The sequence below is a fragment of the Vombatus ursinus genome, unplaced genomic scaffold (genome assembly GCF_900497805.2).
Source record: "Vombatus ursinus unplaced genomic scaffold, bare-nosed wombat genome assembly UNPS02014945.1, whole genome shotgun sequence".
Classification (NCBI taxonomy): Eukaryota; Metazoa; Chordata; class Mammalia; order Diprotodontia; family Vombatidae; genus Vombatus; species Vombatus ursinus.
In genome coordinates, this window is record NW_020954723.1 from 25,534,245 (window position 1) to 25,606,333 (window position 72,089).

The 72,089-nt window shown below is 39.2% G+C and overlaps 3 protein-coding genes across 5 annotated transcripts in view; all 3 read right to left on the bottom strand.

The window, feature by feature from the left end:
- Positions 1 to 5,373: 5,373 nt before the first annotated feature.
- Positions 5,374 to 45,268, bottom strand: DNAL1 (dynein axonemal light chain 1). 2 transcript variants are annotated; one of them, XM_027844926.1, is made up of 8 exons: positions 45,204 to 45,268; positions 39,358 to 39,396; positions 25,588 to 25,697; positions 20,353 to 20,408; positions 15,968 to 16,023; positions 11,539 to 11,665; positions 10,331 to 10,471; positions 5,374 to 9,192 (listed from the first exon to the last, which is right to left on the bottom strand). In XM_027844926.1, exons 1-8 carry the CDS (start codon positions 45,204 to 45,206, stop codon positions 9,152 to 9,154), a joined length of 573 nt encoding a protein of 190 aa, XP_027700727.1. In that variant the 5' UTR covers positions 45,207 to 45,268; the 3' UTR covers positions 5,374 to 9,151. The 2 variants fall into 2 exon arrangements, with proteins under 2 accessions (XP_027700727.1, XP_027700728.1); XM_027844927.1 differs by lacking the exon at positions 45,204 to 45,268 and adding an exon at positions 44,708 to 44,765.
- Positions 45,269 to 50,552: 5,284 nt separating this feature from the next.
- Positions 50,553 to 62,990, bottom strand: LOC114030066 (acyl-coenzyme A thioesterase 1-like). Its single transcript, XM_027844709.1, has 3 exons — positions 62,417 to 62,990; positions 52,161 to 52,363; positions 50,553 to 51,959 (listed from the first exon to the last, which is right to left on the bottom strand). The coding sequence occupies exons 1-3, from the start codon at positions 62,988 to 62,990 to the stop codon at positions 51,384 to 51,386; spliced, it is 1,353 nt and encodes a 450-aa protein (XP_027700510.1). The 3' UTR covers positions 50,553 to 51,383.
- Positions 62,991 to 63,278: 288 nt separating this feature from the next.
- The window catches only part of LOC114030080 (acyl-coenzyme A thioesterase 6-like), a 21,505-nt gene continuing 12,694 nt past the window's right edge, over positions 63,279 to 72,089 (bottom strand). Inside the window, exon 3 of one of the 2 annotated variants that reach the window (XM_027844734.1) lies at positions 63,279 to 63,424. In XM_027844734.1, coding sequence (XP_027700535.1) covers positions 63,392 to 63,424 — 33 coding nt within the window. In that variant the 3' untranslated portion in view covers positions 63,279 to 63,391. Of the gene's footprint in view, positions 63,425 to 70,183; positions 70,943 to 72,089 lie in introns of those variants that run through there. The other variant, XM_027844733.1, reaches the window with a different exon arrangement.

The window sequence follows — 72,089 nt, forward strand, 5'->3', positions numbered from 1 at the left end:
AGAGTGAAAGGAGGAAGTGGCAGAGATCCAGATTTTTTTCCCCCACTACCCATTTCAGGGTCTTAGCTTTCCTGTTTCCTGGCAACTCTGCCTAGAGCTGAGATGAATTTCTCAAACCTTTGGAGATCCAAGCCAAAATTAGTGGCACCTGTCTCTGCTGATAAACCTTCCTGGGGAAAAGGAGCTAGTGAGAGGGCTGTCTCTGCCGGAGGGAAAGGATTGGTGAGAAGGCTGCCTCCAGAGCAAAAGGTGGCCAAGTTTTTACTAAATTGGACTCATCCTTATTTCTCAACCCCTTGCCAGATGCTTTCTGGTCCCTAGCTACTGTGAAAGAGGGTACTTAAGGAGTGACTAGCTAAAAGTCATTCAGGACCTCCTCCTTATGATTAAACTTAATAATCCTAAGGGGATGCCTGAGCTGACAGCCTTCAGCTCTCCTGGTGATGGTCTCCTATAGTTCTAAGGCCTGAACCAGTCCATCCCCAGCCCCTCAAATTGCCAAAATAAAGCCCTCGGGTTTCATGCTGTGACTGACCGCTGTTGTTTGGAAGGCACAGACTCCCAGATTTCTTCAGATTTCTGGATCCTTTCCTATCAGAGCAGTCACTGAACTAGATGGAAAAGGGTTATGATTTGGGGGCTATTTATTTTTCATATGTAATTTTCCACATCCTCTCAGGGAGCAGGGGCCTGTTGCTTTCCAGAGGCCCAATTTGTTTATCCAAAAGTAAGGTATCTACCTGCCCTCAGAGGGAAATGATACCATGTACCTGGGGTGTAGGACCTTCTCTATCACTGTGGGAACTGGCCCCCGACAGTGGAGGAAACCCACCACAGAACACCTGCTAAAAGCAACAGAGAGCTCAAGTCAGAAAATTCAACATTTGGAAAAGGATTTTTTCTTTTTAAAAAGAAATCAAAAACAGTGCTGCTTGCTCAGCTTTCTTGCCTCCACCTGCAGAGCAGTGGTGGTGGAAGGCCCATTCAATTCTGGGTTGAGTTTGGGTTTCATTCAAGTAGGCCAAGGATTCTATTCCCAAAACTAAACAAAACTACTGTTAGTGAGATACAGGTTTACTAGAATTAATGGAATGAAAACTTAGAACAAGAAAAAGGTTTTGAAAATAGCCTGTGGGATTTGGAAGAGCCTCTCTGATTCCAGGGATGGATTATTTTCTGGTCGCATACCTAAACTTTATAAATGAGATCCAAAGGAAGTAGCATTCCCAGTGAGGGAGTCCAGGTAACTAGGTGCATCAGACTTGACTTGGGGGAGGGAATTGCTTGTAAACTATGCACTGGTATTCTTCATTTATACATTAATATGGGTCTCCAGGGCCCCCACAGAGGGAGTAACCAAATCCTTCTGCCTAGCCTCCTAGAGAATGACCTAGATTTCCTAAATCCTTGCCCCCTGATCTGTTTTCCTCCATAAGATTGTGCAAATTCAGTGTCCTAAGCTTGTCTCAAATTTTGTAGATGATCCAGAAGCAGGAAGCTAAGCTCTATGAGTGCCTTCTCAGCTCAGCCCTGAAGTGCTACTTACATGTCCCAAGATTTTTCTATTTCAAAATTCCTTTAGTTTCAGTCCTTGCTTAGACACACAACAACTGCTCTTGTAACAGAAACCTTCAGCCAGAGGAAGACCCTCCCTTCCATTCACTCAGAAAGTGGTAGAGCCCAGTCTCTTGGAATTCTTCGAATAATAAAGTGATTCTCTTCCACCCCTCCCCCCAGCTAGCAGGGACCTTCCAGGGTAAGGGTAGGCAAGGAAGACAAGGCAGTATCTCTGTTAATTTGGGGAGAGAAAAGTTATCTACAGAAAAATTTGTATCTTTAAAGAATTAAAGGCAATCATGGCTAATAAAATGCATATAAAACATAATCTGTAAACAAAGCTAAACATATCCTTCAATGGTGCTGTTCTCTATCTGTGATAGGTTCAATCACATTTTTTTCTTTTATTTGCTTAACCTAATCAGAAAGTCCATTGCTTTGGGAAGTTGGATAATCAGACTGGAAGTCTCCAGCTTTAAGGATTTCTGCCTCATCCCCACTCCCTATCATTCTATGTCCATCACCACTCACCCCCAGATCTCAGAATCTAGACGGGATGGGGGAACCTGTTGCCTGAAGGCAGGCCTTTTGCCATCTGTCAGTGCTATACAACCTGGGGTGTGATTTTGGTAACAGTGTGGATGCATGCTTTGCTGCCTTTTGATGTTTCCTTGGGCTGACTTTTGTCCTTTGAAAGAAAAGGGATTCCCCACCTCTGATCTGGATCGTGGCTTTGGTCTTGTAGCTTATACATGGGGAGCAGTGTAGTACCATTTTTTTTTTGTTTTACTGCCTTTAATCTCCATCCATGGTTAAAATACATTCCCTCCTCTTCTGCCATCCACATACCTCCCACTGTACCGAATGGAGTTTAACCAGTGGTACAGGGGTTTTATATGCTGCTTGGGTCTAAAGGGATTGTCTGCATTCAACTGCCTCTGTGAAGCTGCTTCTCATTCTCATACCACATGCTAGGATGAAGGGAGAATACAATGCATATTCAAGCCTCAGCTGTTTTAATGTTCTTTCTGGGGCATGCTTCTGGGATGGTGTTACCAGACTGCAAAGCCTGACTCTTGAGGTTTACAGAGAATATGCATGTTTCTAGCAAACATTTCTATATTTAAGACCAGATATTCTCTCTTACCATCGTGTTGTGTTAATATTGCTAACAACAATTTGCAGCTGTTTCAGCCATTACTTATTTAAATCTGTAAGTTGGAGGTCTTTTGGGAGGGGATAGAGCACAGGAACAGTCAGTCTGTAATTATTGTATAAATGCTTTAATAGCATATAAATAAGTATATTACTTTTATTTTGAAAAAATGATCAGACACTGCCTTTTGTGTGTTTGCTGCCTGTGGCAACCTTTTTAAAGACTGTTACATATTAAAATAGTGTACATATATATTATATTATATATATTATTTACCTCTTTTGCTGTACAGTTGTGATAGACCAGACGGAAGATTTTATTTTTTGTGTGCTTTTTATAAAAAAAAAATTAATACACTAAAGAAAATCTTGCTGATGTGATTGTAATGTACCCATGTAACTTATTTACTTTTGAATGTCTTTCCATATCTCTAAACCTTTTATTAAATAAGGTTTTAAAAATTCATAGTGGAAAGTTATGTTTTGGTGGGAACTGGGCTTGGTCACAGGTTGTATCATGGAGCTGGAATGGATTTGAGAGAACAGCTAGGCCACCTCCTCATTTTACAGAGGAGGAAATTCCAGATTAGGGAGGCTAAGTGCCAATGGTGACAAAGTAGTAAGGGTCCTTCCTGGTGTCTCATGACTTTGTCAAGTACAGTACTCTATACCACCATGCTGCCTCTAAGGGCAGAAAGGTCAAATCCTATAGTTTTCCCCGAACTATTCATTCCATGGAAGCTCATAGTCAGCCAGTGCACCATGGGATGAACTATGTGCAGAACATCCTTTCATGATCCCTTAACAAATAAAGAGAGGTGCACACATGCACACACAAAGTTAGGAGTGTTAGATGTACTTGAAGTAGGCCAACAGGTGAAAAGGCTAGTACTAGGTAAGTCAAGTAGCAAGGATAAGGAATGATAGGTGGACCCATTTGATTTGCAGGTTGGATTCCACAGGCCCACAAATAGCAGAATATGCAGAAGGGCAAATGAAGAAAATAGATGATTAATTCTGGTTTTCAGTGAATCTCTACTCTCATGGCAAGTGAAGATGCAAAGGAAGGAGTGAAAAATTATGTTTGTCTCAAAGTAAAGTTTCCCAAAGGTCAAACGCTGGTAAATTAATCAGACTGGAATTGCTACGGTTTCTTAATCCTGTGGTCATATGAAAAAAGATACTTTTAACTCTTTTTTTATAAAATAACACCATTTATTACTATTTCAAAACAAGTTCCACAAAATAACATTTAGAAACCAAATAGGTCTAAATAATTTAGGAGACAATATGTTTAGCCATAAAGTCATGCTACAAAACTTCTATGTATAAAAGAGATTATTAACCAAAGCAGATGTTAAAATATCCCCCTAATTGGAGCCAGTTCTAGAAGCCAGGTTTCTAGAGTGACCCTTCCTCATCAACAGGCATAGGAGGAGCTGCTGGGATCATTCCCTTCAGTTTCCATCCATCAGTCTTCTGATGGAATTAATCCCCTTGGGCAATAGCACCCCAGAGGCAAGCACCCTGCCTGCCAAACAAGCAAAGAATTCCCACCCACCTCCGCACTATTTGCCACAACTCTGTTTAGCCAACATCGAAATTAATAAAGTAGACATATAGAGTATGTGTGAAGGAACAGTAACTCACAAAGCTTCTGTTCAGGATTCTACATGGTTTCAGCATCGTACAAGGGACTCTAATGTGTCACATCACACAGATTCGTCGCCATGGACGCAGCGGAGATGGAAGATTGCACCAGACAACTAAGGAAATACTTACTACGATAGGGATTCTCGGGAAGCTGCTATAAATACATGCTTCGGCCAGGTTCACTAGACATAGCTTATGTGAAGTCTAATTCAAAGATACTATCATGCAGGTTAGATCAATATCCGTCTATCCTTTGGAAGTACTTCCTATCAACATCCAGTGCATCATTTTAAAGTGCAAATTTTCCCCAAAATAGTAACTTCTCTCCCTGCTTAAATCTGCTATAACAAAATTTGGTTGGCTGGCTTCCTCTGACCTCCTCCACCTATGAAATGAACTAGAATCCAGTTACCACTTTCTCAAAACCGTCAAGTAAATGGTGTCGGGCAGTAACTTATGTCACATAAAGGTAGGACTCAGTTTGCTGTAGTTTATTTTGTAGTCACTAGTTCATGAAAAGGCACCAGTGAATTTGTAGATTAGAACCTCATATAAAGTTAGAAAAGGTTTCAGTTACTACCCCTTAATTTTTGATTGTAACTATCATTACAACTTTACAAGAAGAAAATCCTGTGAAACAGTATAGTTGGGGTTAGAAAATGGGTTCAAGTGAGATATGTCAGTAGCACCAACTGTGCAAGTGAAGTTTTGTTTTAAACTTCAATACTCCGAAGATTAATGAAAAAAAAAAACAATCCAAATAATATAAGTTTGTGTTAAATGAATAGGAACTCTAGCAAAGAATAACTGTAATAGCAATTGAACCAGTGTGCCTTTACAAATTTTGTTTTTCAGTTGTGTCTGACTCTTCCTGACCCCATTTGGGGTTTTCTTCGCAAAAATACTGCAGTGATTTGCCACTGCCTTCTGCAGCTGAAGAGGAAACTGAGGCAAACAAGGTTAAATGACTTGCCCAGGGTCACGAAGCTAGTAAGTGACTGAAGTCAGATCTGAACTTGGGAAGATGAGTCTTCCTAACTCTAAGCCCAGCACTTTATCCACTGTGCTGATAAAAAAATGACCTACTGAACCATACAGTAGGCTGTTTGCCTTCTCCACTAGTGACAGTGCCTTTGATATTATTTCACTCTTTCAGTGAATGATCAAATCCTACCTCTCTCTACACAAACCCTTTCTATTTAGTCCTTTCAGGTGGATGATTATGGTAAACCCCAGAGGTAAATTAGCCTTAAGATTTATTTACACATAATGGGAATTAATACTGAGAACAAATCCTTGAGAGAGACTTGAATACCCTCAAAACCTCACTTCTCATCCCTCCTTATCATTCTATTTCACACTGCTAATGAGATCCCTGTCAAAGCAAAAGCTCTCTTTCCATATAAGAATAGCGTCTAAGCTCTTTTATATCATCTCTGCTCAAATTTCAATCCTCCTTCAGAGGCTGAAAGAGGAAGATTAATTCCCCTGATCTCAGTTCCTGGCATATAATCTCAAAGGAAGTGAATTAACATCAACTTAAATAGTAATTTAAAAAAATTTTTTTTAAACCATACCTAGGAACATTGCCAAGACCAAGTTATTTTCACATAATGAACCATATCTTCAGATCACTCCCAAACTAGATTTGAACTATCTCAGAGGTTTGTTGTAAGGAATACCATTTGTAAACTGTAAAGCACTTTTCAAAAAGTGAGTCACTAAGGAAAGATGTATATGAATGTCTACATTATCCAACTCTCATGTACAATCCCAAGTTTCATATAATAATTTGTAAAATTTTTATTATTGACACATAAAACTCTGAATCTTGTGCAAAATTTGACTATAAATCACCCTTAAACATGGACTCAGTTTTTTTTTTTATACTCAAAATGTTAGACTTGAGAAACTGAGTAAGAGAAATGTAGACATTTCCTATACAAGAAAGGGTACCACTGCTAATCAAAAGAGAGAAGGTGAAAAACAGTGATATCTTGGGAGAGTTGGGTTAAAGTAAAAATGGTAAGAAATGCTAGGTGAGACACTTCTAGGAAAAGATGAGAAAATAAAAATAAAACTACCAAAAGTTAAGAGAGTAAAATAGGATAACATTTGTATGTCTTTTCTGGCCATCTATCATACATATATCACCTTTTTAAACATCACATGAAAACTGGCAGCAGATAACTAGAGAGTTGTGTAAAAATATATAGAATCACAACTATATCGATATTAGATACCATAGAAGGGTTGAATTCTTTGGATGACTAAAATAGAAGCTTTTCTGAACAATTAAAAGATCTGACGAATTCTACAAATTTACCATTAGAGGGAAAAATAGATTCAGTAAAACTAATTTAACCCCTTGAAACATATATGTATAAAACATATATTATATGTAATATATACGAATAATCTAGGAACACAGAGACAACACATTCAAACTAGGCCAAACATCTTTCCTACAAGCAATATGCTTAAGGCATAAAGCGTCAGTTAAATTTAGGGTCCTTTGAAATAGATGAAGTAAGAACCTGAACTACTTCTGGGTCCCTATATTTCCTTCTCTAATGGCTAAGACTCTAGATTCAGTCCCATAAAAAGAACCTTGCTAGGCACCACAGTAGGCACTCAATAAACATGTTGACATGAATGTGAATATTGGGTGAAGTCACCAGTAATCACTACCTTCTATTTCTCTGAACACTACATGTGATTCCAAGATTACCAGATGAAAGAAAAAAAAGTCCCTTCTGTTTTAAAAAGGTCAAGACTAAGGATAGGAAAAACTGGCATCAAACCATGTGACAAGCAGACTCAACTGGCCAACACTGCTGTAAAATCACTCATTCACTCTGACAGTAACTTTTAGGGGAAGAGAACAAAGGAAACACACTCACCCAATCTAAAGATTTTCAATTCAACCAGGATAACAGAATGAATTACCAACCACAACAAAAGTACGATGAAGGTTCTTTGAATTATGACCCCCCTGAATATTCACAGACTTTGGATTCTTAAGATTGGGCTTTCCTAAAGCCAATCTTAAGATTGGGTTTCCTAAATTAACTATGTAGAATTTCTTCTAAGAGAATGGCTAAAAAGTTTAAAATGCTGCACCAATTTTTCTTCTTTTATCACTAGAAACTGATTGTCAAAGCAGTAACACCTTTCTAATAAGGAAATCAAATGTTTCCTGTCTTGGTAAGAACTCAATACTTCTGAAGCTAGGGGCTACTTCTTTAAATTGTCAACTTACTTTTTTCTCCTTTAACTATAAATTTATCAGTGGTACCTCACTTTAGGAATATCTAGAACAATGTGGCAGAGAGTTCCTGACTTCCTTCTGTCTCTGTATGAGTGAATCGGCCATTTCTCTCTGCAAAACTCTACTTAGGCACCCACTGTACCACCTTATGCTTCCCAGAATGGGGAAAGAATGTAAGCTTTTTTGTTACACAATATTCCAAAATTCTGCGCCTTCTTGTTATTTCGTGATTTCAGAGTTTTAAGTATATTGCAATGTTGCATGAAATTACTCTAAAAGGTGTGGCCATTTGCCTGTACACCCATATAAAAATAGTCACTTTCTTTTCTTTCCCTCCTATATGCACTTACATAATCCATCATATCAGCTATCTGAACTGGCACTGGTCAAACAAAAGTGAACCAAGAAATAGAACATTTCATTTATCAGGAAGTTGCTAGATTCAATTCTTGATAAGCTCTCTCTTCTTTCTATCTACCACAATCATTGTCCCCAATAATTACGTACAACTGACAAAAACCTAGGTGAACGTGAAGTAATGCTGCCTAGCAGTCAGTTTGGATTAGGCAAGCCTAAAATAGCTAGTCACTTCTTTACAGTTTTCACCATGCACCTAAGGCCAGATTTACATGTGCAAAGTAACCAGATGACAGCACAGAGTGATCAGTATAGTCATCTTCACAAATGATACTGAACATAACAGGACTGATTCAGACCCAGTGATTATACAGGAGATCAAGGTAATTACAGTCACTGGACTGACAAGGCCATAATCTGATTCAGTGGCCACAAGTAAAGATGACCTAAATCCCAGTTAACATGCACTCATTTTTTAAAAATCCCAACAAACCATAATGTGGAATATGCCTCCTTGGATTTGAATTTTTCTCTCTTGCTAGTTCTGAATCTTGCTGGTGACAGAAGATCATTTCATACCACATGTTGTCTTTCTGAACCAAATAGATGGCATTTGTGGACTATGATAAACAAGAAGGTGGCTAGACAGGAAGGAAGATGGTAAAGATCCAAATATGTTGATCTAAAACTTTTTTCTTGAAGCAACGCATATTTTTTTAAAAAATAGACTAAGTAGTATTTAAACAAATTGAACAGAGAACTAAAAATTATTCCTTTGTTATTATAATTAATTAAATACTTAGGTTGAAGGGACATGAAAAATGTGCTTCTATTCTAACTAGAAAAAAACAACTATTTATAAATATTTTATTAGCTTGGGATATGCAGTTGTGACTAAAGAGTGGATACTGCTATCCATAATTTCTTTAGTTACAAAATAGGAGGCCTGTGTCCTTATAGGTAAAGTTGCTGTCACCACTGTTTTGTTAACTCACTCTTGAGATGGGGTAAGAAAGGGAGAACGATGACAAGGGATTTGTAAAATATTTTAAAAATATTTTTGCCCTCAATATACTTTTTAAAACAGACAATTATACAAAGCATTATCTATTGTTCTTACTTAAATATCATAAGTTAAAACAAAGTGGAAATGTGGCATTAGCCTTCTTCTTCTTCTTCCTCTTTAATTACTGGGATTCCTGAAAATGAAAGAGAGAATTACTTCTGAAGAATATTAACATATTCTTAACATTCTAAGCGACAGAAGCTTCCTGTTGATCTAAAAACTGTGAGATGCTCTGACATGTCTGTGACTTCCCAAGTTAGGCCCAAATGTTTCAAAACGGCTCAAGGGTACTGAAGGAAAAAATGCTTGGCTAAAAGTCCCTATTGCCTACAAGCAACTGTTTAAATTCCTTACCCTTGCATTCAAGGTCTTCTATAATCTAGCAGTATCAATCAAACTTTCTAAGCTAATCACCAACTACACACTTTCTAAAACCTTATAATCCAATCAAATGAGTGTATAGTCTGTCCATGAAATGTAAGGAGTAGTGAGTGGCAGAGTGAAGAGTGCTGGACTGGGAATTAAAAGACCTATGTTCAAATGCCAAGCTCTGCCCTTTCTTTGGACAAGTAACTTAACACCTCTGGGCCCCAGTTTCCTCCTCTGTAAAATGAAGGAGTTGGACTAAATAACCTCTAAATCTATGACTCCAGGGCTTGAACTTTTGCATTCTTGTGCTTTTTGACTTTGCTACTCTGTACAAGTGGAATTTCATCTCACTCTAAAACCCTATGCCTGTCTGATTACCACCACCCATTTTGTAAGACTGAATTCAAATCTTTCTTTTCTCAGTGAAGTCTTCTGCAACCAGCTCGACCTATATCTCTGCTGATTTTCCATGGCAGTACTATATATATAAAACACTGTATACTGCCTTACACTCTGTCCTGTTTGTTGCTCATGTGGCACGGTTTTCTTTAAAAAACTTAAAAAAATTAGGAAAACACTGGCCTGGAAATCCTGAGTAAAACTGAACCCTCGTGAAAAACAGACCCACACTCTTAAAAAGATCTGATTTCCTTGAATCTTTCAAACTATGGATAACTCAGGTATGGTCTACACATGCTGGGGAAACCACGGGCAGACCAAACCTCCTCAGTTCATCCCAGTTCAAACCTGACCAATCCAAACTGGAAAGAAACTAAACGAGCCTTTGAGGTTCCAGGGGAAGTGCTATTTCCTTGTCTGGTTCTTCTCTTTATAATACTGAATCACTAAATCAGCACTTATGTCCAGAAAACATCACCAAGCTGCTACCCCAAACAACCCACCATCTAGCTTCTTCAGCCTGGGTACTCGTTTGGTTGCTTCATCAATCCAGACGCCCTCAATGGAGTATTTTTCTTCCAGGGGATTACCCACAAACACCAGCTCTTCTAGGCATCCTAATTCAGCCAGCTTTACAAATTCCGCTACAATTACAAAGAAATAACTCAAAAGTAAATGCTGTATTAACCGTACAATTGCTGGGGTTTAATTATAGGCTGATCCTCAGTATCACAGAACACACTGGCAACCATAATTTTGTGGCTCTTCTGTTTACTTCAGCAACAGGTTGACATTTAAAAGGCAATTCCAAAAGCTATGCCACATAAGATGACTCTTCTAAGCAATTAAAGGTAAATAAATAGAAAGAAAACTCTTTTCAGTCAAAAAGAAGGAGTAAGATCATTTTCAGCTGAATCCAAAAGAATCAATTTCCTTTTCTCAAAATTAAAATTACACGTGATGATGACAAATCACCATGATATAGCATAACCATGTCAATAAATGATTCTGGGGGCAGCTAGGTGGCGCAGTGGAGAGAGCACCAGCCCTGAAGTCAAGAGGACCTGAGTTCAAATCCGGCCTCAGACCAAACACTTGACACTTACTAGCTGTGTGACCCTGCAATTGTTTTTCAAGTTGTATCACATTCCAGGTTTGAAACTCTCTGGGACGCACGCCACATCTGTCAAGTGAAAGAACAAAGTGCGGACAGAATGTGGTTGAAGACCAGGGTCAGTAAGACCTTGCACTCACAATAAACACTGGCCCTGCATGGCACTGCACTAGGCGCTGTGAAGGATACAGTGCTCAGTTAAACATTTGCCCTTGAAGAAGCTTACATGCTAAAAGGGTATGTACAGAGATAACTTTATAGTAAAAGGTGGCATGAGTTGAGTGGCCCAAAAAAGTTACAAAGTATGACATAAGCTTAGAAAAGGGAGATTCAAAAGAAGAGTTACATTTAAATTAGTTTCCCTATGGCCTTTAGGTAAATTGGACAACTTTTGTTCATGATTAGTAAAGAGATTTTGAGCCCTATGGCTGTAGTAAGGATAACTAAACAGCTAAAAATGGCAAACTGCTGGCAACTCAGCTGCTCTTTCTGTCAAAAAGTCTACTGTTTAGAAAGTAATTTCCCTTTTATATATCCTTTGTCCTCCTACTGGGTTAATTTCTGAAAGCAAGGAGGCAGAATGTAAACTTGACTTACCCCAGTCTTTCACTAGGTTATTAGACATATAGAGGATCTTCAGTCGCTTCATAACATGGATCCCTTTCAGCTTCTCAATGAAATTATAAGATATCCACAGCTCCTCTAACGTGTCCCCAACTGCCTCCTGAAAAAAATGACAATATGGATTTAAATATTCCAGATCCATAAACATTTCCTCCTCCTGTATGTAGCATATCAGGCAGAAGGCAATTACAGGAGGTACTGCCACGTGCCCTCTGCTGGCATGGCTTCTGAGACCAGGTCACTCCCACACTATGATGGGGCATCAGAGCAGGCCTGTGTAGAGGATGGCCTTTATAATGTACTTAGGAGGCTTGAAAATCATCAATTATATTCAGTTATTTTAAATATTCTCTCCCTTGTTTGCACCATTTGTCCATGGATAATACCAAAGGTAAACTTCAGTTCAATGTAACTCACCTGAAGTATCAAGGTCCAAATTAGAATATAAATTAATGAAATTTCACTTTGTTAGTCAATCACCATACTTGCACTGAGAAAGATTCAAAACTTTAAAAAAATCTTTCAACCTACTTAATATATCAAGCTTCTGTAAGTCAAAATTCTTCTCCTGAGCCTATCAGCTCAGAAAATCCAATATTATAATACCGTTAATTGACTTTTAAAAAATTATTTTTCCAATTACATTTAAAAACAATTTTTAATATTTTTTTAAATTGAGTTCCAAATTCTCTCCTTCTTTGTTGAAAATCCAAGCAATTTGATATAGGTTACACATGTGCAGTCATGTAAAACATTTCCATATTAGTCATGTTATGAAAGAAAACATAGACAAAAAAAACCAAGAAAAATAAAATTTAAAAAAAGTATACTTCGATCTGCATCCAGACTCTATCAGTTCTTTCTCTGGAGATGGATAACATTTTTCATTGTAAGTCCTTAGGGATTCTGTGGATCATTGTATTGCTGAGAATAGCTAAATCATTCACAGTTGATCATTGTACAATATTGCTGTTACTGTGTTCACTGTTCTGTTTCTGCTCACTTCACTTTGCATCAATTCATGTAAGTCCAGGTTTTTCTGAAAGCATGCTACTCATCATTTCTTATAGCACAACAGTATTCCATCACAATCATATACCAAAACTTGTTCAGCCATTCCTCAATTGATGGGCATACCCTGGATTCCCACCTCTTTGCCACCACAAAAAGAGCTGCTATAAATATTTTTGTACATGTAGGTCTTTTTCCTTTTATTTTTTTTTTAAATCTCTTTGGGATACAGACGTAGTAGTAGTATTGCTGGGTCAAAGAGTATGCATGCTTTTAAAGCCCTTTGGGCATAGTTCCAAATTGCTCTCCAAAACAGTTGGATCAGTTCACAGCTCCATCAACAATGCTTTAGTGCCCCAATTTTCTTACAGACCCTCCGCATTTTTTTTTCCATCATATTAGCTAACCTGATGGGTATGAGAGTACCTCAGAGTTGTTTTAATTTGCCCTTCTCTAATCAATAGCAATTTAGAGCATTTTTCATATGACTATAGAAGCTTTGATTTCCTCTTCTGAAAATTGCCTGTTCATATCCTTTGACCATTTATCAGTTGGGGAGTGACTTGTATTCTTATAAATTTGACTCTGTTCTCTGTGTATTTGAGAAATTAGGCCTTTATTGGAGAATTGTGCCATAAATTTTTTTCACAGTTATGATTACTGTTATTTCCCTCCATTCTATTTTTCTCCCATTTATCCTTCTCTCTTTCTCCTTTGATCCTGTCCCTCCTCAAAAGCTTCTGACCACTGCCTCCTCAATCCCCCCTCCCTTCTATCAGCAGCTCCATCCCTTTCTCTTCCTACTTCCCTGTAAGATAAGATAGACTTCTATACCTGAGTATGTTATTCCCACTTTGAGCCAATGCTGATTCAAATGTTCAAAGGTTCAAACCTTGTCCACCCCCCCATCTTCCCCTCTATTGTAAAAGCTCTTTTGCACCTCTTTTATAGGAGATAATTTACCCCATTCTACTTCTCCCTTCCTCCTTCTCCTAGTACATCCATCTTTCTCATCCTTTAGTTTTATTTTTTTTCATATCATCCTATATGATCAACTCACACCCGTGCACTCTATGTATACTCCTTCTAACTGCCCTAATAATAATAAAGTTCTTAGGAGTTACAAGTATCATCTTCTCATGTAGGAATGTAAACAGTTAACCTTATTGAATCCCTTAATGATTTCTTTTTCCTGCTTACCTTTCTATGCTTCTATTGAATCTTGTATTTGAAAGTAAAATTTTCTGTTCAGCTCTGGTCTTTTCATGAGGAATGCTTGAAACTACTCTATTTCATTATATATCCATTTTTCCCCCTGAAGGATTACACTCAGTTTTGCTGCACAGGTCATTCTTGGTTGTAATTCTAGCTCTTTTGGCCTCTGGAATATCATATTCCAAGCCCTCCAATTCTTTAATGTAGAAGCTGCTAAATCTTGTATCATCCTGACTATGGCTCCACAATATTTGAATTTTTCTTTCTGGCTTTTTGGAATATTTTCTCTTAATCTGGTAACTCTGGAATTCCTGGGAGTTTTCATTTGGGGATCTCCATTAGGAGGTAATCAGAGGATTCTTTCAATTTCTATTTTACCCTCTGGTTCTAAGATAGTAGGGCAGTTTTCCTTGATAATTTCTTCAAATATGCCTAGGCTCTTCTTTTGTTCATGGTTTTCAGGTAGTCCAATAATTTTAACATTATCTCTTCTGGATCTATTTTTCTTGGTCAGTTGTTTTTTCAATGAGCTATTCCACATTTTCTTCTATTTTTTTTATTCCTTAGATTTTGTTCTATTGTTTCTTGATGTCTCATGGAGTCACTGGCTTCCACTTGCCCATTTCTAATTTTTTAGGAATTATTTTCTTCAGTGCCCTCACAATTCTGCTTTTTAAAGAGTTCTCTTCAACAAATTTTTGTACTTCTTTTACCATTTAGCCCAGTCTATTTTTTAAGGAGTTATTTTGCTCATTTTTTTTTGCACCTCCTTTACCAAGCTGTTGACTCTTATTTCACAATTTTCTTGCATGAATGTCATTTCTTTTCCCAAGTTTTCTTCTACCTGTCTTATTTGATTTTTAAAATCCTTTTTGAGCTCTGCCAGGAATTTGGGGGGGGGGGTCTTAGACCAATTCACATTTTTCTTTGAGGCTTTGCATGTTGCTGTTTTGACTCTCTTGTTTTCTTCTGAGTTTGTGTTTCCTTCCCCGTCACCAGAGTAACTTTCTATGGTCTGATTCTTTTTTTTTCCTTCTTGTTTGCTATTTTTTTCAGCTTATTTTTTTGGGGGGGCGGGATTAGGCAATGGGGTTAAGTGACTTGTCCAGGGTCACACAGCTAGTAAGTGTTATGTGTCTGAGGCCGGATTTGAACTCAGGTCCTCCTGAATCTAGGGCCAGTGCTCTATCCACTGCACCACCTAGCTGCCCCTCAGCCTATTTTTCCAACCTATTTCTTGACTTTTAACTTTATGTTAAAGTTGGGCTTTGCTCCTAAGGTGGAGGGGACACTGTCCCAGGTTTTTCATGCTGCTGTATTCAGAGCTAGTTCAGGGGGAGGGGGGATCTGTAAGTTTTCAGTTCTTCCAAGGTGGTATGATCTAAGGAGAGGTGTTGTCACTGTTCTCCTAGCCTGTGCTCTGGTCTGCAAGTGACCACAAGCACTCTTTCCTACTCTAGAACTGTGACCAGGGTCCCAACTAGAGTGGTGCCTTCTTGACCTAGAACTGTGACCAGGATGGGCAAACAGTGTCCTGCACCTAGGGCCAGCAAAGGGTTACCTGTAATCTCCTTCTGACCAGTTGTCCCACTCCCCCCACCCTGCCCACCCCCACCTTTGTCTGTGAGCTGAATGCTACAGAAGCTGCTGCTGCCAATTTAGTTGCCCCTAAGGCCTGCTGCTGGCTTGCCAGGGTATAACCCTGCTCTGGACTGCACTCCAGTGAGACAGAACTTTCCTATTGACTTACAAGTTGTCTTGGGCCAGAATACTTTCACTCCGTCCTTTTGCTGGTTCTGCTGCTCTCAAATTTGTTTTGAGGTACTAAAGTTGTTTAGAGGAGAATATGGGAGAGCTTAACTCTGTTTGCCTTAGTTTCCTCATCTGTAGAAGGAGCTGGAGAAGGAAATGGCAAACCACTCCAGGATCTTTGCCAAGAAATCTCCAAATGGGGCCACGAAGAGTACGACATGACTAATGACTGAACACCAACAAATGTGAGCTATTACTATTATTATTGTTATTAAGTTCCTGGATAGAAAAGCAGTACAACAAATGAATGCTCTCCAAGTTTCTTCTTTAAAGAGACAGACAAAGAATTAAAAGAAAGCAATTCCAAATACCAAAAAGAACCCTAAAGTCACATGCTTAAAGAGTGTTATGAAAGGTAACCTACCAATCCATTTAAGTTCTTTATGTTATTCCTTCCCAGTGACAAGATCCGCAAGTTTTCTACAACAGAAAGAAAATGATTTTATGTTTATTCAACTCAAAAAATATTTATTTATTATATCCTTACAGTGCCCTGGCACACAAGAGGCACTCAATACATGCTTATTAAAAAAATAAAAAACACCCACTTATTAAGTGCAAAGCAATACAGAACTCCCTACCCTCAAAGAGCTAATCTTGATGGGGTGGGGGGAGGGAAGGGAGGAGATGAAATATCTGTCTAGATAAGTAAATGCACAACCTTTTGATAAGGGAAGAGCACTAACAACTGAGAGTAGGGATGCTGATCAGGAAAGCCTGGGGCAGGAAGGCTGTGGCACTCTTGAGGTTAGCCTTGAAGGAAATGAGGAATCCTAAGAAGCAGAGATAAATGCATACCCTGCATGCAAGACAGCCTGTGCACAGGTATGGTGAAGGCAGAAGAAATGCCCAATTCAGAGACACCAAGTCCGTTAGTTTGGCTATATGTATAACAAATAAGAGGAATAGATTCAACCTTTATAATGGATTATTCTATTTATAGTATACACTGTTGTAAAGGTGATAACTGAAATTTACATAGCACTCTGTACTTTGCAAAATTTATATAGCATTGTTAGATATAATCTCATTTGATAGTACAAATACACTCAGCACATATACAATGTTTAGAAAGATTCTTATATTATGACTAAAGGAATCAGTCAGGGTCCAGGATCCAACTGATTATAGAGAACAAAGACAAATTTCTCAGTCTGGACCTATATGAGAAGCTTAGAACTAAGGGGATAATGGGGAAGGGAAAGAAAGAAGCATATCAGAAGTATAGTTACCAAAAAAAAGAATACCAAATGATAAATCAATAAAAGTATTATGGCTTCTGTGATCAAATACCAGGCAAATAAGTTGGCAACCCCAGGCAGAAAATAACTCAACTTTAATCAATCACTAACTACTTACTGAGTGCCTACTATATGCCAGCACTTTTGGCTCACCTGTGGCCAAATGGGATCCTTACCAAATAATTGCCCACAGCAGGTTTTCTGTCTCATCTCAGGTGTGATCTAGAATTTATGGGGTTCCTAACTCCTTCAAGGAGAAGAATGTGTGCATTTAAATGATTCAGAAGTGGTAGGGGTAGATAGTGTTGCTGAGACCATAGCAAGACTAACAATCCACACACAGAATCATGATTAGTGTGTGGCAACTAGAGCTTGTTCCAGAGTATGGGTAGGTAACTGTAACTTGGGGACCACCTTTCTTCCCACCAACAGTCCCCCTTAAGCCATGCCATGGATCCCAACATAATGCAGCATCACTGTCCCTGCATCTGAGCCTGCTCCAGGTGACTTTGGAGGGTCACATAACTGTGGTAACCCCCCTTTTGGGGCCCACCTACTCCTACCGTTGCCCCACTCAGTCATCTCCTTCTCTGGGGGAGGGGGAGTTGACATGTCAGGAATTGTAGACTGTACAGTGGAGGGACAGGCTAGATTCTCTGGTAGACTACCTGTCTCTCCCCTAGCATGAATGCTGTCTGTCTTCCTAGTCCATCCTGAAAAGCAGACTGATATCAGGGCCTGGTGCCCAAATGCCAAAATGCCTTATGTCCCAGGTGAGCTACCCACTACTTGAGCTCACTGTGCTCCCTCTTCTGGTGTCAGGTTCATCCTGGTGTCTGTGCCCTGCCTTGGGGCCTTATGTTCTAAAGTCTCTCACCTTTTCACTTGACAGTCCCATGTTAATAAGCTCCCCTATAGCTATGGTTTAAAATGTCAGCTTTTTACATACATTTAGAAATTTAAAATGATTACCTAAACCTGAGGTTCCTCACAAACTTACCATTGCATCTGTCCCAGATGCTGGGGATCACTAGGTACAGTTCTCTCCATGAGCTCTCCTTCTCCAGAACTTATTTCCCAACTCCAGAGCTTAGTTCTCCCCATCTGGGAGGCTCAGGACACTTGCTTTCAATTAAATAAGAGTTTGGAAAAAAAGTTTGGGAAAAAAAAAAAAAAGCTCAAGGGAGTTTGCTGTAATAGAAAAAGCCCTGAACAAGGAGAAGGGAACTTGCATTTTAGTCCCAAGCTTTGCCACTGGCTAGCTGTGTGACTCTGGGCAAATCACTTTCCCACTCTAGGCCTTAGCTTTCTCAACTGTAAAATTAAAGGGCTGGGCCAGGTAACCTCCAAAGTCCCTGAAGGGGACCTCTATTAATCTATTAATTTAGGAATTAATGAAGCTGATTGTCCTAGCAGGAAATAACACCGATGGCTCTACCACATAAAATAAATATCAAAATTATAATTTTACACCATGACAGAATCTCATTAAAGCAATGATTACCTATAGGCATGACTGACTTCCAACTGCTTCCTGATAAGGATGTTCAATTATTGGCTGTAGAAAGCAATCAAGTAACAGCTGAAGGGATGCTGTCACTGAAACTTAAGAAGCCATATTTTAAGCCTTTCATAGAGAGAACACATATACAATAAAAATAAAATGATTAACTTTTGTTTTTTAAACAAATCTGAACTTTCAATCTTTGTAATGATGTTGAAAAAAGATTATAAACAAATCACTGAACATCTTCTCTCCTCAGGAATAAGTATCATTACTTTGGATTAAAGTTTATATAATTTTCCATATTCTTATCATCACAATTTAGTTTAAATACACTTATTCTTTGGAACCTCATAATTAATCCTCAATGCTTTTATATTCTAATTATAAGAATTTGTGAATTATTCTATGCAAAAAGCTTTGACTTTTTAAGTCCTATGTAAATATAAGATATCATAAAAATATAAATTAAATCATTATCATTTATAGGAATCAAAGATTCCTGTAATCCTATTGAAGCTTCTTCTCCATAAAGAGAGATGTGCTATTTTTAAAAAATCAAATTAGAGTTTTAATTAATATTAATATACAAGCTTATCAATGAAAGCTTTGATAAATTATATTTGAAAAAATATATGAGAAAAAAAGTGATGGCAGGCTAAAAATATCCTTCAGCATTTACTGTTAAGGAATAAAACATTTCACAGTTATATTAACACCAAAGAACTACTAAGTGTTTTAGTATAAGGCACTGCAAAATTTTCCAATACTTTATAATGCCATGTAAAGTGGCTACTCCTAGAGACAATGAATTAGTTTTTCACAGCAGTTCCCAATGAAACCAAATCATTGCATCTTTGGGTCCCACTATTTTGGTGGGAAAAAACATAAACTGCAGACAAGGATTACTCTTTAGAACTCAGCTCTACAAAGGATTTTTTGTTCGGACTATCAAGTGAATTCCCCTGGTTTAGAACACACTGATAATGGGCCCAGGTTACAAGCTAAATTACCCTAGGGGCTAGTTGGAGGCTATCACTCCCCATAGTATACAGACCTAGCCCCAACATATTGCCTTGCAAATGTACAGAAAGGGGTTGAAAAAGTGCATGTGGATGAACATTCATCAAAAACTATTCCAAGTGAATGCTGCAAAACAATCTTTAAATTAAAAAAAAAAAAAACAAACCAAAACCATGTGCACTGAGAAGACTAGACTAGATGACTCTGAAGACCCCTTTCAGCTCTATTATCCTTAGGATAAAAAGTACACTGTCTTCTCTACCACATTTCAGCAACTTCACAACTAATCATTACGTCCATTTTCACAGGATTGTAAACTGAGAGTTTGGAAGGGACCTCACAGTCTATCTAATCCAAACCTTGACCTCATTTTGCAGGTGAGGAAACTGAGGGTCAGAAGTTCGGTATTTGCTCCAGGCACAGAAATGAAATGTCTCAACGCTTACTAAGTCTGCCAAAAACAAGTGCAGATCCCACCATTTCAATTATATGCTTTAATAATTAGTAATTATTCCTCAAAATCAAGTAAACACTAAATTACATCTGAATTTCTCAGATCTACCTATGTTCCAACATTATCTAGTTCATCTGAATGTAGGAAACATACAAAATCCCTGTATTTCTGACTGTTTCAAATTGAAGATTGTTCAATAAAGTTATCTCTTCAGTTTTCTTATGATATTAAGATTTGAGGTATTTGGGCTTTTCTTTCTTCCTTTCTTTTTTTTTTTTTGCTTTTTGATGAGGCAATCAGGGTTGAGTGACTTGCCCAGGATCACAAAGCTAATAAGTGTCAAGTGTCTGAGGCCATATGTGATCTCAGGTCCTCCAGACTCCAAAGCCGAGCTCGATCCACTGTACCACCCAGCTGCCCCAGAGCTTTTCTTTTATATGACAATTATTTGCAGATAACCATCATCAAATCTTCAACAAACTTATTTCAAGCAACTAGAAAATTCAAATAACTGATAGATTACTCACTTAAGCCATTCAGATTGGCAATTTTTTCAATGCAGTTTGTAGACAGCGAAAGCTTCCTTAAAGAGAATAAAAACTTAAATTAATTGGAAGATCAAAAATTCCTGAAAACTCATTACAACAAGAATGCCATGATTCTTTACATTCTTGGCTTGATCTTAAATCAAAGTCTCATATCCAAATCCCTTAAAACTCTCATAATGAGAATAATAATGATAATGGCTCACATTTATACTGCTGTTCAATCACTCAGTCATGTCCAACTCTAAGTGATCCTACTGACAATGTCTGTGGGGTTTTCTTAGCAAAGATATTAGAGTCGTTTGCCACGTCCCTCTCCAATGTATCTCCATTTTACAGATGGGGAATTAAGGCAAATAGGGGTTAAATAAGTTGCCCAGGATCACAAAGCTAGTCACAAATCTGAGTTCACATTTGAACTCAGATCTTTTTGACTACAGGACTGGTGCTCTACCCTCACATTCATATGGACTACTTTAAGGTTTAGAAAGACTGAGTTTAAGGATAATTCTTGACTTCTTTTGCTGTCTTAAAGTAATTTTAAAATGTTTTTTTAAAAAAAATATAAATTCTTGGCAATTTCACATATTTTCTAGTTGCCCAAAGAACTCTCAGTAAACTAGAGAAGTAGACAGCTCAATCTGCTGTGAATATGACTGGTAACTCTCTTAAGGTCTGAGAAGGGATAGCTTACTCAAAGTATCTGTCAGCACATTAATGAAGCCCTACAGATAACTGACTCTCTTCCAAGCCCATTTCCAAGGACTCTGATCCTGGGCTAAAAGGCCCTTGAGATTTTTGTCTTGGAGATGGCTCCTCTGATGATAAAGAGAACGTCTGAGTGCCATAATTAACAACACTGAAAAGGACTGCTTCACAGTATAGTGTTCTCCAAATACATCATAATAACAACAATAATTCATATTAAATAATGCTTTATGGTTACAAAGTGAAAACACTATAGTTATCTCACTAGATCTTCACAATTCTGTGAAACGAATGGGCTCCAGTTGCCCCATCTGTAAGCTGAGGGGTTCTACTAGATGATTTATAGTTGAAAGGCAATATAGTGTAGTGGAAAGGGTCCTGAAATGGAAGTCAGGAGATCTGGGTTCTATTCTAATTTTCATTCCTCCACTTACTTCCCTATGCACCTGGGGCCACCTTACCCTGGAACATCCCTCCATCCCTATAGCATTCTCACCCTAGAGCATCCCTCCATCATGCCAACCGCCTTTTCCCACTGGTGAGTTCCTTCCAAGGGCCTACATTTTGGGGTAAGGACCAGGCCGCCAACCTTTTTTCCTCACCTGCTCTGCTTCTGACTTTCCTGACTTTGACACTATGCTTCCTCTGAGGGCACCTCCTCCTCAACCCCCTTTTGTGTGTTATCTTCCCCATTAGAGGGTAAGCTCCCCAAGAGGAGAGACTGCCTTTCTTTCTGCTTGTGTCTGTAGCCATGGTTCTTAGCAAAGGGTGTACCCACAGTAAATCCTTCATAAATGCCAGTTCCCCATTGGCCTTACCAGTGTGACCATGTTCAGAGCACTCCATCTCTCTGCCAAGTATCCTCAAATGACAACTCCTGCACCACCTGCCTCATCAGACTGTGGTAAGGAAAGCTACTGTAAAACTCAAAGCCCTTGGAACTGGAATGCAGACCTCATGGATCTTAGGCCAATATTCTTGCCATACTACCACAGCTGCCTCAATGAAGAATATTCATGTTTCATAGGAGCAGAGATCTGGCATGGAAGGGATGACTCAGAAATCATCAAGTCAAACCTCCACATCTTACAAATGAGGAAACTGAGGTCCAGAAATGTCAAGTGGCTTGCTCTGGGTCACACAGCTAGCAAATGTCTGTGGAGGAATTCGAACTTACGTGTTTTTTTAAATTAATTTATTTTTAGTTTTCAACATTAACTTCTATAAGATTCTGAGTTCTAAATTTTCTTCCTCTCCCTTTCCTCCCCCCTCCCCAAGATAGCATGTAATCTGATATAGGCTATACATGTACAATCATATTGAATACATTTCCACCTTAGTCATGTTGTAAAGAAGAATTCAGAACCAAAGGAAAAAAACCACAAGAAAGAAAAAAGAAGAGAGAAAATAGTATGTCTCAATCTGCATTCAGACTCCATTCTTTCTCTGGTTGTGGATAGCATTTTCCGTCATGAGTCTTTTGGAATTGTCTTACATCATTGCATTGCTGAGAAGAGTCGAAAAGTTGGTCATTGCACAATGTTGCTGTTACTGTGTACAATGTTCTCGTGGTTCTGCTCACTTCGCTCAGCATCAGTTCATGCAAGTCTTTTCAGGTTTTTTGAAGTCTGTCTGCTCATCATTTCTTATAGTACAAGAGTATTCCATTATATTTGTATACCACTTGTTTAGCCATGCCCCAATTGATGAGCATCCCCTCAATTTCCAATTCTTTGCCACAACAAAAAGAGCTGCTATAAATATTTTTGTATATGTAGGTCCTTTCCCCTTTTTTATGATCCCTTTGGGATACAGACCTATTGCTGGATCAAAGGGCATGTACATTTTTATAACCCTTTGGGCATAGTTACAAATTGCTCTCCAAAATGATTGGATCATTTCATAACTCCACCAACAATGCATTAGTGTTCCAATTTTCCCACATCTTCTCCACTATTTATCATTTTCTTGTTTTGTCATGTTAGCCAATCTGATAAGTGTGATGTGGTACCTTAGAGTTGTTTTAATTTGCTGTTCTCTAATCAATAGTGATTTAGAGCATTTTTCATATGACTATAGATGGCCTTAATTTCTTCATCTGAAAACTGCCTGTTCATATCCTTTGACCATTTATCAATTGGGAAATGACTTATATTCTTATAAATTTTACATAGTTCTCTATATATTATAGAAATGAGGCCTTTATCAAAAACACTGGCTGCAAAAATTGTTTCCCAGCTTTCTGCTTCCCTTCTAATCTTGGTTGCATTGCCTTTGTTCGTGCAAAAACTTTTAAATTTAATTTAATCAAAATTATCCATTTTGCATTTCATAATGTTCTCTATCTCTTGTTTGGTCATAAATTCTTCCGTTCTCCATAGATCTGACAGGTAAACTACTCCTTGCTCTCCTAATGTGCTTATAGTATCACCCTTTATATCTAAATCATGTACCCATTTTGATCTTATCTTGGTACACAGTGTAGAATGTTGATTTGTGCCTAGTTTCTGCCACACGGTTTTCCAATTTCCCTAGTTGTTTCTGTCAAACAGTGAGCTCTTATCCCAGAAGCCGGAGTCCTTAAAGTCCACATCTTCTTGACTCTAAGACTAGTACTAGATAGTGCGACCTCCACATTGTCATCTGTCTGCTCTCTGTTAATGTGGCTAGATGCAGGATGTCCCAAAAATCTCAGTGCAGTTTTAAGACAGTAAAACTTAACACTGTAGTATGACTTTCAAGACACCTTGAATCTACAATGGCATCAATGCATAAAATGGTTCCAAACGGGTCATCCTCATTTGGCCACTTTAACCCCTCATAAATCAGCTCTTTTTTTCACTACTTAGGATCTACAATAGAAACTTGCTATCTTTCCTGGTGCATAATCTAATAAAAACCTCCTCTTTGTGCAGACTCATGCTTAAAGAACCTCACAAGTAAAAGACATAGTTGTTGTCGTAGAAGTCATTAGCCACATTTTACAAATGAGCAATATGAGCCCTAGAAGTTAAGTCATTTGCCCAAAGTTCCAGAGGTCTACCTTATGCTAATGTGCTGATTCACGGTATTTAGGAAAGAGAACAGAATTTAGAGCTGGATGGAACCTTAGAGTTGATCTAGTCCAATGACCTCATTACAGTTGAAAAAAGGCTCTTGAGAATAATTAAACAATGAAAGTGGATCAGAAGTGGGCAGGACAACATGGTGTAGTGGTTAGAAAGCCATCTCTGGAGTCCAGGAGACACAGAAAGACTTACATGAACTGATGCTGAGTGAAGTGAGCAGAACCAGGAGAATGTTGTACACAGTAACAGCAACACTGTGCGATGACCAACTTTGACAGACTTGGCTCTTCTCAGCAATGCAAGGATCTAAGACAATTTCAAACCAGTCAAGATGGAAAATGCTATCCACAGTCAGAGAAAGAATGGAGTCCGAATGCAGATTGAAACATACTATTTTCTCTCTCTTTTTTTTTTCTTCCTTGTGGTTTTTCCCTTTGGCTCTGATTCTTCTTTACAACATCACTAATGGGGAAATATGTTTAATATGATTGTACATGTATAGCCTATATCAGATTATAACAGACTATATAACTATAACAGACATGCTGTCTTGGGGAGGCGGAAGGGGAAAGAGAGGCAAAAATCTAGAACTCAAAATCTTATAAAAGTGAATGTTGAAAACTAAAAATGAATTGATTAAAAAAATTATAAATTCCAAAACAGGGACTGAACTGCATTAGTAGAGGGACTTACCTTAATGGGAACTCCCTCTACCAATGAAATCATAGGTCTAGTACTCCCCTCAAAACTGGTCAGAAATGATTCTTTACATTTAATTTCCTAGAGTTAAGTTAGTCGTCCTTCTACCTCAAAGCAATTCTCATTACGCTAATCATATCTAAATGCTACTGGTCTAATGTGACAGAGACATGAAGAGTATTATATAATAAGATACTATACAATGTTGATCTCGAGTTTCTATGTGAAAGTCATTGTAGGTTAAAATTCTGGGTATGTGTCACGGTTATAATACCAAGGAATCAAAATGCTGATAAAATTGGCATATAGTACTTTAATTCATTCTAATTTGTTTTAATGTAGAACCAAAGAACAGTTCTGAGGTGGAGTTTTCAGCAGGTTAAGTATAGGATTGATTTTAGCTCATAACTTTGCCTGGGAGAGAGGTAATGTACAGATTTGTAACACGGAAACAGTTTTTTGGTCCTTCCATGTTCTCCATGCTGATGATAATCAGATACAATGAAGAAAGTATACCTTTGGATATCACTCTATTAATGACTCTACAAACTCCTAAATCAGTAGTAGTCTCTTTATGTGTTTGAGTCTATCAGTGGTTGAATTACATAGGGAAACAAACATGAGGCACAGAGAAAAACAAACATCTTTCTTAAAGTATTGAAAAAAAAAAGGCAGAAAAGGAAAGTGACAATTCTAGAAGAATTCACAAGATAAAATAGTTGATCTTCTTTACAGAACTTACTCGCAATTAGCAAGCATGGACAAGGATGCATCCATCTTCTCTACAGGGGGAATCTGGGCATAAAGTTTTACCTCTTTGGCTTCTGCTGGCTTCTGACCTGATTTTTCTTCCTGTTATGAAAAAAGGTGGGAAGAAGAATATTGTTCTGATTGGAATATTTAACCAAAATAGGGTAATATAACTTCTAAGAATCCCTCCATTTTTACTCAAAAGAATTAAGAAAGCCTACTACTAATTATTATGCTCTCTTAATGAATGTTTTCAATAAATAACTACTGATCTTCTGCTCTGCTATGAACACGACTGAATCAGGTACACGAAAACCAAATGGAGAGCAAAGAATAAAAGAAGACGTTTCATGTCTGGGATAGTCAAAGCTTCTAAATTCCATCTATTTTTAAACACTTTTCTAGGAGGGTGTTCTGGTCCTCCAACAAGCTTCCCTTACATTCAGGATTCCAGACTTCTAATATCAACTGTTTTCTTTGGCATCTTGTCGTCCTTTTTTCTACCCTCAGTTCAATCTAAAGTAGGAATAAAAAAAAAAGCTGTAGAAGTCTCATTTCTTTTTTAAATTAAACAATTTATTAATTTTGCTTTCAACAATCACTTCCATAAGATTTTGAGTTTCAAATTTTCTTCCCTTCCCTCTCCTCCCCCCTCCCCAAGACAGCATGCAATCTAATATAGGCTCTACCTACACGTTCATATTAAGCATATTTTCACATTAATCATGATGTAAAGAAGAATTAGATACAATGGGAGGAACCATGAGAAAGAAGAATCAAAACAAAACCATAAAGGAGAGCAAATAGTATCCATCCGCATTCAGATTCCATAGTTCTTTCTCTGGATGTGGATAGCTTTTTCCATCATGAGTCTTTTGGAGCTGTCTCAGATTCTTGCATTGCTGAGAAGAGCTAAGTCTATCAAAGTCAATCATCACACAGTGTGGCTATAACCGTGTACAATGTTCTCCAGGTTCTGCTCACTTCACACGGCATCAGTTCATAGAAGTCTTTCCAGGTTTTCCTGAAGTCCACCTCATCATTTCTTAGAGCACAACAGTATTCCATTACATTTATATACCACAACTTGTTCAACCATTCCCCAACTGATAGGCATCCCCACAACTTCCAATTCTTGGCTACCCCAAAAAGAGAGAAGCTTCATTTCTACCACTGAGCTGAAGCAGCAGCTTAAGAAGCAATGTAGTACATGGTGGATTTGCAGTCAGAACTCATAGGTTAAAATAGCACCCATACAAGTCATTTAAACCTCTTTGATGTTCACTTTACTGTAAATGAAGGATTGGACTAGATGCCCTCAAAGGCCTCCTTCAGCTCTCCTCTATGATCCTATCTTCTTATGATGGACTGCCCAGACACAATGAGTGCTTTGTTTTTAATGTTTAATACACACTGCTTTGTTTAACCCTCACCACCTTTGTCAATTAAATTTTGGGTTGAGTCTGACAGTTAGAGATTAAGTGACTTGTCCAAATAGTAGAGTTGGGATTTAAACTTAGATTTTCTTCTTTCTCATTAGGTTTCCTGATCAGTCCAAGGGCAAAATGTGGTCAGTCATGTTTTGGGAAGGAGGAAATTGGGGACAGAAGAGGCCTCCTCACTAGGCATTCTTAATAGACAAGTCCTACTCCCTGGGGCTTCTGTGTTGCACAAACCAATTCCCATAACCTAGCAGATCAGGACTGTTGAGGCCTGTGCCAACACAAATCATTGACCTTGAGTTTACTAATTTAATTGCCTGCCTTTATCAGCAGACTTCACTTTTACTCTGCCTGGAAATACTTCCCCAGTGGCTGACATATTCCCATTCTTCCTACTCTTCACACAGCCATGATACTGATCCCCTCCCCAGCCTTGGCAGTTCATGCCCTCATCTCCATCTCTATCTCCATCCCCTTCAACCTTACCCAATACCCATCCCACTCTGTATGTCGGTCCCTTCTGTTGTGTCCTTGGGTCTGTCTGCTCCATAATTAACCAACTGGCTTTCATACCAAGTCTTCCTTCTCACTCACTGCAACGTGGTTCCCTCCTGATGACACTGCTTCTCTTGCCATCCTTTGCAGTTCTAGTTGTCATTTCCCTCCTACTCCACTCACTGATCATGATGGTGGAGCCTGAATACTTCTTCCTCCAACTGCCCCTTCTAGACTCTCCCTTTACCACTATCACTCAGTAATTTCTTCCCCTTTGGGGTTCATTTATTCTAATTTTATTATCCACTCTAGATTCTGGTAACTGTTATTCACCAATACCCCAGAACAGTCTTTTTTTCCAGAGATTTTCCAAATTCCTCTCATTCTAGGAGACTTCAAAATACATGCTGATGTTCATTCCAACACCCTAACTTCCCAGTTCCCCCTACTCAGTTTCCATAACCTTCTCCTCAACTCTGCCCTGTCTCCACACAGGGATGATCATACCCTCGACCTTGCCATTGTTCACTGATATTCTGCTCCTAGCTTGCCAACCTACACTTGCAGTTTCCCTGGTGGAAATCCTTTCACAGTGTGCACAGGCTTTTGGCTGTCTTTTTGTATAGCCCTCATCTGAATGAAGGAGTTCACTGTTGTTTCTTTGAATGTTTTGACCATTACTAGATTTTTTTTTTTTTTTTTTGGTTAGGCAATTGGGTTAAGTGACTTGCCCAGGGTCACACAACTAGTAAGTGTTATGTGTCAGAGGCCGGATTTGAATTCAGGTCCTCCTGAATCCAGGGGCCGGTGCTCTATCCACTATGCCCCACTAGATCTTTTTAATATCTTTGCTGGAGTATACACATAAGACCTAGGCTCCTCTACAATGTTTAACACTGCCATTTTTGCTAGAAGACTTCCTCTATCTTCTGAAAGATGAAATTATCATCAACGCATATCAAGAATTTGTCTAGCTCTGTTTTTATGTAGAAAGAGATCTCCAGCAGATGTCTAGAGAGTTGAAGCCTTCTATCACAAGTATACCTTACCTCTATGCTAGTTTTTGTGTTCTGTATCAAGAGAGTCAGCATGGTATAGTGAAGAGAGCTGACCTGAGGCAAGAAAGTCTGGTGGTTCAAGTCTGTCCTCCAACACACGTGAACTATTTGATCCTTTGAAAGCCACTTAATTATTAGTCACCCAGGCACCTCTCCAAGAGAGGTAGAGATTTTCTATACTGCAAAAAGAGTTGTAGATTTTCTGTGGTAGAAGTTTCCTCTCCAAGAGTTGAAATGAAAATCATTTGTCTGAAGCAAAAAAAAAGAACTTATGGTAGGTCTGTAATATATTCCCATAACACTATCATTTATATTTTTCTTATCCTCATTCAAATGTCCACTACCATTCTTTCCACCTCAGAGTTCATGGACTTCCACAAAGTACACAGGTCTATATCTTTTTTTTAAACTGGACTAATAATCTCCTTGGCAGAGAAAGCTCTTAGTGACTAATCTTCTCTACAAATGCAGACATTCTCTGCAAATTACAGTCTTAGAGAGTTCGCTGTGGTCACATAACAAGTATGTTTCAATTCTGTATTTTCTTTTAAATACCTTATTAGTTCCTCTTTTATTGAAGCTGTTTTCTTTTGAAAAAAAGAATGTATCTTTTCAGTGCTGGATTACAGTTATGAGTTGTTTTTTTTTTTCCTACCATTGATTTACTTCTTTGTAGTAAAACACCAAGATCACTTTGCTTAACATTCATTCTCTGCATTTTGGTGTGGAGACACCTGAAGTTGTGAGTGCCCTCTCTAAGCCTTGGTTTCAGTTATTATTATTTTTTTAATTACTGAATGTATCTTTCATTGCGTTTTATGTCACCCTGCCACGGTAGCTGGTTTAACAGCTATATCTAAGTACTTTCTGCTTCCTCCCCTTTATTTTAAGATTAAAATCCTCTCATCCCCATCAATAAATTCTCTGGACAAATACATTCTTCCCAGTCTTTGTTGGACAGACATTGTCTCTAGTCAAGATTCCAGAAGCTCCCCAGGGTTCTGTCCTCTCCCACTCCCTCATTCCCTTCTTCAGCAGTTGTAGATTTGATTCTTCTTGACTTTTTATGGATCTTCCTAGGGGAAAGGTGCATGAAGACAGAGAGGGTAGCAAAGACAACCAGTACCACTATATCCTGCCCTCAGGAACATATATATACTAAGTTCCTTGTTGGTGCTGCTGTCATAGGTATTATTTACCTGGTACTAGTCTGTGAGCACGCAGCTGATTCTCTTGCACAACATCAATTCACTCTGCAGTCAAAAATTCTCGTATGTGAAACAATGAACCAGATTCCACCCTCTGATAGCACCTTCTTAGCTAGCTTCTTCAAATAATGTCCTTTATCCTTACATCCCAAGTTCCAATTAGAAGGAATGATGAAGGTACTACCTGTGCCTCTGTGACCTTCTATTTCATCTCTAGGACTGCATTGTTCCTAGAGATTTTTCCCAGATTTCTTCTAGTGGTATCATTCATCTGTACTTGAATTACTAGAAAGGCATAACTTTGGGTTTAAGTCTTAGCAAATTATTATCAAGTAGGACAGAGATTGCTATCCCAGGATGATAGTACACTTCTCAATTAGCTACAGAGGTCAATCACGTCCACTCTCCATACCTCTTGGCATAAAGGTGAAAAATATCTCTTTTTTCTGGGGACTTAGTAGTAGGTTTCCCTGAACTTTCTGGCAGCTTTGAGTCTTCCTTATTTTATAGAGCATGGAGTACAACTCCTCAGAAGATCCAGATCTACCCTCTATGCGTTAGATTATCATAATTATCAAATACCTCAGCTTCAATTGTTCAGAATTACTTCTAACATAACTTATATTTTATCATATTTTGTTTTGTTTTAATTTTTTTTATTTTGAGCACAAAAAAGGCCATTTCTCTAAATAAAGTAGAACACAAAGATTGGATATGAAAAAGCCATGAACCATACAAGTAGATGCTGCTTGTCTGAGCTTCCTTCTGAGTCAGACCTCCTTCTGCTCTCTTCTGTGAATTTTTATAACTATTTCAAAGGCCTTTTTTTTTCTTCTTTATTTTTTCTTGGCATCACTATCACAAACTTCCTCACACTATTAACCCTCCTTCCCATTAAAAATAGAGGGAAAAATCCTTTAACAAATAAGCACAGTCAAGCAAAACAAATCCAAACTGTAGATAAAATATATGTCTCTCTCCTCACCTTGAGTCCATCAGCTCTCTGTCAAGAAGGGTGAAATATGCTTCATAGGCCTTCTGAAAATATGGATAGACACTGCACTGATCAGAGTTTTAAGTTTTTCAAAGTTGTTTTTCTTCGCAATGTTATTATGATTGTATAAATTGTTCTTGTTCCATTCATTTCACTCTGCATTAGTCCATGCTTCCCAGGATGCTCTAAAATTGTCTCATATCATTTCTTCTGATTATTACATTCATAGATCACAATTTGTTCTGCCACTCCCAATTGATTGGGACTCCCTAGTTTCTGGATCTTTTCCTTTTTTTTTTCCTCTTAATTCCTCTTTCAAGAGGTTTATTTTGCTTTGAACTATTTCCTCTCAGGCATTATCTTCTCTTTTACCACTCTCCCCTTCCTTATCCATTTCCCTGCTGAATTTAGTGTATTTCTACACCTAACTATATTTGTCTAAGAGTATGTCAATGTTTAGTCCTCCTCTATCTAGTTCACGTAACAGTAAAGTTCATCTCCTACTTGCTGCTCCTCCCATCTCTCCCTACATGTTTGTATAATCTTCTTCTCACATACTTCAATTACAAGAAAAAAGAAAAATTACAAGTTCCACCTACTTCTTCCACCCTTCTAAACTACAGTATTCCTTTTACCCTCCCTTCTCTTTCACCTCTTAAAACCCATAGAAAAGAACCAACCCACCCCCAGGTCTTCTGTTTTTCTTACTTAATTCTCTCAGTATACTTTGAAGACATTATGGTTCTGAATGGGGTTATTTATTTCTTCTCTATTATCATCATATACCCTCTTCCAGTTATTCAAATATTAATTTACCTTTTTAGGTTTCTCCTGAGTCTTATGTTTGCATTTCGAAGTTCCTACTCTTTACCAGGAATTCTTGAAAGGTCTGTATTCCATTAAAAGTCTATTTTTTTCCCTTTAGTATTTCCCTTTAGGATTACCCTTTCTTTGCAGGGTAATTCTTGGTTGTAAAACATATAATTTTTGCCTTTTGGAATATAGTTTTTCAAGATTGTCTCTCATTTAAGGAAGAAGCGGCTGTATTTTGTATGATTCTGGTTGTGGTTGCTTGCTACTTCTTGTTACTTACTCTTTCTTTCTGGCTACTGGCAAAAATTTCTTCTTTGTCATGGAAGCGATAGATTTGGGCTATGACATTGCCAGGACTTTTCCTTCTGGGATTTTTCTCAGGAAGTAACTGATGGATTCCTTCAAGATTTTCATTTTATCATCAGGTTTTAATATATATGGACAGTTTTTATTTAGGATCTATTAAAATACAGTGTCTAATGATAAAGAAGATCACACAGGATAAAATGGACAATTTTGATTATATAAAAAGTTTTTATACACGTAAATCTAATGTAACAAAAATTGGAAAGGAAATAACTGGAAAAAAATCTTTGCAGCAACTTTCTCTGACAAAGGTCTAATATCCAAGGCATATAAGGAACAGATTCATATTTATAAGACTAAGAGCCATTCCTCAATAGATAAATGGTCAAATGATATGAATAGGCAATTTTCAAAGAAATAAATCCAAGCTACCAACAGTGATGTGAAAATGTTCTAAATCAAAATAATCAGAGAAATGCAAATTAAAGCAACTTTGAACTTCCACCTCACACGTGTGAACTGGAAAAGATGACAAGAGAAGAAAATGACAAAATTCAGATATGTTGTGGGAAAACAGGTACAGTATTAGTGGACTGTTGGTGGAGCTGTCATTCTACACTGACAAGTTACTAAAATGTGAAAACCTTTTCATCCAGCTATACCAGCTATACTTACTAGTTCTATACCTCAAAAACATTTTAAAAGGATTAAAAGGATTAAAGGTACAAAAATATTTATAGCATCACTTTTCATGGTAACCAAAAACTGGAAACTAAAGGAGCATCCTCCTATTGGGGAATGGTTAAACAATTCATGGTGTATTCCCGTAAGAAATGATGAAATGCAAAGTTTAGAGTAGGAGAGCAATTTATATGATGACACCACCATTATAGAGAAAAAAACTTTGAAAGACTTTAGAATTCTATAAACAAAATGACAAACTACCAGTTCAGAAGAATGAAGACAAAGTATACCATTCACCTGACAGAGGTAATAAACTTAAAATGCAGAAAGAAACATACATTTTTAGACATAGTCAATGCAGTAATTTGTTTTACTGGATTATGCAGTATTGAAGGCTTTATTTTTTCTTCTCCATATGCTCAATTTTGGGGAGAAGGGTAGTAGAAGGGTCAGATTAAAAAAATAAGAAACAACAACAAAGGATAATTATGCTATGATATGTCAGTTATTGCAATATAATCTGTTGTTGTTACAGTGGTATAGCTCCGAATGAAAACTCGGGCATTGAACAAAAAAACAGACCCTTCTGGGGAGTGTGACCCAGATTTGTATCTCTGTGGACATCAAAAGGAGGGCTATGGCCTGTCTTGGAACACAAATCTCAGTGGACACTTGCTTAATGCATCAGATGATCATATCGTCTGCTTGTGGGACATGAGTGCAGTTCCAAAGGAAGGTAAAGTAGTTGATGCAAAGACCATATTCACTGGACACACAGCAGTAGCTGAAGATGTTTTTTGGCACCTGCTCCATGAATCACTTTTTGGATTAGATGCTGATGACCAGAAGCTTATAATCTGGGACACACAATCAAACAATACTTCTAAACAAAGCCACTCAGTGGATGCTCACACTGCTGAAGTAAACTGTTCCTCTTTCAATCCATTTTTTTTTTTTTTTTTGCTTAGGCAATCAGGAGTAAGTGACTTGCCCAGGGTCACACAGATAGTAAGAGTCAAGTATCTGAGGCTGGATTTGAACCCAGGTCCTACTGACTTCAAGGCCACATCTCTATCCACTGTGCCACCTAGTTGCCCCTCTTTCAATCCTTATAGTGAGAGTTCATTCTTGCCACAGGAACAGCTAATAAGACAGTTGCATTGTGGGATCTTAGAAATCTGAAACTGAAGTTGCATTCCTTTGAGTCACATAAGGACAAAATATTCCAGGTTCAATGGTCTCTCCACAATGAAACTATCTTGGCTTCCAGCGACACTGACCGCAGGCTAAATGTCTGGGACTTGAGTAAAATTGGAGAAGAGCAGTCTCCTGAAGTTGCAGAAGATGGGCTACCAGAATTTTGTTTATTCACGGTGGCCACACTGCCAAAATATCCGATTTCTCCTGGAACCCCAACGAACCTTGGGTTATTTGTTCTGTATCAGAAGACAATATCACGCGTGTCTGGCAGATGGCTGAGAACATATACAATGATGAAGACCCTGCAGGAAGCGTGGATCCAGAGGGACAGGGGTCCTGGACGTGTCTGCACTGGTGCTGATGTTTAGACTCCCCTTCCTTCCCAACCTGAGACTGATAACACTGGTTTTGAGACAGACTCTTTTTGTCCAGACATTCATCTGTAGGTACCTGTTAACCCAGAGAGTGAATGATTTCTGACTATTAACTATGGGGGGGGGAAGCTTGACTCATATTTAACTTTTTTCCAAGAACTTTTTATGAGCAAATCCAGCTTTAAAATCTGATTGAGCCACAAGAAATGGACCATGAGTGTTTTATTTTTCTTCCTACGTTGTAACTGCAAGCTTTTCAGACTGATTTAAGTAAAATTAGAATGGAGTAGGATTTATATCCAAGTGAGGAGTCTCAGCCACTGACGTATTAGCATTGTAGGACACCTGAACTGTTTCCTTTGTTTATAGACATTCAAAGACTAAAACTGGCATGGCTAACCTTTTAGGGTACAGATCATCCCTGTTGTAGACTAGCCTACCCCTGCTGGTTGCTTCTGTAACCAGTCAAAATTTCTTATTGAAATTTTTTTGTTTTATTGAAATATTTTTTCTTCCCTAGTGACTATTTACTCCCTCCTTCCACTTCTCATCTGATGGGGGACAAACAGATGTGTGAAATGTTGTAGCTGTTTCTGCAAAATATCTTCATTCACCTTATATAGTTTTGCTCTCTAGTATATTTCTTGAACTATGTTTTCATATTACTCTTTACTTTCTGTGAATTTTTTTTTTAACTTGGGACCACCAGGTTATAAAGAAGGTATATGTTTTTACCTGACAGATATACTACTGGCAGACTACCCAGTAATCTGAAAACAGAACAACTGGTAGCTAACATGCGCTTTAAAATTTTGGATGGCTTCTCTTCTTCCTTTTTCCTTTCTTTAAAAAAAAAAATTTTTTTTCAACAAACCCCACACAAACGGAATTAGTACTTGACCACTCGTTTTATACGATGTCCTTTGGGGTAACTTGTCCAACCAGCAGCCTGTTACTGTCCATAACTAACTGTAAGTGCTTATGATGGAATAAATTGTTTTTCTACATAAAAAAAAGCACTGACTTAATGGGGTAGGATTGTTATCGATATTACTCTTATTGGGAATGAAGAGGAAGTATTTATTGGAAAAAAATGTGGTAAATGCACAGGATTTAAAATGAACATGATTTATATGTTTAAATAACTATTGCTAAAACACACATGCTATGCAATAAAATTTAAAAAAACATTTTAATATAGAATTCAGACTTTTTTTTTTAATCACAGTTTTCAGAGAGCCCAGTGATTATTAAATTCTTTCTCTTCGACCTGTATCCCAGTGAGTTGCTTTCAATACCAAACATGTTACCTTTACTATTTTTTCGATTTTTTTGATTTGGTTCAAATATTTCTTGCTGCCTCAAAGAGCAGTGATTTCTGTTTGATCTATTATAGTCTTTAGGGATTTCATTCCTTGGGTAAAATTTATCACTTTTCTTCTAAACTACTTATTCTCCTTTCAATTCTTTCCTCCAGAGCTTTTGTTTCATTTTTATCTCTTGCTTCACTTCTTTTAGGAATTCACATAGTCCTTATGGAAAATCCATTATTTCTTTTGGGTCTCTGCACAAGGTTGATGCCAAGTATCTCTTTCCATCTAGGTTGGATTTTAAGTTATCTTAGAACTTAATATAATACTTTACAGTAGCATATATCTCTTTGAATATAGTCTTTTCTCCAGCTATAGTTCCTGAATCAGGGCTTTGTGACAGGGTGAGGCTCTGCCTTCCATTACACTTTTTCAGAGGAGTGGTTGATCCTACCTGGTCTTGACCTGGATTTCTATGCTGACCTTCACTTTCTGGGCTTAGACACATTGTGAGGGACTGTCTGATGTTGACTGCTGCCAGGTGGGGGTTGTGGCAAGATGGGGGTAGAATCTGGGTATTAGGAAGTAATGCTCCTGAGGCAGGGGCTGTGGTAGGCGGAGTTATGGTGAACTGGGATGGGCTGGATACGGAGAAGCCCTGAGGCAGTGGGCAGTGCTATGTGAGATAGCTGGGGAAGGATCAGGATACAAGGAAGTAGCCGGAGCATGTGCTCCTGAGGCAGGGGGCTATGCCACGTGGGAGTGGGACGGCAGAGGACGAGTTCCCTTTGCTTAGTCCCCTCCCTATATGCAACGTCAACCCCAGACACCTCCTCCCGGTATCTGGGCCTGACTTCCTAGGTCATGTACTCTTTGTCTATCCACTAATCCCAGACGCCTCCTTCCTGTGTCCGGTCCTGGCCTCCTGCGTCACTTCCTCTCCCTTGGTGCGCTAAACTCAGACAGCCCCTTCCAGTATCTGACCCTACAATCATTGACTAGTAGGCGGGCTGAGGAGGAGGGGCTAAGTAGGTACTTAAGGAACAATCGTGGTCGATCACGCGCTCTCTTTGCTCCTGCTCTGTTGCTCTGGCCTTCCTGTTTGGCCTTGCTGTGATGGCCTCTGAATAAAGCTCTGGTGTTGGCACCTCCTGGTAGGCTCGTCTCTGTGTTTATTCGGTTGAGAACCGAAGACTGGTAAGTATGACTCTGGCAGCCTGCTCCTTATAGGAGGAGAGTGCACGGCGCAGCCGGCACAAGGTCGGCGCGGCCGGCACAAGTGGCGCCCAACGTGGGGCGGAGGAAATAGGCCAGAGACCCCGCGGACCAGCTGGTCTGGTCGCGGGAAGAGAGAGGAGACCCGTAGCCGATAGGGTGAAGGAAGGAAGATGGGACAGATGTTTGTTAAGGTCCCGGATCGGGAGGTGCTAGGGAAAGAAGTATATAAAAGAGTGAAAGAAGCGGAAATCAGTAGTGAGGAAGAATCAAGGAGTGAGACAGAATCAGGGAGTGAGGCTGAGGACACTGGAAACAGGGAATGGGAGAATAAGCAAGAGAAAAGAAAGCAAGGCCAAGCAGGAAGGCCAGAGCAACAGAGCAGGAGCAAAGAGAGCGCTGTGATCCGACCACGATCGTTCCTTAAGTACCTACTTAGCCCCTCCTGCCTACTAGTCAATGATTGTAGGGTCAGATACTGGAAGGGGCTGTCTGAGTTTAGCACACCAAGGGGGAGGGAGTGACGTAGGAGGCTAGGACCGGATACAGGGAGGAGGCATCTGGGATTAGTGCATAGACAGAGTACGTGACCTAGGAAGTCAGGCCCAGATACCAGGAGGAGGCGTCTGGGGTCAGTGCTACACAAAGGGAAGGTACGTGACCCAGGAAGTCAGGAAGGACACAGGAAGGAGGCATCTGGGGTTGATGTTGCATATAGGGAGGGGACTAAGAAAAGGGAACTCATCCTCTGCCGTCCCACTCCCACGTGGCATAGCCCCCTGCCTCAGGAGCACATGCTCCGCTACTTCCTTGTATCCTGATCCTTCCCCAGCTTATCTCACATAGCACTGCCCACTGACTCAGGGCTTCTCCGTATCCAGCCCATCCCAGTTCACCATAACTCCGCCTACCACAGCCCCTGCCTCGGGAGCATTACTTCCTAATACCCAGATTCTACCCCCATCTTGCCACAACCCCCACCTGGCAGCAGCCAACATCAGACAGTCCCTCACAACACATCACTCTCAATCTTGCTAGAGACAATTAAGCCCATATCTGGGGTGTCCCAGTCTGACCACTTCTAGAACTATAGGATCCCCCTATTAGTCACTGCTACTCATGGTCACTTCCCAGGTCCACACTGTAGCTTTCTAACCACCATGGGGCTTTCTCAGGAGAGCCCTCCACTCCAGCCTTCTCCAGATCCTGAGCCTTGCAGACTGTACCTGAGACTGGCCTCAGGTATGTGGGAGGCTACCGACTTGTTTGCCAGTATAGGAACTGGCTTTTCTGGTGGGTCCCCTTTCCTATGGGAACCTGTTGAATTGTGGCTGACGTCTGAGCAGTTCTGAGTTAAGAGAAATTGAAAAGAAGCTAGATTTCTTGATTATTATTCAATCTGATACTATTTTTAAGTTTTTCCTGGAACAGGGGTGTGGGAGCTGGATTTCCCACCACTGTTTAGGCAGCCATCTAGTCCAGAAATCCAATTTAAACCACAAAGTATTGAAAGTGCCTTCCTTTACCAAAACCTCAGGAAGTAAATACTGGAAATATTATAACTTATATACTGGTATTATAACAAATCAGAACTTTATAATGCAAAATTTTCCCTGAATAGCAACCAGGCAGAAATGAATAAAAAGTAACTAAATAAATTAGTAAAACTAGTGAAGAGCTGTAGAAAGTAAAGAAGAATTGAAATATTCTGTTATTTTATCCAGTGTAATCTGTCTTCCCCAGGTCCTACAATTCCAGAAAAACAATGAATACAAGGCTATAAAACTTGGTGTGAAGATAGAATTGATAAGAATTGGTAACTGAATGGATAAAAGGGTGAAGGAAAGGGTAGTAAAGAGTGAAGAATGATCCCAAAATTGTGAACCTGGGTGACTGGATAGCGATACCCTTATCAGAAATAAGGAAGTTAGAAAGAGGTGTGGTTTATGGAGTAGAGATAATGAATTCTGTTTTGGACACAATGAGTTTGAGATGCTGATGGACCATCTAGGTTGATACATATGTCTAAGCAGACAGTTGGTAATGCAGGACTGTAGGTTGGTAGACAGATAAGGGCTGGATAAACAGATCTGGAAGTAACCTATGAGAGTTAATGAATTCACTAAGAGGGAGTCTATGGTAAGAAATGATGGCATGATGGCCTAGGAAAGAGCTCTAGGGTATAACCACACACAAGGGTTAGAAAATGGATGATGATCAAGAAAAAAAAAGCTAAGAAGTAATATCACAAAAACACAAAAAGGAGAAAATATATAGGAGGACCTAGTCATCATCAGGGTGAAAAGCTACAGAAAGGTCAGGAGGGATCAATACCAAGAAAAGTTCAATGGATTTGACAAACAGATCACTGGCAGATTTGGTAAGAGTAATTTCATTTGAGAAGAAGGACTGTAAACCAGATTATTAAGAGTTGAGATGTGAATGGGGGGTGTGTGAAAAAATAGAGACAATGAGTATAGATGGCTTTTTCTAGAAATTCATTGATTATTGAATAGATGCTTCTTGAATGACGATTATTGATCAGATAAAATTGAGATGGCCAAATAATTACATTCTTAAAAATTAATTAATTTACAAGTTCCAAATTTCTAGTGGCCAAAAAGTATGTTTTATATAATTTTTAAAAGAGCTCATATACTTACCCATCTGGCTAGGGCTTCTTTAATTGTTGTTGCTTTTGCCTAAAAAAAAAATTTTTTTTAAAGTAAGATGCCTTTATTGGTATCCTCTTTGTCTTAGCTAATTTATGATATAATTTTTTTAATCAACCTTTTATCCCATTAAAAAGATTAACTTTTTTTTAGTACTATACATTGATAGTGAGGTATTTATGTTTTCTATAGAGAAATCAGGGATGCTTAATTTAAGGATGCAGCAAAAAAAGATGATTGTCATTTCAGGGCTATTATCATACCATAAATTCTACTCCCATCTAGTTTCCAAGGAAAAATAAGCTATTGAATACCTTGTATTTAAGAAATATATTTTACATATGGCAGTGCAAGTATACATTTATGTTAGCCTGGTTTTTATTGAAATTTGTTTTGAGAACAAACCCCAAAAATGAAAATTGGGCTATTTATGTTATTTAACCTTAAAAAAAAATGGTAGATATCCACTGATTTTAAAAAATGAAATTTTTTAAATGGTTGTTTAGTTGTTTCAGGCATGTCTGATTCTTTGTGACCTTATTTGGGGTTTTCTAGGCAAAGATACTAGAGTGGTTTGCCATTTCCTTTTCTAGCTCATTTAACTGAGGCAAACAGGGTTAAGTGACTTGCCCAGGTCAGTCTGAAGCCAGATTTGAACTCAAGAAGACGAAACTTCCTGGCTTTGGGCCTGGCACTCTATCTAGTATGCCACCTAGCTGTTCCAGTTTTTAAACAGACCAACTCCAAATTTTATACTCCCTCTATTCTGTTTCCTGAAGATGGACAATGAGAAAATGAAGCCAGACAAAAAATATAATTTTCAAACATTATACATACTACACAATATGGGCACTTAATAAATGCTTTTGACTGAATAAATGTTTTAAATCATTATTTGATTGTGTGGGTAATCTGCCTATCCACAAATGCTAAATGAACTATTTTTCTTATGCAGCACTCATACACACTTCCATAATTTTTAATTCATATTTAAACTCATTCTTTTCAATTAAGTGATTCTATTATATATGACCTGGCCTTTCCCAAAGTCAACAGGAAATAATTACACAGTTTATATTATTCCAAAGGATCCTAAACCAGCACTAGCCTAGAACTTTATCATAAATAATGTCTGTTAATCATATGCAAATAGTATATAATTCAGTGTAATATAGGAGCTAATTTTATGTAATTAACATTATAGCATAGAATCTGAGTTATAAGGGTCCAGAGAAGTCATCTAATTCAACACATATCTGAACAGAAATTCCCTCTATGACATACCCAACAAGTGGTTATCAACTTTACACCTGAAGACCTCAAACCTACTTTTAGATAGCTCTAATTGTTAGAATTTTTTTGTTTACCCCTAGCTAAAATCTGTATCTCTGCAACTTTTACTCATTCCTAGTGCAGCTCTCTTGGATCAAGCAGAATAAATTTAATACATTTTCTACATGACGGTCCTTAAAATATTTGAAGGCAGCTATCATGTCCTCTCTAAATCTACATTTTTCCCCAGGCTAAATATCGCACCATCCTGGTGGCCTCTTCAGGAAATAGCTTATCAAATTTCCTTCCTAAAATGTGGTACCCAGAACTAAACACAATACCCCAGTTGTTTTTAGACCAGGGCAGAGTACAATGGGACTGTCATCTTCCCTGGTCCAAATGCTATTCCTCTCTTAAAGCAGACCAAGAATGAACTAGTTTCCCATTGTTGACTAATACTGAGTGTGTGGTACACTTAGATTTTCAGACCTTTTCCACACAAATTGTTGCTAGGCATACCTCCCTTATTCTCTACTTGTAAAGTTAATTTCTGAACCCAAGTACAGGGTTTTACATTTATCCTCATTACATTCCATCTTACTAGATTCAACCTAGTGTTCCAGTCTCCTAATATCTTATTGGCTCCTTGGCTCCTATCTTATCCTAGTTAGCTAATCCTCCTACAGTTGTGTTACTTGCACAAATGTTAAGTATGCCATCTATGCCTCCATCCAAGTCACTGATAAAAATGTTAAACACCAAAGGGCCAAGGGCAGATCCCACCTGCTGAAAACCTCCCTCTAAACAGTGAGCTTTATATATTATAAGCACTTAACAAATGTCTTTTGAATTGATTAATACTTTTGGGGGCCCAAATTTTTTCTGTTACTTCATTGGTATAGGACATGCCTCCACTGATGCAGATCAGCAACATCCATGGTTTACTATCTTAGAGAGTTACCTTGGTCACAGAAAGGTTAAGTGATTTTTCTGTGGTCATCCAGCTAGGATGTAAAATTAGGCAGCTCTTGAACACAGGTCAGTCTGATTCTAAGGCTGCCTCTCCAGCCAAAATCCTACATCCTGACTCTTAATTAATGAGAATAATAATTAACACTTCTCTATCAAAGTACTTCATATAGCATCTCACTTGTATCTCACGACAACCCTGTGAGTAGACAGCACAGGTATTGTTCTCATTTTACAAACGAATAAACAGGCTAAGGCTCAGAGAGGTTAAATGACTTCTCCATGGTCATACAAGTAATGTGTTAGAAGCAAGATTTACTAAGCCCAGGTCCAGCATACTGTCTACCACACCCTGCTCCCTCTCACATTAGTAATCATCAATGACTATTCTTTGGTCTAGTCAACCATTTTTGAATTTGCCCTGGGCATTCTGTTTAGACTGCCCTGGGTAAAGTCTTTCCTCTGACACATATGGGTTGTTACCACAATGTCTTCAATTCCTAAGATTTCACCATAGAAATATCCACCAAGTAACCTAAATAAAACTAAAGTGTCTGCTTCAGAAGAATGAATAAAAAACTTTCCAGACCAGACTTTAATTCAATTCAATATTTATTAAATGCCTGCTTTGTATTTAGTCTAGTTTATGGTTTAGTAGGGAAATTGGGCACATAGCTAAGAAACCATAATCATCATGAGTTCATCAGAGGGGCACAAAACAAGGCATCATTTATTTTGTATTTATCCTGTATATATCGTATATGTATATACTGTCTCCCCTGATAGAATATAAGGTGCTTGAGGACAGGGACTATCTTTCTATCCCAAGGGCCTAAGCACACAGGATGTGAAGTCATCTATAAAATGAGGAAGAGTGATACTAAGATACTACTAATACTACTACTAGATGGTATCTAAGGTTCCTTTCAACTCTAAAATCACAGGTTGTTTGAAAGGTAGAGTAGAAAGTTGGAGAGGTTAGGGAAATTTGAAATTAACTTGAAGCTCTTATTGGTTCAAATTTAATATAGAAGTCCCATAAGTCATGTCACTAATACTAAGATATATACTTTTAGTTTAATTCAATCTACTGTGTACAAATGTTAAGTAACTTTCATGTCTGTACTTAAGTATATGCAAGTTTTGCCTTCCAAGTAAAAACTCTTTGTAGTAATAATATGATACTTAAAAATCAAGTCAAAATTTTATTTGGGTAAATTTCAATATTGATGTTGTTTAAAAAGTTTTGAACAAAGTTTCTTTAATTTTCTTATCTTTTACATATAAGATTACTTCATCAAACAATTCTTAATTTTGCAGTGTATCCTCCTAGTACCTTACACATTAGTTGCTCAATCAACATTTGTTGAATGAATGTTAAAATCTGCTTTATTTTTAAGTCAGAATATGTATCATTCTAACTGTTATTGAGATTGGCATGGAATTACCACCTTCAAAAAAGATAGAAAAAATTTTAATTATTTTAATATCATGTCACTGCCCCCCCACTGACCAGAGTAACATCTACCAAATAAAAGGCTGAAAATATCCCTCAATTTCCGTGAATAAAGCTTCACCTATACCTTAAGAAAAAAAACTTACAAAAATGGCAACAAACAACAAGAAAAAGCTATACAGCATTATTAGTACTTTCCTTACAAACCGATAATCCATATATTTTATCACCTCCAACCAGGGGGTTGCATCGATGGAATGGGATTGGACTTGGGGTTTCGTCGGTACAGGGTACCTGGGTGTGCTGGTTGTTGTTTAGTTGTCTGACTCTCCATGACCCCATTTGGGGTTTTCTTGGGAAAGATACTGGAGTGGTTTACCATTTTCTTCTCCAGCTCATTTTCCAGATAAGGAAACTGAGGCAAACAGGGTGAATCAGTGACTTGCCCAAGGGTCACATGGCTAATAAGTGGCTAAGGTCAAATTTGAACTCAGGACCTCCAGACTCCAGGGCACTCTATCCACTGGGCCACTTAACAGCCTGGGTGTGCTGAAGTCAGCTCCAACTTTTTAGAAAGAGCCAAATGTTCAATTTTCAGTGGCAGGCATGTGTTAGAGCCAGATTAAATTGCTCTCAGAGAAGACTATTAAATTTTTACTGTCAGTATTTATACCTTGGAAATCAGCAAACTACAAATCAGGACTTGATTTATTGTTTTGTTGACTGTCTAGACTGAAAAGTAATGGAGAAAATGTTAATGCAGGTACGATTTTTTTTTTAGGGGAGAAGCTGGTTGTTAAACATCTACCAGCACACCTGAAACTCCCTACGCCAATGTAGGTTAACATTTATTTCCCCTGCAACTTACAGCCTTAGTTGTCTGGAGGCAATGAAAGTTTAAATGATTTGCCCTGGGTCACACAAGGCACTTGAATCCAGGGCTTCGAGACCCAGGCAGTAATCTATATCCACAAAGCCAAAGTGCTTCTCAGCTATTCATTTTCTGGTTTTACTGGTTGTAAAACCAGTAGCCGGTTGTCTTCTTCAGTTCTGCTTCCTGGACACACACCTTGCACCTCCAGAGGTTTCAGACTACCTAAATTTTTACTGGATTCTCTCCTCAATGAAGTCACTGATTTTCCTCTGAGTCTGTCTCCTAGTTCAAAACGCATACTTGAACCTGTTAATTAACTTCCATGACACACACACCAAGGAACTATTTCAGGCCAGATTTTTTTTTTTTTTGCTAAAATTTTGAACTAAACTCCAGAACCTTTTTAGTTCTTAGCTCTGACCACATAAATGCAAGAGGGACTGGGAGGAGGAAGGATCATTGACGGAAAGAAGAGCAGTAATCACTCTCCTTGCTGTGGGCTATCTTCCCGTTCTAACCCACCCACCCCTTCAGCCCTCCTGGTATAATTGCTGTCTATTTGAGCATTGGAATTTCAAAAAGAGAACCACCATATCTACTCTTCATAAACAACTGTCCTGAAGGACGATTACTCACTGTCCTAAACTGGCTAGAAGAGTCTGGAAGTAAGACTCTCAACCAATCAATACCTATTCCCTTTCGAGAAACTGGTTTGAGTTTTCAAGGCTGTAAATAAACAGGAGAATGGCTCACTGGAGCTTTGCATTTACCTTTAGACAGTCACTGCCCGGTTACTAGGCAAATCAGGGCTTCGCAAAGCAGCTAAGAGAGATGCAGGCGGCTCGCAAACCTACCAGAGAGTCGGGTTTGCAGCATTACCGCCCACAGATGATCCTCACCGTTAATTAGAGATAACAAGTGTACATTTACTGTTGCGCCAATCACAGCTGGAGCCCTCCCCATCTCTCTGGAGTGGAGAATTCCTCCAGTGCAAGAGGCTCTCTTCCCCTTTTTCTCCCCCACCTCTTCTTCACCTCATCCCCCTTGCATCCCCCTTCTCGTCCTCGGGCTCCCACTGCCCCCAGCCCAAGCCGCAGCCATCCGCCCCAGGCCCCTCTCCCCAACAGACCCTCCCCCTCCCCTTCGTCCTAGGTTCCCTCCTCTTGAGTAGGCGTCCCTTTACGCTCCTCAACACTACTTCTCCGCCCCCGACCCCGGCTCCCCCCAACCCCAGGTTAGCCTCCCCAAACCCTGGAGGTTACTCACCATTCCGCTCCGTTGCTACTGTCACTGCGGCGGTTGCTAGGGCCCAGCTTGGGCCTGGGCGCATGCGCACTGCCAGGAGGTACACACAGGCGCGCGCCTGTGCAGCAGCTCCACCTTCCCTCCCGGTCGCGCGCGTGTGGCGAGAGGCATTGTGGGATGACTAAAGGGGTGGGCGGAATCCTTCCGCTCCTGCCTGCAAGGGGGCGGGGGGGAGAAGGAGGGGCAAGAGGGGGGGAGGGGGCGGGTCTCTACGGTTGTGGAAGCGAGCGCACTGCAGTACACAGCAGTGAACGGTTTCTGGGCAGGGCTGGGGAGAAAGCAGAATAATTTCTCTCGTTGTCTCTGCTCCGGAGTGCTGCAGGGAATTAGCAGATGGAGAATGCTGCTGCTGCTGCTCCTAACTTATGCATTTGTTTCTCATAAGCGATTTAAAATTCATTTAGCCAAGTTCATCCAAAAGAATCACCCCCCCAAAAAAAATAATTGTCAAGAAAGAGTCTCAAAGTGTGTGTGGGGCGGGGGAAGGGGACGACGACAGAATATACACAATAAGTTTATGCCTCAGGCAATCACTTTTTCCAGTTTGTCTTTGTGGCTCCATTGCCTTGGGTTCTTAATAAACGCTAACTGAATGAAGGGGAAAAGCAGCTCACATCATACTGCGCTGGGGGCCTAGTGAGCTGGACTACAAGATGGCCCCAAATAGGTAAATTATCAGATAATTTAAAGATATAAAGGACTAGCAATAGGGGAAGGGCTCTCAACCTGGAGTCCAGACTGATTTCAGGGAGTCCACAAACTTGATGAGGGGAAAATGACATCTTTATGTTCACTAAACTTTGGTTTCTATAATTCTGAAAAGGGGTTCACAGGCATCACGTGAGGGCCAAAGGATCCAGGACACAAGGGTTAGATTTGCAGGAGTGGGGAACCTTCGGCCTGGGAGCCACATCTGGCCCTCCAGGTCCTCAAGTGTGGCCCTTTGACTGAATCCAAACTTCACAGAACAAATCGCCTTAATAAAAGGATTTGTTCTGTAAAAGGCTGCACCCCAGGGCCTAGAACGCCACATGTGGCAGAGAGGCTGAAGGTTTCCCACCCCTGGAAGAAGCCCTGAACTAGAGATTGGGAAAAGTCTTCTTGTTAATGGTGTCACCTGAGTTGAAGCTTCAAAGAGGCTAGGTGTTATAGATGCAGAGGTGAGAAAGGACAGCATTTGAAGTATGGTAGTTTGTGCAAAAGCAGGGTTGGGGGCAGCTAGGTGGCGCAGTGGAAAGAGCACCGGCCCTGAAGTCTGGAGGACCCGAGTTCAAATGTGGCCTCAGACACATAATACTTCCTAGCTGTGTGACTCTGGGCAAGTCACTTAACCCCAAATGCCTCACTTAAAAAAAAAAAGAAAAAAAAGAAAAAGCAGGGTTGGCTGGAGATGGAACAGTAAAAGTAGGTCAGTTTGACTGGAATAAAAAGTGCATGAAGGGGTAATAGGTTGGCTGGAATCATACTCTGGAGAATTTTAAATGCTAAACTGACAAGTTTGGGATTATATTCTAGAGTTAAGAGGCAGTCGATGAAGCTTCTTGAGCAAAAGAGTGACATGGTCATTAATTTGGAAGCTGTGTGGAGAATGGATTGGGGAAAAAGGACTTTGGGAGAAGGGGAAAGGAATTGAATAAACATTTATATAGAACCTACTATGTGCCAGGCACTGTGCTTAGCCCTGTTTACAAATAGCATTTGTCCCCATAACACTTGTTAGGTTGGTGCTACTATTTTACCTATTACAGTTGAGGAAATAGAGGCAGGCAGAGGTTAGGTGACGTGCCCAGGGTCACACAGCTAGTTAAGTGTCTGAAGCTTCATTTTAACTCGTATATTCCTGACTCCATGACCAGGGCTCTATCTGCCCTGTCACTAGCTACTTCACTGTGTCACTGGCTGTCCTTTGAAAGCAGGAAGACCAATTATGAGGCTATTTCAATAGACTAGGTTAGAGGTGATGAGGTTTTCAACAAAGGATGGTGGCAACGTGAGTTGAAGGAACGGGAATAGATGAGACAGCCAGATTTTGTGGGGGCAGAATGAACACGACTTGGTAACAGACCGGACGTGAGGGAAAAAGAGTTGAAAGTGACACCAGGGTTGTACATCCAAGTGACTGGAAGGATAATGGAGTCCTCAACAGAAACAGAACAGTTTGGGGGCAGGGAGTGGGAAGGGAAGGAGATGTGTTTTGTTTTTGACTTGTCGAGTTTGAAATACAACTGGGATGCCCAGCTGATGCCCACAGGCATTTGGTAACATGGGACTGGAGCTCAGTACACAGATAAAGGCTATATACATGGATTTGGGAGTCATCTGCATACAGATGATAATTGAGCCCATAGGAGTGGATGGAATCACTGAGAGTATACTGAAGAGCGAAGAGGACCTTGGCCAGAGAGCCGAGGCTGACACCCAAGACTAGGGGGCAGGACGAAGATGATGGATGACTCAGCAAATGAGGCTGAGAAGAATGGGTGAAACACCAAGTGTGTAGCAATAATAATAATAGCTGGCATTTATACAGGATTTTGTTTGCAAAGCGCTTTATATACGTTTAACTCATTTAATCCTTACAACGACCCTGTGATAGAGGTGCTATTATCATCCCCATTTTACAGATGAAGAAACTGAGGCACAGTGAGATTAAGTGATTTGCCCAAAGTCACACAGCCAGTAAGTATCTGTCCGAGGCACGGTTCAAACTCAATTTTTCCTGACACAGGTCCCATACTCTAACCAATAGCTGCCTATTATAGGAAATTTTTCTTTAGTTGTTAAGCTGAAACCTTCCTCCCTACAGTTTACAGCTCCTTGAAAGCCAAATAGAACAAGTCTACTGCTTTCACAACAATTCTTCAACTACTTGAAGACAGCTACTATGTTACTCCTAAATCTTTTCTTTTTCAGGCTAAGTATTCCCAGTTCCATCATAATGTGCATACTACAAATTTTCTTTTATCTGCATGGTATAATAGAGAATTCATTGGATTTGTATTCAGGAGGCTTAAGTAAGAATTCCAGCTATAGCACTTTAGTTTCCTTATATGTAAAATGGAGATAATACTTGCACTACCTACCATTTAGGATTGTGAAGAAAGTGCTTTGTAAGCAGGGTTGTGCTGGTAAATGTTTAAAACCAGGTTCAGGGGGTAGGGAGGAATGGACTTAGGATGCACTTTGAAGTTTAATCAGCATTATTAACATTTTCCCCATCACTTTCTTAAGTCTAGATAATCAACAAAATAAATCAAGCCCTGATTTGTAACTTTCACCAATTTCTGAGGTGTAAATGCTTACGCCGAAAATTAAAAAATCAGTTCTCTAGAGCTGGCTCCTGCACACTTCTGTTCGTAAGCCACAAAGCCCTATACAAAATAATTTGTTATTATTGAGACAATCTTGTGCACCCAAGAAGAACTGTTAGAATTCTTCCCTGCCTGAAAAAACCTCCTTCTACAGTTTTATGGTTGTCTTCACATCAGGAATCTAAATCTCAAGCAAATCTGCTAAACCCTGCAAAGTGTTCGTGTAAATGAATAATACCTTGAACTGCACTGTGGCAAGTCATTGGAATGGGAGTATAAAGAGACCTGGGTTCTAGTTCTAGTTCATCCACAAGCAGATGGTGTGAGCTTGGGCAAGTCATTTCAGTTCCGAGACGCAGATTCCTTGTGTGTAAAAGGAAGGTAGGCAGGTTAGATAATTCTCTAAGATCCTTTGTTTTCTAACTTTGTATGATTCTAGGTAGTCATTCATTCACAAATAAATGTTATCTTCAGGCTCAGAAATCAACATTATCTTATTTTTAAGATCTCATTTTACTGTTATCCTTTCCTCACTTCATACCACAAAGACTCGTGGCTAAAACTAATAAATTGTGACTAACCACAAGTAAACTATAAACTCTGCTTATGTTCTTCAGAAATTTATTTGTCTTCAAAAATTAATTTAATAATATTCTGTACACACATTTTAGAGCAATATTTCTGATTTCAAAATTTAAGAACATTTACAAAAAAAAAAGTTATGCTGTGTTCTTTAAACCCTTAATATAAATAAGCAAACAATTCCACAGCATGAAGCTGGGTATCCTTGTGTATAATTTTTTAAACACAAATGAGATTTAAAGCCAAATAGTTCTATTTCTACCTAAACAACCTTAAAAAAAAAGGAACATCAGTGGAGTGTGCCAAAGATTTACAATGCTAAGACAGTCAAAATCACTTAAAGGGATTCCACAAATTCAGGAAAAAAAAATCTATCCATAGGAGAAACTTTGAAAAGAACGCACAAAATAGTATCCTATGACTGAAAATGGATACAAAGAGAAAATGATAAATATAAATAAATACAGGAGTACTTCTGTTTTTTAAAATAAGTGCATAGTTTGGATAAGAAGGGAGAGAGAGGTATTTATCAGGTCTAACGGCCTGATTAGGGACAAAATACTGATTTGACATGCTTCATTTAAAATGCACATCAAAGCACAACTGAAAAATCTGGCTGTGTGACTAACGCCCCTTTCAGGATACTTAAAAGTAAAATTCATTCAAATTAAATTAGAATGAACAGTACATCAAACTTCAAATGGCAACCTCAAATTATGGCTCTTAGTTTTTTAAAGGCACATTTTCCTTTACTGTTGTTTTAGAAAAGAGATTTCAAAAAAGCCGACTTGCCACTTTTCTGTTTTTTTACATGAATAGCCCCAAGAAAAGGCAGCACGTACTCAATCTGCTGAAGTTTCCTTTTCTAATATCAAAAATTTCTTTTTTTTTTTTTATAGGCAACTGGGGTTAAATGACTTGCCCAAGGTCACACAGCTAGTAAGTTCCAAGTATTTGGTCTGAGGCCAGATTTGAACTCAGGTCCTCCTGACTTCAGGACTGGCGCTCTATCCACTGCACCACCTAGCTGCCCCAATATCAAAAATTTCAAAGTGTGGCTTTACTTTAGAAATAGTTAATGTTATAAAAAGCATTGTAACAATGACTCATCCTGGGGTTCTAAGGGTATTCTGAACCCAAAGGGCTACTGGCCAAACATATATAAAAACTCAACAGTCACAAATCCTCCCATCCCATCCCCCCAACGAAATATGTGCATACATCAGGAAAGGGAACCTAAACGAAAACAAAAACATTTAATATCCTCCAACCTGAAGCACACACTCTCAAAAAACCATAGGCTCAAACCCCATTAGATGGTGATTTAAAAGAGAGAAAATCCCTCCTTCACCAATAAATTTTACTTTAAATTTCTGGGGTAGAGGAGGAAGGATTCCGACTTCCCATTAGAAAAGTCTAATTTCCACACTACAATTGTTTATTTTGGAGGACAATCTGAATTCAATAAACTTTTGACACTTCAAACATGTATGAAGACAGAAATAGGGGGACAAAGATGCTATAAACACTGAGACCCATTCTCAGCATTTGACTGCTGTTTGCTGGAGAGACACTTAGATTTTCTAAGAATTTTTTCATGATGAAATCTTTGCTGACCCTTAAAAAGGTGACTTCCAAAAAAACCGAAGGTCAATGCAGTTGATCTTACAGCTTCGTGTTGATCTTTATGTCACCAAATAAAGTTCCTTATCAAAAATGCAATGGTGTGTATTCGATAATAAGATCACATTCAAATACATAGTCAAAAAAATTTTACAAATATTTCTGTGGCAGATAAGAATATTTTTCTACGAGTAAAAAAAGAGCATGGAAAAATAGAAGGTAGACAAGCCACCAGTACACAAATTGATTTTTAACGCCAAACGGGGTCACGATGAAAACTATTTTTGCTCTTTCATTTAATAATTCTCTCTCTCTTTATAGTTGAAGCCTCTACCTTCTCCTGGGTAAGTCAAACTAAAACCTCATTCAATAGCTTAAGAATGACAGGTTCTGGTAAACACAAAATTGAAATACTTCTGACCCTTGAATCAGTTTCCTTGAATTGCTACCCAAAAAGTACTATTTCCTTAGTAATTTTACATCTCCTTAAAACATGTAGATGGCTATGAGATCTCAATTTTCATTTTACACAGCTATACAGATTTAGGCCTTTAACTTCCTTTGAAATCACTTTGTTGCATTGTTTGGGGACTCACTTCAACCCCACTTTATAGTTTTATGGCCTTCATCTTAGATGCATCTTCAGAAACTCTAAGATCTTCTTCCAAGATTCCTCCTGAGCAATGGCATGGGCTTTGCACTGACCCCCACCTAGAACAGGGACCCCCAGCCACCGGTCCAAGGCAACTGGAAAAAATGGGCTGTTAGGTGGATCAATTCGATGACCAGCATTGGGATAGCTCAGAAGAGTGTAATTCTTTTTCCCATGCTCCTCTAAGCGCTTGATTGCCAAGTCAGCATACAAAGAGCTATTCCACTGTTTATCATCCTCTCCAACCACAAAAAGGAAGTGAGAGTCAGCTTTTTCTATGGGGATGAGGCTGTCTCCATAAGCAGGATCCAAGGGGTCTACAAGGGTTTCTTTAACATCATACACTCCTGAGGAAGTGACAGTGATTTTATCCAGATCAAAGGGGAGCCCTGGAAGGATTACTTGGCCACACTGAAGAGCTGTGCCTGTGTTGGAGATGCAACCATTGATACTGACCACAGCAGCCACCTCTGGGAGGAAGGTAGCCATTGAAAAGGCCAGTTCTGCTCCTTTGCCTGATCCAATCACTCCAATTTTGGGACCTTTGACCTTTAAAGAAAAAGAGAGAGAGGAAAAAAAAAACAGAAAGGAGCAACTGTTAATGGGTTACAAAGACTGCTATGGATTGATCTTTACTGGCTTGTTAAGCCAATGATTTATTATTCACATAGCACATATTTTACCGACTGCTTATGTTACCATTATTTCCCTTCTTGTGATGAGTATATTTCCTTCTGTCATACCACTCACCTTTGGGTGATTCTGCACAAATTTAGCTGCCTGAGCAAAGTAGTCAAGATTTAAGTCTTTCATAATGGGAGGTAGATCTTCAAAGGCAAAATATGGCAAAGCTAGGGTAGCAAAGCCTCGACAAGCAAGAAGGCTAGCCCGAAATTCATGTAGTCCCCCTTCATCACCAAACATGTCAATCACACCAGGAAACGGACCATCCCCTACAAAAGCAAGGATAGAATGTAAGATGACAGTGTTGTTCCTGATCTCATATACAACAATCAGGATCATTAAAAGCCAATATTTACTAAATATGATACTTAGGTGTACCTTCAAACTCTATTTGTTTGCTTCTAATCTACATTTTGACTTCCACTGACAAGTGCAGGTATTCAAATATGTGAATAAAACATAAGAAAGAAGGAGCACATGAGATAAAAAATGAAACAAAAAAAACACCCAAGAGATTATAAATTATCATATTTGTCTACAATTTCCATTATTTACCTATACAAAAAGATGTCTGTGCTTACTATAAGACAGCAATGCCCACTTCATCTTTATTTTCCTTGTTCTTTTTTGCTCTTTGCTGTAAGCATTTGTTGCTGTTTTGTCTCTTTAAGCATGCTTAGTCTACATGGATACTATTTTTTTTGGTTAATTTCTCTCTAGGCTGAATTGTTTTTAGACTTTCTCTACTAAGCCACAAAAACTTCTTTCTTCACAGTGGAAGCTCACTCCATCCCTGGACTTCACTCACTGAAGTACTCTCCATCCCTGTGGCTTCCCCCTCTGACTGTCTGATTCTTCCCAGAACCTTCATTTTGAGGAAGATGACCAGGCAAGCCATGTCTTCATTCCTCTCCAGGCTAAGCTTGTCTCTCCAGACTTTCTCTACTATGCTCCTGCACCAGTGCCTTCCTTCATCTCTCATCTTCTCTTCTACCAACTCCCACTTTTTCAGCTTCTTTTTATACGTTTCCTTCCCTTATTAGAATTGTATTTATATTCCCAGCTATTAGCACTATATCTGGCACACAGTAAGCACTTAATAAATGTCTGCCGACTTGACTTGATTCTGCTTTCTTTTCTCCACATAATTTTATATAAGCATGAATATAGGCCCTACTTTTTTAATTCTTCATATTCATAATCTTTTTTTGGTGGGGGGGAAAGAGGGGGTTAGACCTATCATTTCATTAGTGTATACCACAGGTGTCAAACACACACTCCATAGGCCACACGTGGCCCACAATACTCCCAAGTGCAGTCCAAATCCAATTAAAATGTAGTTTCTATCTGATTTTATATTATAAACTTGTGTGGTTTTCCAAGTCAATGTGTGGACCACTGCAATCGTTATGGACAACTTAGTGTTTCCTACTTCTATTTGCGTTTGACACCACTGGTGTACACTGGGAACTACCAATAAGCAAACCCCTTTGACGCAAATCTGTGATTTCCAGCCTTAAGAGAGCTGTCCTAAGAAATACTGACAGGTTAAATGATTTGTCTATGGTCAGAGAGCCAGTATATATCGGAAGCAGGCCTTGAACCCAGAGTCTGGGGTCAGCTGACTATCTCACTAGTATACCACACTGCCTCTCACCATTTCTTATGATGTAATAATATTCTATCATATTCACATACCATAATTTGTTCAGCCTGATCTAATGTAAAATGTTTCTGAACTAATAGCCAATCCTTTATTGATGAACACTTAGTACATTTCCATTTTTCTTTTTTGACGTCACAAATAGTGCTGTCAAGAACACTTTTGTAAATTGATCTCTCCCCTGTCAATAACATCCTTGGGGCATATTCCCTGCAGCAGAACCACTGGACCAAAGGACATGCACACTTAAAACTACTAATGTGTCATTCCATACCGCTTCCCTGATTTCCAAAGTGGGCCAATTCACAACCCCACCAGCAGGGTAATATGATGCCTGTTTTACCACTGCCTTACCAGTTGTCATCTTTTATCTTTGTCAATCTGGGGCTCAGCTGGCTCAGAGTTGCTTTCATTTGTATTTCTCTGATTAGGGATTTTGAATATTTTTTCACGGGACTGCTGATTGCCTTGAGGATTGTCTATTTGTTCCTTTGACAATTCATCAATTATAAAATAGCTCACACTGATAAAAGTGTCAATTCTTTATACATTTTGGATGTCATATTTGTCTTAAATCATTTGATGCAATAATTTCCCCCAGTTTCACTCATCCTCTCTTATTCTGGGTTCGCTGGTTTATTTTATGCAAAAGCTTTTTGTTTTTATGCAACCAAATACAAGTATCTTCTTTCATAATTTTCGGAGTCAATTTAAGAATTCATAACAACTTCCAGCATTGTGTTTTAATCATCTCTTGTCCTCTAGCTTTTTACGTTTATAAACTTATTATTAGTCTCTGTGTGTGTGTGTGTGTGTCTCGTGTGATTTGGTCTGCTCTTTTTCAACAAACTGCCATCTAAATGTTTGCTACAATTTTCATTAAATAGTGAATATTTCCCCCATTGGTTTATGATTCAAGTTTACTAATTACTTTACCATCTAAATTTAGCTCATTACTATCTAACCTATTCACTGATCTGTTATTCTATTTTTTACAAATCAGATAGTTTAGATAATAACCCATTGTAGTATAATTTGAAATCTAAGGTACAAGGTCTCCCCACTTCCTTTTTCTTTTAATTGATTTCCTCTGATACTCTGGACCTTTTGCTCTTCCATATGAATTAGTATTTTTGTCTAATTCTATATCCAGTGGGTATTTCAATAGAAATAACAAATATGCCTATAAAGCAGTATAATACATGTAGTATCTCAGCCTAAAGATAAACAACAAATATCTTTTCAATTTTATTTTATTTCTATAAAATTGGTTTGTAGTTGACTATGTCAGTTCCATTATGCTTTAAATTCAATTCAAATTAACAAGTATGTATTAACTGACCACTATGTGCAAAACACTGTGCTAGTTGCCAGGGTACAAAGACAAAAATAAAAAACAGTCCCTGCCTCAAAGTTTATATTCTATTAGGTAAGAATTCCTAGATATTCAACACATTTTGTAATTATTTTAAATGACACTTCTCTATTGCTTTTTTCCTTTCCTTTTTATTGGTGATATTTATTTGACTATTTTGCTATAGGTATCTGAGCTACATTTGTTGATTGTCTTAGATTTTCTTAATAAGCAATTACATTGGCATGGTGATTTCAGAGTTGCCCTTGGAGTCAAGAAGACCTGGGTTCAAGTCCTGCCTTCAACATATAATGGCTATATGGCCCTGGCCCTGGACAAGTCACTTAGCCTCTCAGTGTTATAGGTGGCTCTCTAAGACTGTAGGTTGCAGAGGAGATGCCAACCTGCACTGACAGAAGTTCCTTCATTTGGGAGTTCCACAGGTCTCATCCCTGTCCCTGTTGTCCATGAATAAGGAGAATTCTCTAAGATTTCTCCACTGCATGTAATTCTGGCTCCTGGGTTCAAATAAAGGCTTCTATTGTAATGAAAACTTCCATTCCTAGTCATTTTAGTGTTTTTAATATAAAGTATTTTTACCAAAAGTTCTTTACGTATCTACCAATAAGATGGAATTTTGAATATTTTGTTATTACAACTTCTCATGCTGTTTCCTGATACTAAGTCATATTTACATTCCTGGCATAAGCCCCACTTGATCATATGAACAATTTTTAAAATATACTATTGTGTTATGTTTGCCATGATATTTTTGCATTCAGTATTCATTGATAATATTGGTTTATAGTTCCCTTTATATGCCTTTGGATGGTTTGAAGATCAGAACTATATTTTAAACATGAGAAAAATTTGGTAAAATGCCACCTCTATTTCTGAAAACAATTTACATAGTATCAAAATTATTTGTTCTTTGATCGTGTTTGTGTGTGTGTGTGTGTGTGTGTGTGTGTATTTGCACTGTAATTCATTAATGGTTTTCCCTAATACATTTCACTGAATTAATCAATTTGGGTCTTTTATATTGTTGTGAATATCATCCATTTCTTCTACATTTTCAGATTTTTGGCATATGATTGCATGTTGCTGTTGTTTTTCTTTCACTGTCTTCACTATTCAATTAGGTATTTTTTTCCTCATTTTTTTTTATTTCAATAATTTGATGTTCCCCTCTCTTATGTGGTTAATTTAGTTAATAGTTTGCCAATTTTATTAGCCTTTTAAAAATTCATTTAATTTAGTTGTATGTGTTTGCTTTCAAGTATGTTTATTTCTCCTTTTGTCTTAGTGATATCTTCTTTTAAGTTTATTTTAGTTGCGTTAATTTGTTGATTTTCTCATTTTTTTAATTGAAAACCCATCTCATTAATCTTCTCTTTTTCTTTTTTGTTAATGTAAGCATATACATTTTTGTATCTAAGAATTACTTTAGCTGCAACCCATAAATTTTGGTATATTGCATTATTATCTTATGAAAAAAGATGATGGATTATTATGAGCAGTATTGCCTCACAAAGGAGAGAGAAGCAGTGGAAGATAAAACCATTCTGAAGAAAACCTGGCAAGATAACCAAAGGAGTCAAGTCATCCCAAGGGCACTTAAGGAGGAAATCAGAAAAAGACTACAAACAGAAGAAATATGGTAAAGATTTTCAAAAATTATTACAACAAATTAAGGATTGGACCTTAAAATTATAGTCCTTAACATGCTTATAGAAAAAGCAGAAATTGCACAAAAGAGAACAAAAATGGAAAAAATCCAAATTAATTGAAATATAGAGAGAGCAGATTCATGCTGTAAATCAGTGGTGTCAAAGTCAGAAATAGGGGCCATTAAACAGTATATAAGGATGCCTGTTGGACATACTGACTTAGAAAATCACACATTAATATTATCTATGTTCTACTATATTTTTATTTTGTTAAATATTTCCCAATGATATATTTACTTGGTTAGGTAGCACTTGAGAGAGTTGGAGGCTGCTTGATTGACACGTACTGTAGAAGAGAGGACTGTAAGGGCACTGAAGTACCAATTTGGAAGACAACAGAGGTGGTTAAAATCTAGGACCTTTTTGGTATCAAAGAGGTGACCAAGAAAACACCAACAACTACTAACCTATATATCTACTCACCTATCTATATGATATATGGAAGGTCATCTAGATATGAATTTAGGGCATCTTGACGAGGGGATTAGTAGGCATTTTGCAAATGCATCATTTTATAAATGATATTCAACAATAGAGCACATCATTACCATCTAACAATTGCCTGAAAGATGTAAAGAACTACTTGCTATAGTTTTCCCTGAAGTTTTACCTCTTCCCCTTTCTTTGTTGGAGAATGGGTACCTCAACCAGGGTAGAAGTGCAGTGGCCACCCACAGCCCTGACCAGCGCAGAAGCTGTTTGGCCTGCTCCATTTCCAACCTGAGCCAGTTCATCCCTCCTTCCAGAGGCTCACTGCATTGGTGTTGGATGAGTCCAGACACCTGACCATCTATCTTAGCCTACTATAGTTCAGAACTCTTGAGCTCAAGCAATCTACTGACCTCAGTCTTCCCAGTAGCAGGGATTATGGACGAGGCCACCACAGCCTAGCTCCCTTTCTTTGTACATACACTCCAACCCACCCACACCCACAATACTAGCCAGTTTCTGGATTGATTGAATTAATTTATCAGATTCGAGCCCCGATTCGCCCCACCAAACACACACACTTAAGGGTCTGCCCCAATCTCTCACCTTTCCTAAGATCACCAACTGTTCCATACTCTCCCTTTATCGCTCAATATTTGAGATGTCTACAATCAAAGAATTCCTCTTCTTGATCATGGTTCTCTTTGCTTAAAACAAACAAAAAACACCTAAGTATATGAATGTTTTTTGTTAATTTATTGATCTTTCTCATCCTGCTCCATTCTCTTTTGTGATTTTAGTTGTCAGTCAAAATTATCTAGCTCCTAGCCACCTGTTAACTAAGTTAAAGCCCTTGTTGCCTTGTTCTCCCATGATTTTTGGTCATTACAAGTGCAACAGCAGAATGTATATACTAAACTTTGAGTATAGGGCAAACCCCTCTAGTTTGTCTATTAAATACAATTTCACTCTTAACTTTTTACACACACATTTAACATTTAAACCATCAAGAACAACATAAATACAACAATCTACAATACTGTACTCAATAATTTATAACACACACATAACAATTTTCCATTTTAATTGACACTGCTGCAAATCATAGTAACCTTTCTGGGGTTCTGCTTACCCTGAGTGATATTTCACCCCCACTCAGATAGGAAAAAAAATTCTTTTTAAACTAAGTTACTCTTAGTTTAGTTGGATAGTAAATTTCATGAACTTTAGTATAGTTCACCTTGACTTCCAGTAAATTATGTTCCAGCTTTTCCCACTGGTTTTTTTTTTCCTCCCATATCAGATAAATAATTCTGGAAGATACAAATTAGAGCACCTTATGGTGGGTAATGCTTTTCTTCCTAGCCTCTTCTAAGATTCTCTCTTTACAGGTGAATCTCTGGAGTGGTTTAACAATGAGTCTGGGTGAACTAAACACGATATTTCTCTTTAGGACATCTGGTGAACTCTACAGGTTTGTCCCACTGTCCTACTGACTAGGGCAAATTTTCTTGATCAATTTCCTTTCTAATGGTGGATTAGATTCTGTATTTTTTTCTCAGTAACTCCATAATTTTCAGAACTCTCTGAGCTCCATCTTCCATTATCTTTACTTGTAGTGTTTTCTACTTTCAAATTCAATTAGTTCTTGTTTTATTTCATTTTCTATCCCTTACTGCACTTTTAATCTGAGAATTTTATTTTCCAATGATTACATTCCTTCATTCAAATTTCTACCACCTTAACTTTTATAAGTTTTACTTACTCCATTTTTACTGATGATAGATACCTCATTCGAGAGGCCAGATGTTACTTTATTGACAATAGATTATTCTTCATTTCCTTTAAAGCACTTACTATTCAGTCTGTTGTGTCCTGGATTAGGTCCAGCTTCATAAACTAGGTCATTGTTGAGGCTAATTTGTGAGTTTCTTCTGCTGACTTCTCTTTAGATCTTTTAACTCATAGTATGTGACAATCATACTGGAGTTTTTTCCTGATGTTTGCTCATTCCTTAGTTCTCTGAAAGGATATTCTCTTTGCAGGCCCTTTATTCTCCACCTTTTCCTTCCTTTCCCTTACTTATTGTATCTACTGGGGAGGGGGAGAGAGAAGAAATGAAAAGATGAGTTCTATGAACTTTTCTCTTTACCTTCTTGCTAGAACATCACTAATCTTATATGTTTCCAATCTCTTCAATCTCTATTTTGATAGGAAGGAATTCTGACTGAAATAAATACTTTATTTTCAGCTATTCTGAAATAAAGTATTTAAAAAGCAACTTTAAAATGTCTAGTTTTGCACAAGATATGAAAGGCTGTGTAGACAATTATTTTTTAGATCACGTCACTTACCTGCAATTTCCTCATCTATCAAATGGCATCTACCTCCCAAGGTCGTTGAGAAGATAAAATGAGTTAATATTTATAGTGCTTTATTATTATTATAGAAGCACATAATTTAAAAAAAAAAGCATACTCTCCCAAGTCAATGGAGTCAACAACAAACAAGCAAAAGATGGATTTGCCAAAAAATCTACACTTGTTCTATTTAAAGCATCATAGACTTAAGAGTTGAAAGGGATGTTCGGATTCGTCCAGCTCAGTGATCTCAGAGGGTATGCCTCAAGACTCCTCCCTACATCCTTAGTCCTCCACATGCTTCCCGTTTTTCCTAGCCTGGTGTCAAGAAAGTCACAATAGCATCTCTATCCATGCAGGGACAAAGCTGCCTCTTCTGATTAGAGGCTTGGAGAAGTAACAAAAACAGAAGAAAGTGACGGGGCAGAGAAGAGTTAATAATAATAACGGCAGCTAAGCAGTTCTGTGGCAACTATCTTTGCAAATGTTATCTCATTTGATCATCACAAGAACTCTGAGAAGTAGACGCTAATATGATCACCATCTTACAGCTGAGGAAACTGAGGCAAACAGAGGGTGAGTAACTTGCCTGAGGTCATACTGCTACTAAGTGTCTGGGTCTGAATTTGAATTCAGGTCTTCTTAACTGCAGGCCCAACATTCTATCCACTGAGACACCTAGCTGCCTCTTATGAGAGTCAAGGAATCCCAAGTCCTGGATAACAGGTCTGGAACCCTTCTTTGTTGCCAACTTAAAACATTGCCACGATTTCTCACAGCAAAGAATGTTGTGCTGTGAGCAGAAAAAAAGTTTGAGAATCAGATCTTGTTCGATCTTTTCATTTTACAAATGCAGAAAGAGGCCCAGTGACTAGCAGGCAGTAAGGAACAAAGTAGGATTTTAACTTAGGTTCTCAAAATTCCAAACTCAATGGTTTTTTTTTTAAGGGAACTGAACTTTATGCCAAAGAAAAAGGTTTAATTATTTTCTAAACTGTCAAATTCAATGTTATGTAAATGTCACATGCAGGAAAGGTAGTGGTGCCTGGAATGCTTGTTGGACCTGGTTTTTAGAATACCTGAGACAGAATCCTGGCTTTGACATTCACTACCTCTGTGACCTGGAATAAATCACCTAAACAGTTTCCTCATCTGTAAAATAAAGGACTTCAACTAGATGACCTCTAATATCCTTTTCAGCTGCACATACTTTTGACTAACTGGCAAGCTAACTTCTCTTGCTTCCAAATTCTTCTTTCTAATGCAAACCTGAATGCACGTGTATGGCTAATCCCTTTCCTGCCCTCCAGCCCCTTCATTCTGGAGTCCCATGTTATTTAATAATTTAATCAGAGACCTAGAGACAGGCTCCCAAGGGATCACCTCCTCCTCCCTGCTTTGATTTCAGATACTGGTAAATAGGCTAGGACAGCAGGCCAGCTTTCTGCATTCAATTCTTATGTATAAGCATCCTCCACACTAAAATGCAAGCCTTCTTCCTCTCAGCCTATTAGAATCTCTAAATTCCTTCAGGTTCAGTTCAGGTACACTGTCCCCCTAGAAGCCTTTCCTGATTCTCCTCAATCTTACTCTCTTCTCCTCCTTAAATAACTGTGTAAATGGTGGTGTAGTGGATAGAGTACTGGACTTGGAATCAGTACTACCAGAGTTCAAATCTGACCTCAGACTCTTTCATTTCTCAATGTGTAAAATAGGAATAAGAATAGCACCTATTTCCTAGGTAAGTGAATAGAGAAAATACCTAGGAAATAGGTGCTATTATTTTATCTTCATTTTGTGAGGATCATCGGGAACTCAACTCTGACTACTGACCTCCCTGGCTTCCTTTAAGTCCCAACTAAAATCCCACATTTTACCCAAAGCTTCCCCAACTCCTCTTAATTCCAGTGCTTTCCCTCTCTTAATTATTTCCTATTTATCCTGTATATAGATTGCTTTGTATATATTTATGTGCACGTTGTCTCCCCCATTGGATTGTGAGCTCCTTGAAGGAGGGACTGTCATCTGCCTCTTTGTATTCCTAGCACTCAGCACAGTGCCTGGCACATAGTAGAAGCTTAACAAATGTTTACTGATTGGTTTCCCTCTTTTATTTATTTCCTATTTTTCCTGTATATAGCTTACTCTGTCTCCCCTACGTAAGCTCCTTGAGAACAGGGACTGTCTTTTGCCCCTTTCCATATTCCCAGAACTTAGCACAGTGCCTGGTTCCATAGCAGGTGCTAATGTTTACTGACTGATTGCTTTCTCTTTTAATTATTTTCTATTAAGATTGTTTTGCATATATGTGCAGGTTGTCTCCTCCATTTGATTGTAAGCTCCCTGCGTGCAAGGGCTGTCTTTTGCCTCTTTCTACAGTGCTTAGCACAGTATCTGGCATACACTAGGCTCTTCATAAGTGCTTACTGATTTTCCTTTTTTAATTATTTCCTATTTATCCTATATATTGCCTGACACATAGTAGGCACTTAATAAATGTTGATTTATGTTTATGATGTGCGCTTTGGAAACCTTAAAAGTGTTCTATAACTATTTACTGCTCTGTAGAAGGAAAACACCTCGACGGCAGGAAGGTCTTGCCCAGGCATCCCTAGCCCACTGCACCTAAAAAACGTTTACTGCATCGGATTGCATCTCGGTGGGGTTCCGAGAAAGCCCTGCTGTGCGATATCCTAGTAAAACAAAACGAAATAAAACCTGCTTGGCGCTGGAAGGGCTGGGGGGACGGGAGAAGAGGGCTAAAGAGGCGACCCCGGCTGACGCACCTGCGGGCAGGAAGAAGGAGCCCCGGACGGCGCCCTCGCGGACCCGGATGGCCCGGATCTCGGGGGTGGCATACCAGCGCTCCACCCTGGCCGAGGCCAGCACCTGACCCAGCAGCAGCCCGGTCTGGTTGTGCGCCCGGTGCACCGTCACCTCCAGCCTGAGCGGCTTCTTGAGCACGCTGCGCTGCACCATGCGGACGTAGGGGTTCTCCATGCCGGCCGGGGTCAGGCTCCACATCAGCCCCATGGGCTCCACGCCCGTGTAGTCGCCGCCCTGGGAGGAGTCCCTGGTCAGGTCCAGCGTCCCGACGCCGTCGGCCTCGTAATGGGCGCGCGACTGGAAGAGGCGGCCGTAGTAGCTGACGGCCAGCGCCCGCACGGTCACGGGCTCGCCGGGGTCCAAGCCCCGCACCTGGATGTGCACCGGCTCGTCTGCCAGGCCCACGGGGGGCGTCACGCTCAGCATCACGCCCCTCGGGGCACCGCGGGGGGACGCCGAGAGGGCCCGGAGGGGCTGCCGGCCGAAGCGCGACAGGCCCCGGAGCGCGGCCCCGGCCCCGGCCGACCGCCACATGCCGCTGCCTGCTGGCGACGGGACGCTCCGAGAGCCGCGGCCGCCGAGGAGGGCGCCCGGGGAGGAAGGGCAGCGCGGGGCAGGGCGCGCGAGGTCTAGCGCCACCGCACCTGCCGGGGCCGGGATATGGTACTGCAGCACCGCCCACCCCCGCCCGCCAGCCAGCCAGCCAGCCCTCCCGCCGGCCGTTCTCGGCGTCCGCGCGTGCGCCGCGGCCTCCCTCCGGCGCGCGGCTCGGCTGGACCCGGCTCAGCCCGGGGCTGGGGAAGTGCTCCTTGGCGGGGCACGGAGAAGGGGACGCTTCCGGCTCCGGAGAGGGACCTGAGAACGCATCTCGTCCAACGCCTTTCGTTTAACACGGGTAGAATCTTGAAGCAGTGGCATGCTCGAGGTCAGAGAGGTCAGGGGTGGCAGGAGCCACTTGTGGGGCTTTCCTTTTCATAAAAAAATGGTGAAAATTCAGAAAATGAGCTACAGGTTAACAATAGGTATATTTAAAATTACAAGCCGAGGTGTCTCTAAATTTCCGTATTCTCCTACCAGGTGGGTATTAACTTTGGATTGGGACTGAAATATAATTTAGTAGCCCGTATTGCCCGGGAGTTATCACCTTGAAATAGGCGTTGTCTAGATCCAGTATGAATGACGCACAATCCGTTTCACCAAATGGCTACATTGATAAAGTATCTTCCCCATAAAAGCTATCAATTGAACCCACACGCACAGATATTAAATGTCTTTGGTCACATTTGAACTCAGGAAGATGAGTCTTCTTGACTTATGAACTCAATCTACTGCCCCACCTAGCTACCCTAGCGAGGCACGTAGTAGGAGCTTAATCCATGTCAATGGATTGTTATCCCCCCCCCTGCTAAATTGTAAGCTCCCAGAGGTTAGGGACCGTCTTTTGCCTCTTTGTAATTCCAGCCACCTGGCACATAGTAGGCACTTAATAAATGTTGATTGATTGATTGTGGTCTCCCCTATTAGATTGTAAGCTCCTTGAGGACAAGGGCTGTTTTGCCTCTTTTTGTATCCTCAGCACTTAGCACAGTGCCTGGTACATAATAGGAGCTTAATAAATGTTTGATTGCTTGTTGGAAGCTGGAGATGACAAGTAAGAAGATGAGCAGATAGCACAGGATGCCTCCCTTGAGGGAGACAGAAATTCAGCTGTGTTGCATCCCCTCTACTCCCTTGGGAGTAAAAAGAGTCTGTGATTTGAGGATGTAAAAATGCTTTTTGATTTCAAGTGGGGCCTTTGGTTAAGTTCCGGGGTGTCCACCAGGTGACACTGTTTCCCAATCCTGGCTATATCAAACCCAGGAGTTCCCATGAAGGTCACTTCCTGACTCTCAAAGAGCTGATTCTGTTATGCTCCCCAAAGTACATAATTAATTTCACCCCCAGCTCAAGAAATGCTGCCTGGGGTCAAGTCCCAAAGATTTTTCACTGGAAGTTGTACTTTTTACTGCTGACTCCACTGTCTTGTGTTCAGAGGGCAACTGAGTGGAAGGTGAACCTAAGGTCATACATATCCCCCACAGAAACAGAGAAATTGCTAGTGCTGCAACCTTAGGGCCCTCAAGCAGCTCAGCCGTTTGTTCAGCAACCAACAGGTTTTTAAATTTTTTTTAAATTAAATTTTATGTGTACAAAAGTTTACTCTTCCCTCAATGGCCAGTGTCCTGCCGTATAGATTGATAACGATGACTCTAAAAGGAAGTCACATAAAGGATATTTTCTATTGTGACATCAGTTATCAATTAAAAAATACAAAAAGGCAGCCTAAAAGGGAAGTACAATTTTATCAAATGTAAAACTCATTTTATTCAATGATATTTGTGTTTTCCTTCTTATCAATGACATTTTGGTTAAAATAGAGGGAAGAGTAGAAGGAAACAAACAACCTAGTACAAATGAGGCCAAGAGACCCTCCCTGAAATAAAATGATGGTCTTCAAACTTTTGATTGCTCACTGCTAATGTATCCAAATATTGTTGTGGCTGTTGTTCCCTCCGTTTTTGAAGAGGACCAGTGACATCATGGATAATATCTTGACTCACTTATAAATTGGATTTAAGTGAGGCTGAGTTATACAAAGTTATTAGCCTCACTCTCTCTTCCAGAGTCATGGAAGTCTAGTGGCAAGACAAAAGTCAGGAAGACTAGTGATGGCCCCAGGGATGCAGTGGATAACCTTGTCGTCTTCAATGTCTGACCAAGCTCTAAGCGTTCCAGGACACCTGCTTCAGCAGCCCTTATCGCCGTTGGAACAAATTGTTTTCATCTGCCCATTCCCCTGGGGGACGTCTTCACATGCTTGGGGTAGACACCTCACTAACTCATCAATGGGTTTGAGGTCTGTTGGTTACCTTCAACCTGATTTAGCCCGTCTGCTGAGATTGCTTATTGGAGTGTGGCTGCTGCGCATGTTACAGCTTCTTGGAGCCACAGGTGAGAGTTAAAGTGCCAGGTGCACACCAAAGGTAGATGAACAGCTCAGAAAAGAGCTGGGCAAGCCCTCACAGCAGAGATGCTAGTCCTCCCTGAACATCCTGTACACCCTATATATACATATATACACCCACACACATATACACATTTTTCCTTATTTGTTGCTTATATACAGGTATTACTGAACCAGTATCCTTCATTGGTGGAGAATGTTCACTCGTTCCTCTCCACCAGAATGGAAGTTGTCAAGAGTTTGTAAAAATCAACAAAAAATGAAAAGGATGAGATAACGATGAAATAATACTTGATTTTTTTAGTTGATAAGGAACCATTGGAGGTCATTGAAAAGGGGAGTGACAGCTAGAATATGCCATTGAGGAATATCTATTTGGCAGCTGTGAGGTTGGATTGGATAGGGAGAGACTAGAAGAAGAGACGAATTAGGAGCTATTGTCAGAGTCCAGCCAAGATGGTGCGAGGGCCTGAAGTGGCTTATGAAAGTGGAGTAAAGGGAATGGATGGGATAGATGTTGTAGAAGTAGAAGCAGCAAGGCTTGGCAACTAATTGGATATGTGGATTAAAGGAGAGTTAGGAGTCAAAAATAATACAGAGTTTTCAGAACGGAGTGACCAGAAGTAGGGTGTGGCTCCCTATTTTAGGGAAGTTTGCAAGAGGGGTGGGTTTTCAGGTAAAGAGAATGAGATCAGCAGCCTATCCATACCTGCTCAAGTAGCTTGTGCTATTTGCTTTGCCCCATCAAAAGCCAACAGTGGGGCAGGGTTTTTAGTCACCAAGATTATGGGGTGTATGCCTGGCAAAGAACGGGAGAAGTTGGGAGTTTGCATAGCCATTGTAGAGGGCACAGTGGCGAAAATGTCAGGTGATAATGGGTAAAGGGCAGGTGGAGTTGAGTTGGAGACAAACCTTCCTATCAGAGAGAGGAATTTTAGCCATCTTCTAGCCCTGTAATTGGTTATCTCTCGGCATTATGCTATGGCCCAACGGCTGGGGGGAGTAGGGTTGCCTTGGAGACCACTGAAATAGGAGTTAGGTAGAGATGGGAAGAAGGGAGGCAGGGAAAAGAGAACACAGATGAAAATGTTAAAAAAGCAGTCACCAAAAATAAATAAATACATAAATAAACAAACAAACAAACAAATAAAGGGAGTATGGGGTCCGGGCCAAGGCTGGATATGTCACAGACATTAATAGATTACTAACACACAGCAGCTTCAGAATTTTAATGATCCGAAAGAATGTGCTCTTTGACATGAGTCAGTAGACCAATAAATCACTTTCAAATTCCTGAAAGCTCTTATCTAATTCTGCTCTTAACAAGAAAAGTATTCATTATCAAATGTGAGCATTATAGTGAACAGGTTATTTTTTTCCTAATTCTGAAATAACTCCCTTATTGATTACAATTAAGTCAGTTAATAACCAGCAAACACTTTCTTTGTTCAGAGAGCTGTGCTTGGTGTTACATATAAGAGAGATAGAGGCTAAAACTACCATAGAATGTCAAACTGATCTTAAAGATTGGACAGGTTTTAATTTACTTCCAATCATATATTCTGAGCTGGAAAAGACTATTGACCATCAAGTTGAATTCCTTCATTTTATTAATGAGGAAACTGCAGCCCAGAAAAATTAAGTGACGTGTCCAAAAGCACAGAGGTACTTAGACAGCAAATTCAAGCCCTTCCTTTTACTGATGAGGAAACTGAGGCCCAGATGGGTTCAGTGGATTGCTCAAAGTCACAATTATAACAAATGGTAGATCTCCAGGTCAGACAACCAGCAAGATGGAGGACAAGAACACTCTCAACAACTCTCTCTCCAAAAGAGATAGGACAAATTAGCCCTCTCCACAGGCCAAACGCCCAGAAGCCTGATAGACTGCTAACAGCTTTCGAATTAACAGCAGAGAATACTAATTCCCAATGTACACACTCAGTCCCCCATGCATGATTCTAGGACTAACTGAGCAAACTCCCTGCTGCCACACCCTTCCCTTCTCCTTACCCTACTAGTCTGTGGCAACAACCAGATTTCAATTCTTCCCACCCACTTGTGGAGGAAGAGGTATAGAAGACCTGAGGCAGAAGTGGTCATTCACAGAACTAAAAAACGGGAATTTGGGGTGCCATCATGTGAATGGGGTCTGCACCAGGGATGAAGGAAAACTTGCTAGTATCTAGCTGGGGCTAATCCTGTCCCCTTAAAAGTTGCTTAGAAAACGGACTGTGGCCAGTGAAAAGCGAATTTCCCAACAGGGGAGAAAACACAACTCAGAAGTCCAACTCTCAGGGATCCACCATCAAAGGGGAAGATGAAGAAAATTAGTAATAGGGAAATATAAAGAAAGAAGACTAAAACCACCAAAGATCTTAGAAGGAAGAAAACTCAGTTAAAAACCAACAGAACACGCAGAGAAATCAACAGGGAAGATAGCAAAACGTAAGGGAAGATGGTTCAAAATAAATATTGCAAAGCAAAGGAAATTGAACCAACAATGATAAATAACATTTGAATGACAACCAGATGAAACCAAGAACCCTGTGGATTCCCAAAAGAGCATGGAACCCCCCAGCAGGATGTATCTGAATGGTTCAAGAGAAAAATCAGAATCTTAAAAACAAACTAATAGAGACCAAATGGCAGAATCCATGGCCTGCACAGAAGAAATAATTAGCAGGGGGCAGCTACATGGTACAGTGGATAGAGCACTGGCCCTGGAGTCAGGAGGACCTGAGTTCAAATCCGGTCTCAGACACTTGACACTTACTGGCTGTGTGACCCTGGGCAAGTCACTTAACCCTGACTACCTCACCAAAAAGCCAAAAAAAAAAGAAAGGAAGAATTAGCAAAATAGAAAAACTCAAATCCACAATGGCAAGTCTCTCCAAAGAAGTAAAAGAGAAAATGGTTTATTGAAAAGACAAATATATGAAATTGAAGGATAATCTGGAAGAAGAGAAGCAGTAATGATGAAAAGAAAACAGGATCTCTGTACAAGCAAAACACATCATTGTTGAAGAAAGGATATATAGATAGTAAATAGGAGCTAGAATTTGAACCCAGGTCCAAGTTCAGATTTGAACTCCGAAGCAGCACTGCATAAATGAGAGCTATTCCCATTGCTGTTGTTTATTTCTAAATGGACCTAGAGATAAGACTGTCACTGGATCTCAAAATACAAGGCAGCGAAAATAGAAAGGCAAAATGATGTGGGCAGAAACGGTTTGATCTGAGAATCCAGAGACTCAGATTAAAGGTGTGAGACCTTAAAACTATTTCCTGCTCCTTCTAAGCTTTTGCTTCTTCAATATTAAAATAAAAGTTCAATTCAACAAATTAAAATCATTTTGATAAACATTTATTAAGATCTTTTATGTACAAAGTGATATAGGAATGTAAAGACAAAAATGAAACTGTCCCTCCCTTTAAAGACCTTACATTCTTCAGGGATACACAGAGAGTCATAGATTTTAGTATTGAAAGAAACCATCTAACTCATCTAACCAGATCAGTACTGGTAACAGTAGTTAGTATTCTTACGTGTAATTAATATATCAACATAGAATGTATTATAACTATATTATAATCAATATTATATAAATATAATTAATATATATTATCTGCAATAATGTTAACATATGTTAAACATATTGTATATATTATAATATATAGCACTATAATATATAAATGCTAGTTAACATTATTATATAATTAAATTGTCCATTTTATCTTCTATGTTCCTCTCTGTCCATTAGTTATAAACTCTTCCTCTATTCATAGTCATAAAAGATCTTTCCTTCCTTGCTTCTCTAATTTGTTTAGGTCCTATATCCATCTTAAGCTTATCTTGGTATGTGTTGTGAGATGTTGGTCTAAAGTTTAGACTCTAGAACTAATTTCTACAAGATTGCTTTCCAGTTTTCCCAAAGATGCAAGGTTCTTAGAAACATACAGCAATATACTAAGTAAAAGTACATATATATTTTATTCTGGAAGTACAGTTATGGTTTTGTGTAACTGGAGCTCTTTGGTGTTATGTGTTGATGAAGAAAATACTTCAGTCAAACATTCTTGGGTCCAAGGAAGAACCCCCTTGGAGCTGAGCTCATTTGCTTGTTATTAAATATTGTGGTACCTTGATACCCTTTAAGAGCAAGACACATGACAGTGTCATGTCATAGGAAAAGGAATCTTCGTGGTAGCACGGAGCCCATGGTCATGAAATTATGGCTATGGTGGGAATAATATCCTAACCCCTACCCCTGTGCAACTTATGCTAGCTTTTTCTTAAATGGTATTGAAACTATCTTCCATACTTGATTGGCTCAGGGGACTAAAGGCTCAGGCTCTTAACATCATTTCCTGATTGCCAAAGTACAATCTGCTGTGAGTTGTTCCCTGATGCTTGGCTGGTAGAAGAGATGGGCAACTCAGACAAGGGTGCCTCATTTAGCTGAATCAACTTAAGATGTCCTCAGTGCCTATCCTTGTTGAATATCCTTCTCCTGCTATTCCTAAATAAATCTCCTTTTGTTAACTATTGATTAATGACCCACGAGTGTCTCAATTTGTTCCAATTTTTGTTGTTGTTGTTCAGTCCTTTCAGTCATGTCCAACTTTTTGTGACCCCATTTGGAATCTTCTTGGCAAAGATATGAAGTGCTTTTCCATTTCCTTCTCCAGCTCATTTTACAGATGAAGAAACTGAGGCAAACAAGGTTAAGTGACTTGCCTAGGGCCACACAGCTAGCAAGTGTCTGAGGCCAGATTTGAACTCAGGTCTTTGTGTTCCAATATACATACATTAACAGAAGATTGGCTTATATCGGGCCCAGCCCAGAACAATGGCGGTCCTAAGATCAAAATGCTACAGTTTGTTATGGAAAGTAGAGTCTTTACCCTTGAGGTATTTTTGGAAGAATGTTTGAATTTGTTCCCAAATGTCCACCTGTGCCATGAAATGAGCCTTTGACTCACCTCCCCAGAACACTTCTTGGCCCACCATCCTATGCACAGACATTAAACATGGAGGAAAATAAGGGGGGTCAATGCAGTGCCCAGTGTTTGGATAACAGATGATCTGAGGTTTTTCTTTACCATGAGACTGTAGTCGTTCAGAGGCTATATATGCATAGGATTCACTCTTCCAGTTGTGGTCGTCTTGACCAACAATGAACAAGAAAGGCCCCTGGGCCTTTTCTATTGGGATGAGGCTTTGGCAGTTGAGCTTTTCTAATGGGTTATTCCAAATATCCACAAGGTCTACAAGGCCTGACTCAGTGATCTTGAGTCTTTCCAGATCATGTCCAATATTAAGAAGGGTCATTTCCTTATAGTGCAGTGGGATCAGTGTGTTGGCCACACAGGCATTTATAAGCACAGTGGCTGTGACACCTTTCAGGAAGGAGGCCATGGAAAGACACAAGTCACCCCCTTTGGAGAATCCAAGCAGCCCAATGCCTGGGCCTTTCACCTGATGGAAGAGAGAATGAGAGAAATAAAGCCATTCTAGCAGTCAAAAATAGAAGAAATAACAAGGTGATTTCTTGGAGTCAAAAGTCCTAGGTCTGAATCTTACCTCTGACATTTATTAGCTGTTTGATCCTAGACAAATCACTTAACCTAAGACTCAGTTTCCTCATCTGTAACATGGAGATAAAAAAATGCTTGCATTATCTACCTCACAGTGTTGTTAACCAATGTAATTATATTCTGTCCTCTGCTCTTGAATCTTTTATTCCCTTGGATTATTGTGACTTATGCCTTGCTAACTACAACCACAGAATAATCCTATCTTTTGTCTTCTTCGTGAATACTCATGTGCTGCTGAAAGGAGCTGAAGGAACTCACACAACTATGCTGATGAAGTCCCATATAAATTAGTCAGTCAGCCAGTAAACACATATTAAGCACTTATTATGCCAGGGTACAGCCTTTGGTTTTAGACCTTGGCATCATGCAAGAGACCCTAATAAAGCCTATAGTTTACAATAAACTATTGCTGTAGTAATAACTATTACTGTAGTACACAGGACAAACAGATTTCTGGGTGTAGCAAAGTATGATCTTCAGCAAGAATATAGATAGATAGCAAGAAAGAAAGAACATGGCCCTTGACTTTCAGCAGATTACAAGCTAATAGATGAAAGAAGGAATAAGAAAACGTAAGATTTCAATGCTTTAAAAAATCTATTATTTCACTTTTGTGGTTATTCCTTCCACCAACACATAATACATTAAGGGATTGTTTCATGAGTCCAAAAAAAAAAGTAATTAGAGAGGAGCCGCTCTAAATTTATCAAAATAGGACTTTGACCTAGCTATCTCATTATGGTTTTGTGGTGGGTGAAGGAAGAAATGACTGAGGAAACAAAGGTTTGAGCTTCTGAGCATATTGATTTACTAAGCAATGCATGCTAATTGCCTAACAAATCAGGACCAGGCCCCTCGGCTATGGCACTGGACACCAAATACAGGAGGAGACAGACTTTTATGCATTAAAACAATTCATAAAATAAAAACAATTAAAAGAAAGTGGTTAACCAGAATACAAAATTAAGTAATCTGATTTCTAATTGGAGGAAAGAAAGAGGAAAGACATTCCAAGAGGGGAAGGAGAG

Bases quoted from the DNA above. Each gene is read 5' to 3' on its own strand.
- DNAL1 (XM_027844926.1), bottom strand. The intron at 16,024-20,352 runs GTGAGTAATCTA...TTTCTGTTGTAG, and splicing joins TGCCAATCTGAATGGCTTAA to AAAACTTGCGGATCTTGTCA. The intron at 10,472-11,538 runs GTAAGTCAAGTT...TTGTAATTGTAG, and splicing joins TAACCTAGTGAAAGACTGGG to CGGAATTTGTAAAGCTGGCT.
- LOC114030066 (XM_027844709.1), bottom strand. From the start codon at position 62,990: ATGTGGCGGTCGGCCGGGGCCGGGGCCGCGCTCCGGGGCCTGTCGCGC. The intron at 52,364-62,416 runs GTGCGTCAGCCG...TTGCTTTTGTAG, and splicing joins CTCCTTCTTCCTGCCCGCAG to GGGATGGTCCGTTTCCTGGT. The intron at 51,960-52,160 runs GTGAGTGGTATG...TTTTCTTTAAAG, and splicing joins TTGTGCAGAATCACCCAAAG to GTCAAAGGTCCCAAAATTGG.